We start from the raw sequence: 72,089 nt of genomic DNA, 5'->3' as shown, positions 1-72,089 counted from the left end.
GTGATTTTGCCTCTTAATATTGAGTGCCTGTGGCTTTGGTGTTAGAGATCACAGACGCAGGTCCGGGCAACAGAATTCAGCTTGCAGGCAGCCATGGTAAGCCATTGTCTTTCGGCTTCTGCGCCCTCCTTTCCCACATACCAAAGCAAAGCCTGTTGACTGCTGCGGTTTTCCTGTTAACCTTCAGCAGCAGAAAACAAACTAACCCCCGCACCATCCAATTCTCTGGGATGATCGCTGTATCCCTCCCCCCACCGCGTGGCAGGTATCAGGGAAGGTCCCTGCAGAAACCAAACTTGTTTAATCCTGATCTGACGGTGTCAAATTTGCAAATGAACTGGAGCTCAGCAGTTTCTCTTTGGAGTCTGGTCCTGAAGTTTTTTTGCTGTAAGATGGCTACCTTTACATCTGCTATAGTGTGGCCAGGGAGGTTGAAGTGTTCTCCTACAGGTTTTTGTATATTGCCATTCCTGATATCTGACTTGTGTCCATTTATCCTCTTGCGTAGTGACTGTCCAGTTTGGCCAATGTACATAGCAGAGGGGCATTGCTGGCACATGATTCATAGATTCATAGATTCATAGATTCTAGGACTGGAAGGGACCTCGAGAGGTCATCGAGTCCAGTCCCCTGCCCGCATGGCAGGACCAAATACTGTCTAGACCATCCCTGATAGACATTTATCTAACCTACTCTTAAATATCTCCAGAGATGGAGATTTCACAACCTCCCTAGGCAATTTATTCCAGTGTTTAACCACCCTGACAGTTAGGAACTTTTTCCTAATGTCCAACCTAGACCTCCCTTGCTGCAGTTTAAGCCCATTGCTTCTTGTTCTATCCTCAGAGGCTAAGGTGAACAAGTTTTCTCCCTCCTCCTTATGACACCCTTTTAGATACCTGAAAACTGCTATCATGTCCCCTCTCAGTCTTCTCTTTTCCAAACTAAACAAACCCAATTCTTTCAGCCTTCCTTCATAGGTCATGTTCTCAAGACCTTTAACCATTCTTGTTGCTCTTCTCTGGACCCTTTCCAATTTCTCCACATCTTTCTTGAAATGCGGTGCCCAGAACTGGACACAATACTCCAGCTGAGGCCTAACCAGAGCAGAGTAGAGCGGAAGAATGACTTCTCGTGTCTTGCTCACAACACACCTGTTAATACATCCCAGAATCACGTTTGCTTTTTTTGCAACAGCATCACACTGTTGACTCATATTTAGCTTGTGGTCCACTATAACCCCTAGATCCCTTTCTGCCGTACTCCTTCCTAGACAGTCTCTTCCCATTCTGTATGTGTGAAACTGATTTTTTCTTCCTAAGTGGAGCACTTTGCATTTGTCTTTGTTAAACTTCATCCTGTTTAACTCAGACCATTTCTCCAATTTGTCCAGATCATTTTGAATTATGACCCTGTCCTCCAAAGCAGTTGCAATCCCTCCCAGTTTGGTATCATCCGCAAACTTAATAATTGTACTTTCTATACCAATATCTAAGTCGTTAATGAAGATATTGAACAGAGCCGGTCCCAAAACAGACCCTTGCGGAACCCCACTCGTTATGCCTTTCCAGCAGGATTGGGAACCATTAATAACAACTCTCTGAGTACGGTTATCCAGCCAGTTATGCACCCACCTTATAGTAGCCCCATCTAAATTGTATTTGCCTAGTTTGTCGATAAGAATATCATGCGAGACCGTATCAAATGCCTTACTAAAGTCTAGGTATACCACATCCACAGCTTCTCCCTTATCCACAAGACTCGTTATCCTATCGAAGAAAGCTATCAGATTGGTTTGACATGATTTGTTCTTTACAAATCCATGCTGGCTGTTCCCTATCACCTTACCACCTTCCAAGTGTTTGCAGATGATTTCCTTAATTACTTGCTCCATTATCTTCCCTGGCACAGAAGTTAAACTTCTGTGCCAGGGAAGTTTAACTTCTGTGCCAGGGAAGATAATGGAGCAAGTAATTAAGGAAATCATCCTTAATATATGATGGCATATATAACATTGGTGGACGTGCAGGTGAATGAGCCGGTGATGTTGTAGCTGATCTGGTTAGGTTCTGTGATGGTGTTGCTGGTGTAGATATGTGGGCAGAGTTGGCATCGAGGTTTGTTGCATGGGTTGGTTCCTGAGTTAGAGTTGTTATGGTGCGGTGTGTGGTTGCTGGTGAGAATATGCTTAAGGTTGGCGGATTGTCTGTGGGCGAGGACTGGCCTGCCTCCCAAGGTCCACCATGATTTCAACAGCTTCCACCCCACCATCAACCTCAGCCTGGACCAATCTACACGTGAGGTCCACTCTTAGACACCACAGTACAAATAAGCGATGGCCACGTTAACACCACCCTATACCGAAAACCCACCGACCGCTATGCCTACCTTCATGCCTCTAGCTTCCACCCCAGACACACCACACAATCCATCGTCTACAGCCAAGCGCTGAAGTACAACCGCATCTGCTCCAACCCCTCAGACAGAGACCAACACCTACAAGATCTTCACCAAGCATTCTCAAAACTACGATACCCACACAAGGAAATAAAGAAACAAATTAACAGAGCCAGACATGTACCCAGAAGCCTCCTGCTACAAGACAGGCCCCAAAAAGAAACCAACAGAACTCCACTGGCCATCACCTATAGTCCTCAGCTTAAACCTCTCCAACGCATCATCAGTGATCTACAACCCATCCCGGACAATGATCCCTCACTTTCACAGACCTTGGGAGGCAGGAATGGGGGAGGGAAATCTCAAATATGTTCCATGGAGAACTTGCAGCCATAAACAAATTTTCAGTGAACCTTGGCTGATTCAAGAATATTGTCAGTTGCTACTCCAGGTCTAAATTTTAGATGGGGCCCTCTAATTTACTTTAGGTTTGCAGATGCTCTTTAAGTATAGATGCTGGCATGGTTGTTCAATGAAATCCAGCAGCTGCTGCTGCTTTGGAGCCCCCCAGTGCAAGTCTGGGGGCTTGACTCTGCTCTGACTTACCTGAGCTTTACACTGGTATAACTTCTTTGGTTTGACTGGAGTTACTCTATTTACCCTCGTGTGAGAACAGAATCAGGCCCTGGGTCTCCAGAGCAGCTGCATCTTTCATCTCTAAGAGCTATTCCAGTGAGTTAACAGCTGTAACTATGACTATGACTCATAGGATTTCAATAAAAGTACACTTATCTTACTCTACTTTGTTTTTCTTATTTTCAGAGGGAGGGAGTGCTCAGGTACCCAAAGGTAGAGCCTCCATGGAACATAGTTGGAACTAGGGTTGAGTTAACAAGCCTTTTGGTGGCTCACAGCAGAAATGGACATAAGCCACAAAGTTGGTTCCAAATCCTCTTTTTTAATACTTTAAAATTTGAGAATGTTTAGAACAGGATTTTCATTTGGGCCTCTTGACTTTGCAAAGCACTCAAAAGCAGAGGAAGTAGACACTTGAGATGCATTCTGTAAACCCTCTGGCCAGAAGCTTCAAAGGGGAAAGAGCTCTCTACTCCCTCAGTTGGGGAAAAGGGAAATGTGCTCGCATGCACAGCTTCATTGGCTTAGGCTACCTATCCACAATTCCTCTAGCAGCACATGGGAAGTCATCATATACATGAACCTGTATTTTAGGGAATAGTGGGCTCCCAGAGATGCTCTAGAGGTGAAAGAGCTGTTACCTTGTGTCAAAGAGCTCATTCCAAACAGCCAGGACTCTGCTCAAGAGTCGTAAGTGTTTTGCTTCCCCTCCCGTGAAGACTTTGCTGCAAGAGATAGCGTAGAAGGCTCCATAGCAAGAGACGACTTAGGACTTTGTTGCAAGAGGTACCACGGAGAATTCCATGGCAGGAGATGACATAGAGGAGAGCAGCAGCGCTGAGTGGACTCCAGTGAGACCCTGTCTACCCAACATCTTGATAAAGCTGAATCACTGAACTGGGTTAGGTGGTGGCACCTCCTGGTGGGATTAGGCAAGCAGCTTGTTTGGGACCTGTAAAGAGGCACACAGACTGCTGCTAGCTGCAGGAGTGGGGTTTGGTGGAGGTATGAAGTTGTGCAGCCAAAGGACTACCACCACTCACTGTTGGGTGAGAAGGGAGTTTGGTAGACTCCTGCCAAAGTTACTGGAAGAAGGGTATTTTATTATTTCTTTGCATATATATTCTGTTGCTGTGTTTTCCCAAGTTATGACTGTGTTCCCTTCCCGCAAATAAAGATTTCTTTGTACACAGTCTCAGAGTGAGAGTGGGGAATTTCTGCCTCTTAAAGGAACTCAGGGAGGATACATTAGATTTTCTAGGTTTCTGGGCAGTGGCTCGAGCTGGTTTAGTTATTTGTCAAAAAGTACCCTAGGTATATTGAACCCGGCACTTTTTTGCTACCCTTAATCATGTGGCAGAAGGATTAGAACACTCCTAGCATATCTAACTCAAGTAAGTTTGTATCTGGCACCCCAGTGAGTTTTGATAATTGAGCATTCAAAAATCATCAAAGCCACTAATTGATGCCATTCTGCTGTCAAAGTGCTCCAACCCTTCTCCTCCCTTATTAAACCAACTGCCGTAAAACTAAGACTTGTTGCAGAGATAATTAAGAACTAAAGACCTGACAATTTTATTTAGCCTTCTAAGGAAAGACACAGTGCCTGGACATGATAAAATGGCCCAATTAACCTCTGTCCAGCAGCACTTATGTTGATATCTTAAATATAAAATACAAACATTGGAAGTGCTTTAATAAAGAGCACAGTTCAGTCCCCTTGCACAAATATCCACATTATAAAGATGACAAAAATAGTGATGCATGGACCTGTTCTTAACATCTCTTCTGTCTGGATCCCACTATCATGGAGCACTTTCAGGCAAGCTATCAAAGCAGCAGAAAAGGCATAATTTGAAACTAACCCTTAGTCTAGGATAAGTTTGACTTTGGGATATAAATAGCAGCTAACCCCTGCCTAACCTAAATGTTCCTTTTACTTTAAACTAGTTTAATTTAAGCAATAGGAGTGACCGTTATTTTTAATGGGCAGAAGCTGTTCATTAAAGTTATAATGACATTTAGATACCCTGGTGATAGGCACCTCAGAAATGCCATAGATGGATAGATATTCATTAATAGCCCAATTGGCCTGGACGTAAAATTAGCTTGAAAATAGACAGGTTACAAGCTTCTGGGTGTAATGTGGAGGCCTGGAGATAGGGTAGTATTGCAGGAGATGTACATGTGCCAGTGAACCTGCGACTCTGAATGTGCTAGAATCCAGTTTAGAGTAGACACATTGCAGAAGGGATGTTTTTGGTCTTTGTGGGAAAGGTGTCCACTATACTGGATGAGTAATTAATAGACTTGGGTGAGGCTGCACATTCCATTTTGATAAATGGGGGGGAAACTGCTTCAGAAAGCCTGAAGCAAGTAATAGGATTATCTACACTGGAGCAGGAGATGTAATGTCTATCTTGGGTAGATATAACCTGCCTGGCTTTGATCCAGTTAGTGCTCTAAAAATAGAAACATAGCCATGATTGTACAGGTGCCATGATGGGTTAGCCACCTGAGTACATACCTAGAGTTTCCAATGGGATTGTACTCAGGACAGCTAGCCCATCCCACCACCCATGCACTTCCAGCTATACTGATATTTTTAGCATGCCAGATCGATCAAAGCTAGCATGTATATGTCTGCCCGAGCTGAAAATTATACCTTACAGCTCCAGTGTAGACATACCCTGAGAATCTTCCTGAGCAACAAGAGGATGAGCCCTATATAGTCATGGAATACGTCTGGAAAATGACTACCACTGGTTTCCATATTGGTGAAAATATATATATTCACATTCCCATAAAGTTACAAGTGCATTGAAGAGTGTACATACAAATATTAACACAGTTTATGTATGTCTAAACAATTCTTTATTTTCTTAGAGCTTATCTACACTACAGGTTATGTCGGTATAACTTATGTTGCTCAGGGATGTGAATAAGCCACCCCCCTGAGTGACGTAAGTTATACCAACCTAAGCGCTGATATGGACAGCGCTATATTGGCAGGAGTGCTTCTCCCATCAACATAGCTACGGCTGCTCGCAGAGGTGGTTTTATTATGCCGACGGGAGAGCTCTCTCCCATTGGCTTAGAATATCTTCATTAGACACGATACAGCAGCGCAGCTGCATCAGTGCAGCTGTGCCTCTGTAGTGCTTCTAGTGTAGACTAGCCCTTAGGGTCCAGGCCTTGTCCCACTGAAGCCACTGGGAGTTTTGTTGTTTTTTTCCCAATGATTCAGTAGGGTGAGGGTTCAGCCCATAAATCAGGGATGAATCCAGGAAATAATTACCAAAATAAAAATAAAGTTTTAGTCTCTTATTATTCTGAATCCTGCATTCAGTCCCTTTGACCATTAATTGCACACTAATTTCTTCCTACAGTCTTTTATCTTGGGCCTCTTCCTCACCTAAAGTGCAGTTCTGCTCCGTAAAATTAGCACGGTCAGGCTCCATATTTATTATCTCTCAAAGACTTCCATCCTAACTGCGATCAATTTACAAGTAAAGAGGGTTTTTTTCCCCTCCACTGGCCAGTCTTGAAAACTCAACATGGGCTCTGAGTCAAACTGGGCTCTTCCTTCCTGGCACATAATCTACAGTAATCAAGGTACTCCAGGCCAAATTAGGACCTCAGTTACACCTGTGGAACCTCACTGTGTTCTAATTATGACTTCAGTGACACCTTTGCAACCCCATTGACAACAGCGGGGTTGCACAGTTATCACTGACTGGAATTTAGAAAGCAATTCTGTTGCTGATACACTAAAAGGAATAGAATACAGCTCATTCCCTCTTTCGCGAGGTTGGCTATCTAGGGCTAGCAGGAGTAAAAACCAGCAAATATGTATCGGCATTAAAGTCAGCAGCTAGGACTCTGAATATAGATAGGTAGAAGATCTATAAAGTATGAAAATGTCATTTCTACACAATAGCTTTTCAGAACAGAACTGTACTTTAATTAACAGCTCTGATTAATTAGAAGGAGCACACATAAGTACTGTTTTCTTTGTGCATCTTTCTTATTTTTGAGCTCTCTTAAATAAGTACTAACATAGCAGGAAATTTATTAGCAAACACTTTGCTGTAAGTAATGCTTAACTTTGAAACAAATGTACTTGCATGAGAGTGTTTTGATTAATCTGCTCTTCATTAATTGAACACCTTGGCAACTGTGTAGTAAATTATGTGTTGATGGAAACCAGCACAATTATACACAGCTGCATTTTTTAGAATCCAGTATTCTGACAACATTTAATTATCATCAAACAAACATTCATTATTTGTTTACATCAGGTCTAGACCTAAACTTGATAATTGCCAGACATATGTGCAGTTGTGGGAGGACTGGCAATCTGGATGTCCATAGGGCTCAATTCCAAGGAAATAATCATTGGCGGCCATAAAAAGCTCTGGCACATTTACAAACTGGACAGGGCTGTACACTGTGTGACCTAAGAATTAGAGATGGAGAACATATGGGAATTGTTCCAGCCACCAGAGCTGTTGGGGAACAGCTGTAGAGATGCCCAGTACAGATTAAATTCTCCTAGTTTTCCATTTCATTACAAACCCAAAACTCTGACCACTTTTTCTCAGTTACACATATATTTTATTGAACTTTGGCTATGTTTCTAGCTGAGTTGAACACTAAACTGGGCCCAATTTTTGTGCTAACCTAGGCCAATTTGTGGGTTTAGCATAAGGGGAAAAACACCAAGTGAAATTCAGTAGTTTTGCATTATTTGCCTTGAAAAGAAGCAACATTTGGTGATTTCTGTATGTACTGTACCAATGCTCTACCATGGTCTAAAGAACACTGTGCTGCTGGAGACGACATCAATGTTTTGACTTGTGCTACTTACATATCCTATGTCACTTTGTCTTAGCCACAATACCTAGGGTAAAACTGGATAATTACATTCTTCTGACCTAACCTCCCTGTGCAGTTTCTACTAGATAGCGTATTCTTCACTGTAGTGCTGCTGTGTATTGTTAATAAGCTGGCTTGTTTTACAAGGTACAGCTGGTGGCTGCAATTTAGGCCATGTCTACACTACAGAGTTAAGTTGACTTAAATCACATAGATCAGTGGTTCTCAAAGCCGGTCCGCCACTTGTTCAGGAAAAGCCCCTGGCGGGCCGGGCCGGTTTGTTTACCTGCTGCGTCCGCAGGTTCGCCGATCGCAGCTCCCACTGGCTGTGGTTCACCGCTCCAGGCCAATGGGGGCTGCGGGAAGCGGTGTGGGCCGAGGGATGTGCTGGCCGCCCTTCCTGCAGCCCCCATTGGCCTGGAGCGGTGAACCACAGCCAGTGGGAGCCGCCATTGGCTGAACCTGCGGACACGGCAGGTAAACAAACCGGCCCGGCCTGCCAGGGACTTTCCCTGAGCAAGCGGCAGACCAGCTTTGAGAACCACTGACATAGATGATCATAAACTGCTGTAACTACATTGCTTGTGCATGTTCACATAACACTCCTTGTGTCGATGAAGTGCATCCACAGTTGGTGCTCTAGCACCGACAGAGAGAGCAGTGCACCATGGGTAGCTATCCCACTGTGCAAATCACCACCTTCTCCTGCTAGGAGTTCTGGGAATGGATCACAGTGCAGCATAGGGGTGGAATCACCACCTCATGATGCAGTTTTCTCCAGCCCGTAATTCCAAGGGTTTACATCTGCATGTTGTGCCATTTTTCAACTGCCCCTGTAAACTTTGCACCCACCATCTTTGCCTGAAAGCATGGATCCTGCACTGCTCACCAGTCTTGTGATAAGCACTATGAACACAACGTGGTTGATCCTGCAGTATTTCATGAGCTGTGAATCTGAACAGGAATCCGTAGTGTCTGCCCTGCTGTGTGCCATGGAAAGAAACAATTCAAGATTGATGTTGGCATTCACGGAGCAGCTGCATACAATGGACCATCGCTACTGAGTTCGGGAAACAAGCACCAAGCAGTGGAATTGGATTGTGATGCAGGTATGGGATGACGAGCAGTAGTCACCTTCCTTGAACTCTGTGTGGAACTCACCCCTTCCCTGCGGCACAAGGACACCAAAATGAGAGCTGCTCTAATGGTGGGAAAGCGAGTGGCAATTGCTGTGTGGAAGGTGGCAACTCCAGACTGCTACCGATCAGTCACAAATCACTTTGGAGTTGGGGAGTCCACTGTGGGGGTTGTGGCGATACAAGTGTTCAGGGCCATTAATTCCTCCTCCTACGAAGGACTGTGACTCTGGGCCATGTGCAGGAAATCGAGGATGGCTTTGCGGCCATGGAATTCCCTAACTGCAGCAGGGTGATAGATGGCACACATATCCCAATTTTGGCCCCAGACCATCTTGTGATGGAGTACATCAACAGAAATGGCTACTTCTCTGTGGTATTGCAGGCCCTGGTGGATCACTGGGGTCATTTCACTGACATACATGCAGGGTGGTCAGGGAAGGTGCACGACACACACATCTTCAGGAACACTAGCCTATATAGAAAGCTGCATGCAGGTACTTTCTTTCCAGAACAGAAGATTCCAATAGGAGATGTGGAAATGCCTATAGTGATCCTGGGCGATCCAGCCTACCCCATACTCCCCTGGCTCATGAAGTCATACACTGGAAACCTTGACAGCAGCAAGGAGTGCTTCAACAGCAGGCTCAGCAGGTGCAGAATGACCATAGAATGTGCGTTTGGCAGATTAAAGGGTCACTGGTGCTGCCTTTTTGGCAGGTTAGATATCAGTGAGGAAAATATTCCCATGGGCATAGCAGCCTCCTGTGCTCTGCATAACATTTGTGAAGCCAAGAGGGAAAAGTTTCCCCGGGGTGGAGCGTTGAGGTGGATAGCTTTGTGGCTGATTTTGAGCTGCCAAACACCAGGGCTATTAGAGGTGCCTAATGGTGGCTATTCAAATCAGGGTGGCTTTGAAGCAGCATTTTGATAGTGAGCCCCAGTACCAGGAATATGTCTTTCTGTAATGAATTGAGCCAGGCATTGTTTACTTGCCACCTTGAATGACCCCTGTATGAATGATTCCTGCCTGAGTGTTAACTGTAGTCTTCAAATGTGCCAATTGCCTCTGTGTATGAATTTCTGTTGCAAATACGGTGTAGGTCACAAGTAAAGAATCACTGTCTTTGTAAGCCTAATTTTTTATTAAACACAGATAAATACACAGATTAACATTTCTCTGAAGTGAGGATCTCACATCTGTGTGTAAGTCCAGCTGTCACTATGGAAAATGTCCTTATGAGTGGAGTGCAAGGGGTACTGTGATGGGCTGGGAACATGAGAGCAATGTGTGTGGGGAATTTGGGGATGGCAAGGAAGGCAGTTCTGCATGGGCTGCAGAAAAAATGAGTACTTACTGGAGTTCCCCCCTCCTGCTTCAGGTACAGGGCCAGCTCCAGGCACCAGCTTAGTAAGCAGGTGCTTGGCAGCCAATTCAAAGGGGCAGCACTCCATCTGGTATCAATGCAGCACGTCCGGGTCTTCGGCGGAAATTCGGCGGCAGGTCCCTCATTCCCTCTCTTCCTCTTTGAGCTGCCGCTGAATTGCCGCTGAAGAGGAAGAGAGGGAGTGAAGAAGCGGCGTGGTTGAGCGGCTGCCAAAGTGCCGCCGCTCGTCTCCACCACTCGGCTTCTTTTTTTTTTTTTTTTTGTCCTTCGTGGCGCAGAAAAACTGGAGCCAGCCCTGTTCAGGTATGCCAGAGCCAGACTGCTGGGATTGGCTACATCCCTCCTGAGTCAAAAAGAGTTCCTGGCTTACCACGTCACCAGATGAGCCTGTTACCTGTCCCACATTCTCCTCCAACTTGACCTCCTCATCCACTACTTCATCCTCAGGGTTGACTCCGCTGGCTGCTGCCTCCATTCCCCCTGAAGTATCTGCGGGGCTCTTGGCAATAGAGATGGGGTTGCCACCAAGGATGGCAAGCAGCTCCTTGTAGAATCGGCATGTTTTCAGTGCCGCACCAGAGCGACGGTTGGCCTCTCTAGCCTTCTGGTATGCCTGCCTCAGCTCCTTGATCTTAGCATGGCGCTGCTGTGTGTCCCTTTTGTGCCCCTTCTCATCCATGCCATGAGCAATCTGCTTGTAGGTGTCAAAGTTCCTACAGCTGAATCAGAGCTGTGACTGCACAGCCTTCTCTCCCCACAGACCCAACAGATCCAGTCACTCCAGTGTACTCCACATTGGAGCCCATTTGCTGAGGAAAGCCGGCATGGTCAGCTGGGAAGATGCGATGTGAGCTCTCTGAGATGAGCAAACAGGAAGTGGAATTTCAAAAATTCCTGGGCCTTTAAAGAGGAAGGGGCGAATGTCTGTGTATCTGGCTTTAGGGCAACAGAGTAGAAACTACTTACCAGAGCAGTCATGATGGGCATTGTAGGACACCTCCTGGAGGTCACTTAAGGTGACATAAGAAAGTGTAGTGTCTACACCGACATTGCGTGGCTCGAACTTTGTCAAAAAAAGCTCTATGCTGCTTGTTGAGGTGGTTTTATTATGTTGGCATAGCAGGAGAGTTAAATCGGTGGAAGGAGCATTGTAGTGTGTACACCTCTGCTGTTTTGTTGATGAAACGTGACTTGTCAACAAAACTGTGTAGTGTAGACTAGGCCTTAGTGAAAAATGAAAAAATCCCTGTGTATAGTTTGTACATTTTAGTTTCTAAAGTACTTTAAGATCCTTGAGATAAGAATCCTTATATAAATATAAGATCAAAGAATTATCACTTTCCTTCTAGTTTGCCATTCATTTCATTTTCCATTAGCATAGCACAAGCATAAGATTCACCTGTCACATCCTTTCATGCTAAAATGTACCCAGCTAGAACCGCTCTGCTCTGACCTCCTCTTCAGAAGTTCATTTCAATATGAACTTCCAAAGACTACAGAGAAACAGCTCACAGGTCACACCCAGCCACTGAGCAAAAATTGATCACAATGATTTATCAGTTAATAGCTGATAAAAGAAAATGGATCTCCCACCCTAAGCGAGACTCTTATTCTGCAGTTCTTAAACATCAAACAAGGCAGAGCTAGAGGGTCTGCTGTTGCTTCTTCATTTTCTGTTTCTGCTGTAGCTACTATGAGAGTGGGGTACTGTCCAGCAAAAAAAACCCAGCAAAAAACAAAAAGCAAATAAAAAAAAAAAAAACCCCACCCCACCTAAAACACAGCACAAAAAGCCAAATGTTCAGAGGTAACAACATGAACATGTGCAGAAATTTACACAGAGCTGTTAAAAACATAAAAATCAGCATTTGTGTATTTGCAAATGTGAATCAAATAATCATATAACAAACAGGTAGCTGTGTGAGCAACTAATTTTTACAGATAGGCGGGGCACTGGAACAATTTGTATAGGGGGGTGCTGAGAGCCATTGAACCAAACAGTAAACCCTGTATATGATGGAAACCACTTCAAGCCAGGGAGTGCGGCACCCCCAGCACCCTTAGTTCCAGCACCTCTACATATAGGTATAGTGGCATGCACAAACCAGGTGCTCCCATAGCATTACCCTATGGAAATTTGTCCCAAGAGGCCAATGATCCCTTTTCTTTCTCCACTGCCACTAACACAACTGCTGTAAAACCAAAACTTGTTACAGAGACAACAAGAACTAAAGAACCAGGCCCTTTATATAATCACTCAGTTAAGGAGAAAGGATTTCTGAGAGTGGTGACTCAAGATGAAAGTCTTTAGAAAACTCTGAGGGATTTCCCCTTTGCCCACAAGAATCACTGCAGTTGCTGGCTTACTATCAAATTCAAAATCAAATATTGACATATAGAGAGAGGCTTGAATCAAATGCCTGGATCTGAACACCCCAGATTTTGGAACTAGATCTAGATCCAATCTTTGCCGCTTGGGCCATCTCTATCCATGTGCTATATACTGCATGTGTGCAATTCTACTGATTCATCTCTTAACTACTATCAGATAATGTATGTATGTATAGATCACACAATTGATCAATCTGCACTTACTTACAATGAGTGAGGATTCAGAAGGGATTTATTAAAGAGAAAGTCCACAGCAACTGCAAGAAAAAAAAGAAAATGTATTCACATTGTCCTTTCATCTCCTTTCCTTCTTAAGTTTCTGTTCAAGGACAGTGGTGTTACATGCTAAGAAAGAAAACATTCAATACAACCCTAGCCAGTTTGGGATAATTGGTTCAGGTTATAAATAGCCAATCTAGTTGTTTAGGGGCTGTGTAGGAGTCAAAATAAGTTGCCAAAAATGGTTTCATGTTTGGTACCCACAGCAAACAGAAGTCGTTTTGTCTCATTACGTCTTCATTAATAGGACCTGCTGCTGCAAACCATTACTCACATGATTAATTCTTACTCAGATGAGTAGCCCCACTGAAGTTGATGGGACTACTTGTGGGCCTGATCCTGCATGCATGCAATTAAAGGGAGCTCTGCCATTGACTTCAATAGGACCGGACCTCATGTTCACAAGCATTATTCACATAAGTGACAGTTGCAGGATCAGGCCCATATTCTGTTAGCACTTGATTCTGGAACACTTAGTCACATGACTAATTTCACTGCCTTTATGAAATTACTTACATATATAAGGTATACAGGATAAAGTCTTTCAGATTTGATCTTGCACTATTCGAGCCAATGGGAGCTTTTCCAATGGCTAAAATGGGAGCAGGATCGAACTCTGAATGATTAAGGATTTCAGACAATTTTTAAAGCAATGCAACTCACCTTCAAATAAGCCTTATTGCAACCTTGTCTACTAAGTATGAAGCACTTTCACTTTCTTTAGCACACAGTGCAGTGGGAACAAATCAAGAGATTGACAGTAAAATAAATAAAGCTCTGGGTTTTCCTTACAGTATACTGGTATTGAAGTTTCCCCACTACATTCCTTTTGTATGCATTTAAGAGTTTGATTAATTTTTTTCCAGTATATAAACTCATCACATCTCTGGGGATGACATCCAAGTTATGAATCGTACAGACATAAAATAAATGTATTGATTGAATTTATATTACCTAAATATAAAAATAATAACATAGTATATTTTTTTATGAAATGTTGCACATTATATATATATGTATGTGTAAATACAAGAATTATGTAGTATTTTAATAATAATTATTCATATGCATATATAAGAACAAGGACCATATATATTCTTTTAACCCCTTTAACTCATTAGCCAGGGAGATTGCTTTTTTTAGATAAAGTCTGAGGGAAAAGTTATACCCAAGGTGAATTTTGAAACAACTGTGTCACTCTGAAACTGATCCCTCAATGATCCTTATCTGCAAACGATGGGATATTTGTTCCATTGAACGTCACAAGGATAAAATCGGTCTAAAGTCTCATGTTAGCTATTGGCAACCACATAAGAGCATTACATCTGAAAACAGGCTTTACTTTATTGACTATAAAAGTAAACAACGTATCTTATCATTCTACTATTTAGGTAGCAAAATACTTTTAGATGCAAGCTTTCAAAGACTTTCCAGCCTATTAAGTATACAATTGTCTCAATATGGGCTAGTACTTTACTTAATATAGTTCTCAGAACAGACCTTATAAAACCCTGCCATGAGGTCAATAGATGTTCTGTCCAAGTAACTACTCAGTCAGAGAGCAAGAAATGAGATAACATTTCAAAAGTACCTAAATGCCCATTTTCAAAAATGACTTAGGCACCTAAATACAGTTAAGGATCTGGGACAAAGTCACTTTTGAAAATGGGGTCTACATGGTGCCATTAAAGAGCTCTGAAGAGGTATGATTTGTAAAGCACTTTAATGTGTTGCACTCTAACTGCCCCATGTAGATCCTGCTGGCCCGCTCCAAAAAATAACTAGTTCGTGCTAATGTAGTTCTGTTTGAAACTTGTTTGAAACATGACCATGTTAACACGAACTATGTACCTTTTAGAGCATGCCAGAGAACAGTTAGTGTGCTTTACAAATCACACCCCTCTGATACCTTTTGCCGTGCCATGTAAACAAGCCCTTAGACGCTTTTGAAAATTTTATCCACAGTCTTAACTTTATTTTCATACTGGAATCATAGGACCAAATTATCTTTTTTGATCCAGCCCCTTTGATTTCTCTGTGTTGTAAAGAGAGTGAAAAAATGATGGCTCTCTCCAGCTGAGGATTCTCTCAGGGTTGGACATTTCCCAGATGTCATACCCAGCTCCTGCACCATGCCCCTGCAGCCCCTGGCAATGGGAGCATGAGCTGGGAGAAAGGCATTGCTGGAGCTCTATTGCTTCATACCTGTTCTTCAGTGGATACTGGGTGCAGCCAAGAATATGGCCGATAGAGTCAGAGAGTTAAAGTCAACACTGGAGTAAGCTGGTGCAACTTTACAGGAGTGAATTTGATTTATGTAAATTAGACCTGTTAGGTCATTCAGTTCCATCCACGCTGACACTGAAGGATTATTCTCTACTATATTTCCTACTGCTTTGTGCAGTCTGGTTTTAAATACATCCAGAAGAGTTAATTCTGTATCTTATGTCAATAATGAACTTTATATAACTTATCGTAAAAGATGATTCATTCTTTCCTCTATTTTAAAGTATCCAAGGTTATTAAGTAAAAAATATGGATCTGGATAGCTTTAAGAGCCACATTTGGAAACACTAAGACCAATTTGTACCCACCAAATTTGTGTATGAGCTTGAGGCTGGACCCAAAGTTCATTGAAGTCAAAGGGATTCTTTCCATTGACCTAAATTGGCTTTCATTCAGACTCTCGCTGCGCATGCGGCATACATATTGATGCATTTAAAATGAGTAAGCACTTATATACTTGTTTGCATGTGAATGAGGAAATGTGGAATTTGTGGGAAATTGGGTGCCTGCCCTAATTTTGAAGGCACATTTATTTTGGGTACCAATGTCTCAAATTTTGATTCTATGGATCTTGAATCAGCAAATGCCAGGAGACTGAAATTTATAGTTAATAATACATCCCTGATTCTTGCTCTTTTTATTTTTCACAACATGAGTGAAAGATGGAGAGTCAGCCCTAATTACGAATTTCAGTGCTTTTGTTAGGTTAAAATCAGACTTTCTGTAGAAGCAGGGCTTTTATTTTATGTACCGGTATATATTTTTTGCTACTTGATTAATAGGAAAGGAAAAAAGTATGTAGCCACCCCAAATATAAATTGTACATTCACAAATTCATATTTAAAGGTGAACTAAAATGCAATAAATAAACAATTGAGCTGTTTAAGATTTCAAATCATTAGCCAACATGCATAGACTTAAACAACATAATAATAGTTTAAATTACCAATCAATTTAGTTTGAAACCCTGGCTCTGATCACTTGCTGTGGCTGAGGGGCATATGGTGTAACTCAGGAGGAGAGGTACCAAAGTAGCCTTAGTGTCCTACCACAGTTCTGGGACTGCAATGCACTAAGCTCCGCCCCTGCCTGCCCCCATCCAATGCAAGTGAGAGCTCTGAAGACTGCTCTAATGTATGCCATCTGACAATGGCCTCAACACAACCTCCTTCCCCCCCAGCCACACCCCAATGCCAGCTGCAGGAAGAGGGGTGGCACGGGAGTCATCACACTGGCTTTACACCCCCACAGGATCTCCTTACCCTGGGGTGATCCCCCAGGGTCAGTTAAGCTGGTGTTAGGGCTGCTTTGTGCCAATGAGGCAGTGGGCACAGCACAGATGAGCATCAGGGTAAAAATATTTGGAGTTTGTTTCTAAGGGAGTGATAACCCTTGAGTTTGGTGAACCGTCAGTGACAAAGTAGTGTGATCTGGCTTCCATCAGATAATGGATCTAATTCTGGAGCACCTGAGGAACAGGAGATGCACAGACCTGGTTGGAAAACAGTATTTTCCATTAAAATTATTGTAAGAAACAAAAAAAACTTTTGAAAACTTTGTATGAAAAAATGTCAGGCTTTGTTTGTTGGTTTGGTTGTTTTGAAAAACCATCAAACCAACAACTTCTTAGTTATGTGAGGGTTTTTTTGTTTTCAAACTCTGAAAACAGGGGCATCCATAGCCGTACGCCAATTACTCAGCATTGGGCCCACCCAATGGCAGTGGCACGGGGCGGCAGGGCCAAAATTGAGCGTGTGATGTTGTCACCTTGTGCACGGGAGCCACAGCAGTGCTAAGGTTTGCCACCCCCCTATCATGCCTGGGGGGCCAAGGGGCCAAACTTGAGTGGGGAGTGGGATGGCTAGTCCTGTTCCTCCTCGCTGCTGCTGTGAGACCCTCTCCTGCATCAGGGCTTCTCCAGCCTTGCCCCACTTCCAGCAATTTGTGTCCCCTCTGCTCTGCCTGCAGGACTTGCTCAATGACAGCCTTGAGACCTGCTACAAATACAGGGAGTTGTAGGGAGTGCCCATATAGGAGAGGAGGCTGGGAGAGACATGGCAGGGAGCCCTGGGGTATACCATGTGATAGTGTTCTGGGGGTGCTCCCTGACTGATAATGTTCCAGTTCTGTTTTTCATCCCTGAAAATAGAAGATTCTGAAAGAAACAAAAATGGTCATCAAGAAAAAGATCATTTTTAGTCAATAAGCTCCAGAGAGGGTAGGTGAAAGGTGAGGATGCGGAAGTTAGTAATGAAGCCTACAGCATGGATAACTCTACGCTCCTTGAAATCTGGTTGAAAACAGTGGGCATTGCAGGAAGTGCAAACCGGGGCAGGATTTAATACACAATATACATTATAAGAGCCAGATTTTCAGATCTTACAGAAACACTTCAGCATTGTCAATAAAATGCACTGAAGTAATTGTGCCTGCCTCCATGTCACATCTCAAAGTATTTTTACTCAACAATATATAATACTTGCAAGTGAGAATACAAGTGATCACTTCTTAGCCATTTTGTCTTACAGTTTAAGATGAAAACACTGAACTTTGCACACAAGGCTCTAAAAGACAAGTGCACTGCATCTACAGGGTATGGTATACTTGGGAAATTTTAGGTACTGAGACTAACACCTGCTAACTAACATAGAATTCTATATTTAGGCTCTGTTACTTCATGCTTGGTTAATCTGGAGAGCATGTCTGGGAGAGCAACTGGTGTTAACCAGTCTGATAGGGTGCTGCCTGCAGCACTACAAACTTGTTAACCTAGCGTTTAAAATAGATCTTGCACACTATCTCAGATTAACCATGACTAGTTTTATCCTGTATTGTCCATTCTCCTTCCCCTCCACTATTACTGATGTTGGGAAGAATGAGATGCTGCTACAAATGGCTCTGTTTTGATAAATTCCCTCATTAAGAATTGTATCTAGACAATAGGAAGAACAATGTATGACTCATATCATCACAGATGGGGTATTTTATACACTGCAAGACTGAGGGATGGGGCTCAATTAAGTTAAATGGACCACAGCCCCAGTTTGCTTAGGCACCCAGTTTTGGTACTTTCTTTAGTGTAGTTACATATATGCTTTGGAGCCCAGAAGAGGTAGGTACACCAGCTTGTTGTAGTTAAGATCACAGTTGAGGTATGGCATGGATTGAGAGACCGGCTTGTGCTGCTTTCAATGTACAGGGAAATGTCTGCACTCTGCCAGCCTGCAATTATAGCTCATGCTATAAATGGCCACTAAACATTCTGCATTCCCAGCTAGATGACTGCCTGTTCTGCCTGCAGGACAAAACCAGCCCTTCATGAATTGATACCAAATATCTGTAACTTCCATTGACTTTAATGAGATTTGTGGATAACTCAGTGCTTCTGAAAAAGTCAGATTGCTTTTATATAGGTTCCTAAGTATAGATTTAGGAGTCTGACTTTAAGCACATAGGTTTGAAAATTTCAGGCAATGTGCAAACCCAATAAATGGGTATATTATAACCTCTTACATTAAATCCTACTAGGGTTGCTAACTCTTGAGAAGTAGAGAAAGATTTGAAGAATTCAAGTACAAATATTGCATTTAATTTGCTTTTAAAGTTTGTTAATTACAACTCTGGTTCAAAGCACTGAAATTGGTACTGGGCATTCATTTAGTTTAAGTTCTTGAATAACTTAATCAACATCATAAATCCTCATAGACTTTAGTATCACTGCATCAATGATCAATAACTGATAACAGACATTTCAAAGATTGAAAGGAATTAGTATTTTAGCTTTCTTGGAATTCAGGCTATAGCTAATTTGATTAGGTAAAAGAATTAGCTCATCAAGGAGAAGGCTGAAGATGTTTTCTGGATTTTTGGGCCCATCTCTCTCCTTTGAGCAGTCTTTTTTTAATTTATTTATTTCAATTGTACATCAAACCAGGCCATTTTGTAGTTCAAGTGAACATACAGCCCTAATTTCATAAGCCCCACAATCCTCCTGTTCCTGTCCTCAGGCCACAATTTCCTTGTGATGGAAAATAATTTCTTCACATAAACCTTGCTTACTGATATGGGTGGAACTAAGATCAGAATGGCCTTTGGCACTGTCACTGCTCTTCCAGTCAGGAGCTGGAGGGTAAGGAGCTGGGGGCCAGACTACTGCCCTCAGCCCAGGGAGCAGACAGCTGCACTCACAGGCTCCCTGGATGCACTGATTTGAGCTGTAGAGCGCTATGTGTTCTATGTAAAAGAGGCAGACAGAACTGGGCAAGTGTGCTCCACTCAACCAAGACTGCCACATCACTGCCATTCTAAAAAGTATATTTTTCAGTATCTGCAAAGACATCGCATAAATGATTAATGCTGTTACCATTTAATGGGAGAAAGAAAAACAATTTCCCATGAATTAGGGACATTTGAATATCCCAACAAGATCTGTTAAGGAAAAAGGCCATTGATTAAAGACAATCACAAAACATTCAGGAAAGTTGCAGCCTTAACTCTTATCCACTATGAAAAAGTCCTTGTCTACACTCTGTATTAAGTGTGAATGGAATCACTCCAATTGCACCCAGGTCACCTGGTGCACTGGGGTCTCATGGTGTCCTATACTATAGGGCATCTTCAAGATGCAAATCCCAGGTCCATTTTAGTTCACAGAAGTGAGTATGATATTACTATTTATTTCTACTTCCCAAATTCCCTTGTAGCTATGCTGAGGGAGAATCTTCAGTGCTTGGGATTTTCCCTTTAAGAAATTACTACCATTAAGAGAGCATCTGCTAAATTTGTCATATCAAAAATCCTGTCAGCCCCTCCCACCACGTGTGTCCCTTTGAAAGGTTCCTCTCCTTTACTGGATTTTATCTGCTTTGTTTATCAGTTTTAAGATAGGTTGACCTTGAAGCTGTATGGGTGGGCATAGATCCCAGCTGTGGATTAGGGCTGGGATCAGGGTCTTTGTTCTGGGATCAGGTGGAATACAAGGAGAGCGCAAGTGGGCTCATACATAATGACATCATGTGACAGTGGCAATTTTTAGTATTCATTAGCCTAACCAAAAGAAGGCTGAGGGGGGATATGATTGCTCTCTTTAAATATATCAAAGGGATAAATACCAGGGAGGGAGAGGAATTATTTCAGCTCAGTACTAATGTGGACACGAGAACGAATGGATATAAACTGGCCGTGGGGAAATTTAGGCTTGAAATTAGACGAAGGTTTCTAACCGTCAGAGGGGTGAAATTTTGGAACAGCCTTCCGAGGGAAACGGTGGGGGCGAAAGACCTCTCTGGCTTCAAGATTAGGCTAGATAAGTTTATGGAGGGAATGGTTTGATGGGATTACGGGATTCTAATCAATTAGGCAATAACGGCCATCGCTGGTAAAATGAGGGTCTGGCTAGAGAATCTTGCCTGTATGCTCGGGGTTCTGCTGATCGCCATATTTGGGGTCGGGAAGGAATTTTCCTCCAGGGTAGATTGGCAGTGGCCCTGGAGGTTTTTCGCCTTCCTCCGCAGCATAGGGCAGGGGTCGCAAGCTGGAAAATTCTCTGCAACTTGAAGTCTTTAGATCACGATCTGGAGACTTCAACAGCAGAGTTAAGGGAAAGTGGGGGGGTCAGCTTTTGTGGCCTGCATCATGCGGGGGGTCAGACTAGATGACCATATTGGTCCCTTCTGACCTTAAAGTCTATGAGTCTATAAAGTTCACGTCCATGGTGCCACAGCAAGCACAAAATCCACACTGTGACTCTGGCTACACCAAGTCCACTAGATGAAAGACAAGCCTGTTGAGGACAACCTGTGCAAGGATCTTCCCCACTAAAGACAGCAGTGAGATTATGCGATAGTTGTCACAGCTAGATATGTTTCCCTTTCTTTTGTATAGATGGACTATGAAAGCATCCTTATATTGCTGGGACATGGTACCCTGTTCCCATATACAGTAACTCCCCACTTAATGGCCTCTCGCTCAACGTTGTTTCGATGTTACATCCCTGCTCCATTACAGAACATGCTTGTTTAAAGTTGTGCAATGCTCTGCTATAATGTTGTTTGGCTGTCTGCTTTGTCCACGGCTGGCAGCCTCCCTATCAGGGATCCTACACACACACACCCCAGCGCCTCCCACCTGTGGAGGACCCCGCGGATCAGTGCCTTCCCCCTGTTCCCCTCACCTCCTGCCCGCGGCAATCAGCTGTCTTGCAGGATTCAGGAGGCAGGGGAGGGAGGGGGGAGGCTGCACGCCGAGTCCTCGCTCCTCCCCTCAGCCTCCGGAATGCCACAAGACAACTGATTGCCTCGGGCAGGAGGCGGGGGAAGCAAGGGGAAGGCGCTGATCCGCGGGGTCCGCCGGCAGGTGGGAAGCATTGGGGGGGGCATAGGGGAGCTGATGGGGGGCTGTCAGCATGTTTAATACCTGTATTAAATTCCTTGTTTAAAATTGTTTAAAATGTATATAATGCCTTTTGTCTGGCAAAATAAATTTCCCTGGAACCTAACCCTCCCCACCTCCCCACCCCTCCATTTACATTAATTCTTACGGGGAAATTGGATTCGCGTAACATCATTTCGCTTAAAGTCGCATTTTTCAGGAATATAACTACAACGTTATGTGAGGAGTTACTGAAGTCTTGAAAAGTCTGGTGAGTTTCCTAACTAAGTGGGCACTTCCAAATGTATACACTTCAGGTGGAATGCCATTGGGGCCTGGAGACTTCCTGTAGATAGCTGTATGATGGCCTTAGTAACTTTGTCTAAAGAAGGATCCATTGACAGCTCCTCCAGGACAGGATGCTGGGAGTGAGTTGATGGCTTAGTTGGACATAGTGGATTGACAGTTCAGGAGACTATCAAAGTGCTCTGCCTTTGAGAATATCATTTTTGTTTGTGAGTAGCCGGCTATCATCTGTTGTAAGGAAAGGGACTGTACCACTGGATTTTGGGCCAGACATAATACAGAGACCTTTGTAGAAGGGTTTCATGTCATGCTTGTCAGCTACTTCCTGCAGTTCTGCAGCCTTCTGCTCCCACCAGTCATTCTTCATTACCCTTAATTGGGTTTGTAGTGTATGTTTGGCCTGAAGGTACCTGGGCATTCTTTGCTGCTCATTACTTGTCCAAGATGTAGGATTTGTATGTGTTGAGCATGGTCTCCAGGAGTTGGTCTATCTCAGGGACATTCTAATCAAACCAGTCTTGGTATTTCTGCCTGTCACTGGCTCCTGGTGTTGTCTTTTGAGGGGTCTTTGCTGCTCCTGACTGGACCTCCTTAGCTTGCCCTTGGTCAAGGCAGTTCTTGGACCCTCACCTCTAATTAAGTCTAGTAGTCTACTTCAGTCTCCTGGCTATGTTCATGGAGGCAAACTGGTGCAGGAGTGCCCCAGGCCTTTCTGCCTCCCTTTCCTTCTCTGTACTCTCCCTTTATAGCAAGCCTTGTTTCCTCTATTGGCTGCAGCTCTGGATGCCTGTTTCCATGATTGGCAGCTCTGGCCACTGCCTGGTGGTGTAGTCCAGCATATGCCACTTTTTTGACCTAGGATGCATCCATGTTCTCTTATTTTGTTGGCCTGTTGGAAGACTGTGTTGGTGTTAGTGAGATTGAACTGAGCACACTTGGAGAGTAGTTAGCCATTGGAATTTGACCTTCCAGTGCTATGAAGGCCTAGCACCCTGCTTAACATGTCAGAGTCAGCTGCCACATAAGCATTAAAGTCTCCAAGGACAATGAGTTTGTCCTGGTGTGGCAAGACCTCTGATGACTCTGCTGAGATTCTCATAAAATGCCTTCTTGATCTCATCAGTACAAGTCATTGTTGGTGCGTAGCCACTGATAATGGTGGCATATTGGTCTCTGGACAAGTTTATGCAGAGCACCATAAGTCGGTCATTGAATACCTTGGTGAGTCAGTCAAGCTTGCAGGCAATCTCACACCATACGGCAAACCCTAACACTGACTGTTTGGCTCGTCCTTGACCTTGCCAATCCAGTAGTAGGTGTAACTTGCTCCCACATCTTCAAGGTGGGACTCATCAGTGAGTCTGGTTTCACTGAGGGCAGCAATGTCTATTTTATTCCTATTCAGTGTTTTGGCATTAAGGGCTGTTCTACATTCTGGTCTTTGGTGATTGTCAAAAAGAGTTCTGACATTCCATGACCCAAATGTCAGTCTGTGAATCTGTGTTTTATTTCAACTGCTGAGTTGATGACCAGCCAGAAGCGGTAGCCTGACAGTTACAGAAAGGGCAGGCTGTGTTTAGGGTTCCTTTACAGTCCCCTTTCCCTGGACTGGGGAGAATAGCGCTACGCCTAAAAAGGCCTGCTCTATCACCTCAGGAGGATAAGACCTCCATATTTGCCCAGGTCTATGGCGAATGACCATCACCCTAAGGTCTGTCTGTTTCAAACGTTGTGACTAAGGACTGCTGGAAGCATCCTCTGCCTGTCCCTGTCACCTCTTCCCCATTGCCCCAGGTCTCTCATAAATTCATTGAATAAGATGAGCTAAATGAGGTGAATGAGTTGGTTGAACAATCTGCACTCTGAATGGATTTAAGTGAGAGAGGTTTGTGCAGAGCCTTTCTCACTCTCTTGCCCAACCAGCTGTTGCTGCGCTGGTGAAGTAGATGCCACAATCACAGCAGATGGCATGGGTGTATTGTATTTGGAGCTGTCCTCCTAGATGAGTTGCCAGTTTGAGCTAAAGAGCCTCATCTACCCCTGGGTATAATGATTGGCCAGTGACTGTGTATATAACGCAGGGTACCCTGATATGCCATCACAAGAAATGCTTCATCTCCATCCTCGCTGTTATCATCCTATTTGTTATAACCAATGTGTTCTTTCACATCATCTGCCAATGAAAATTTCATGGTGATCCTGGCAAGGAGGATGAGGTTTGGGGGTTACTCACACTTTCTAAGGTGTGACTCCAAGACTAGTGGAGGGCAGGAGCATCTCACTCTTCCCATATAGACCTCTGGAGTTCTGCCCACTGCCCACTTAATAAATAGGGAATAAAGATAAAGATCTTTATGAGTTTGAAAATCAGGTTTTAGAGGTTAAAGCTGTAAGCTGATAACGAGTTGGCCCGCTTGCACTGTAGCATTGTGAAAGCCTAATGCTTAGCTTCTATTTGTTTTAACTTACTACCCACATTTTTCCATTCTCTAAGCATTGTAAATGTCACTTCTTTCCATAAGCACACAAGGCTGTGTCCTGATCTTTGCTCACAAAGATTCTAGTTTTGCCATCAGTTCTGCACTGTAGCTCTCCATATTTTTATTGGAAACCTTGTACAGTTTTACAAAGTGTTTATATTATCAGCTGTTGCAGGGAAGATATACAATCATGAACTCCACATTAGGCAGGTAAAATGGATCAGATTTTCAAATAGTTTGTTTTATAAATGCTTATAAATGTAAAATTTGCAACTCCCAGGCAGCCACTGCTGCTAGCTGATGATGAAGTCATCCCCAGTAGCTACTTAGGAGTAGCTGTCAGTTCTGTACAAAAGCTATTCAAACTTGGGTGATTAGCCAAAAGGATCCCTCATGAATAGAACCAGGTTTCTCTGTTCTGAACTGGAACTTAAGTGATATGGAGTCAATCATTTACATTTTACAGAAAATTAAACACTTTCAATGGATCATAGACATTAGTGATGGGGGAAATGCCTATTTATTCATCCAGTCTAGCCTCCAAGTTTGGCTTTTTATTTAATTGATGAAAAAATACCCTCTTCATTTTTCAGGGGTGGAGGGAGGGGCAGTGGGGAAGAATATGGTGGAGAAAATGCACAAAAAGCTACAGGAGAATGCTATAGGCAGTGTAAATAAATCTCTGAACTCTTAAACAGCTCATATAATAGCTACTCTCCTCTTCACATGCACACTTACCAGCCACTAATCTTAAATGAGAGCCACACACATGGAGACTAGACCTTAAAAATAGATGCAGTCTCATCCTGCATCCAGGGAATAATAAATTGGCGCCAGGTAGCCCCACCACATAACATTAAATATAATAAAACCAATACTGGACTTGCTCCTTTTATATAAGAAAAAGGGGCATTGATCCTGCAATGGGCTCCACATAGACAGAAACTTATGCCCACAGAGAGCCCCACTAAAGTTAGTGAGGGTGTTAAAGTTAAAGGTCCACATATGCAGATCAGATTGCATGTTTGGGGTCTTAGTTTGTAAAGTAACCACCCATCCCCAAATACTAAGGTGAAATCTTTGTCCCCACTACTGTCTGTTATGCTGGGTAAAAGGGCCAGAGCAGTATAAAAGGGCTCTAATAGCTCCAGATTTGGCTGTGGGAGATTTCCCCTCAGCTGCTGCCTTAATGCAGGTTTAAGTCCCATTTTCACTGCTGAGAATTACCAAGGCCAGGAATCTGGCTTAATTAAGATAGAACTTTGATTTCACTGGTTACTTCTTTGGGAGCAACTGGCCTTACTGGAGCACCCAGCCAAAGTCTACTGAAGTCAATGGCAGTCTCTCACTTGAGTTCAGTGGCTTTGGATCAGGCCTTGAATGATTTTAAGAAAGCCTTGTGATATTGGTGTGTGAGACATTCTGGTATCTTTCCTTATCTGGAAAATGTGTACCTACCTATAATGCCAAGCAAATGTAACAATCAAACACGTAGTAAAAATTGAACATTAGTGTTAGTAATAATTTTATAATCGAATATTAAGGACATACAGGGCCAAATTCCCATTGATTTCAACGAGAGCAGGAACTGGTCTTTAATAATGGATGTTTATAATTAATTTTAAAGCACAATTAATCCTATTTAAGAACACACATCAAGAGTCACATGAAACTGTCACTCCTAGGATGACTTTGCACAATAAAAAACATAATGTTAATTTGTATCAGAGCTTTTTGTGAACATTGATATAAAAAATTATAAACTTTAGATATTCTTGTTTGCACTCTCACAGCACAATGCCATCCTGCACAATACTTGTGCTATAAGGATCATGGGGAACATAATTATTGCTCAAGAACGTATTCATTATAGCAAAGTTATAGAGTACAAACGTCTTTTAATAGGTAGTCTCAACCCTTAGTGAATAATGGAAAAACTTGGGTTATCTAATTCCAAATTCTTTTATTACAGTTATAGGTCAAACTCATGTGACTTCAAAGCAATGAAACTACATGACAGGAGACTCAATAAAGTGTAATATGGAAAAAACAATAACTAAAAGCAAACAACATTAAAAGGTTCACAGGTTCATCTTCCAACACCGCTGAACTTAAAACTAGCTCAGCAGAATGACATAAATCCAGCTATAATAAAAGTCTCAGTCACAATGTACTATTACTCAGCAAACTGGATTCCCTGTATTGACAGAAATCTGTGTGATCAGCTGGAGTACCCAATCCATCAGCCTTTATACAGCAGAAACTCTCATTGATTTTAATGGAATTCAATAGTGGTTTTGATTGAAAGTCTGCAGGATTGGGCTCCCAAGTCTATTTATTTTTTCAGTATAAAATCCCAACAATTGCAATTCAATTCTAAGGTCTATTCTCCATGTGTGTGGCTCTCATTTAATTAGTGGCTGGTAAGCGTGCATGTCAAGAGGAGAGTAGCTCCTCTACATAATAAATTCTCCCACAAATTATATGAGCTGTTTAAGAATTAAGAGATTTATTTACATTGCCTGTAGCATTTTCCAGTAGCTTTTTGTGCACTTCCTCCCCCGCCATCTGCTGCCCCTCCTCCAAAAATTTAAGAGAGTATTTACACAGCATAAGGGACTGTAGTGGGAACAAAGGTCCCAACTTAGTATTTGGGAATGGGTAATTACTTTACAAATTAAGATCCCAAACATGCAATCTGATCTGCATAGGTGGACCCTTAACCTTAACAGCCTCACTAACTTTAGTGGGGCTCTCTGTGGGCATAAGTTTATGTCCATGCAGAGCCAATTGCAGGATCAATGCCCTTTTTCTTATATGAAAGGAGCAAGTGTAGTATTGGCTTTATGGTATTTAAGGTTATGTGGTGGGCCTACCTGGCTCCAATTTATTATTCCCAGGATGCAGGGTGAGTCTGCATCTATTTTTTTTCCTACTGGCTCAATAGATATTGAAACCTTATAATTTGGTTAATGTGTTATCCACCCTTTCATTAAATAAGTTAAAAGGGTTACCCATGATCCAGTCATTAATACTTATTTTGAGATTTGGCATAAAGTTAATTGTCTTCTAAAAATAGTCCAGCAATTTCTCCATTATGACCCTTTATGATAGTTCATGTTTCCAAGATAACTTTAAAGTGTTGTTGTTTGTAAGTGTTGTAAGATGTTAAGAGAGATATTTTATGGAGGAGTTCTAATGCCTTTTTCCAGACTGAAAGGTAAGTAGAAAATGCCAGGGATTAACTTTTTCAATTGTTTATTATTTATTTAATGGTTGTCTTCAGGAAGACAAGATGCCAGCAACCCTGAAACAGGCTGTGCTTAGACTCTAGCTCAAGTAACTGATCATCATTAAGTTTCAAATCTTCCTTTTTTAGGGAAGGTAGTAGAAAATATGGCGATGAAGAAATACCAGTCACACACAGAGACCACAGATTTCTTCTCCCTTCAGAACTGGGTATAGCACAAAGGCATTGGCTGACCTCGTCCTAGAAATCAAAAAGAATAATTGATTTATGGTGACTTGTTTCTGCTGTCACAGCTTGGGGTTTGCCTTTCTGAGGTTCCTGCTAGGACATTCCCATTTGTCAGATCTCCACTTTGGGACTGTTTTTGCTCACGGTCCATCAAAACCTAAGTTTGACAAGCTTCTGATCATGCTGCAATGCTTTTCTTTCTTTCTTTCTTTCTTTCAGTCAGGCTTAACATTATGTTGTTGTTTATTTCTTGTTTTCGTCTATGGGATATTATAGGTTGGATCAGTATTATATAACAGTCAGGACATTTTTGAGCCATTTTGATTTCCTCCTGTCTTAATAACCCCTCTAATGAACCTTGGGAAATTAGTTATAGATGCTGCAAAGACATGTAAGACAAAAGTCAAAGTGAACAGTTATCAGAAAACCCATACTCTGAAAATTATTCATCCAAATTCTTCTGTGAACATTTATGACTAACAAATATAGTCAGAGAAAATCAGGATCATTTCACAAGCAATTCACTAATCATGGACCACGGCCAAAATAATAAATTTTGAGCCAGATTCTCAGTTGACTTCATTGCCGCTATTCTGACTTACACCAGCTATGGATCTGGCTCATTATCTATAATGAGAAGTCCAACTAGCTCTAGCTAAAATGAATTACAAAGGCTACAGTTTCTAGTTTGTTAATCAATTGATATTTGTACAGTACTTAAAAAGTATAAATGCTAGGGCTCTGATCTAGAGTCCACTGAATTTAGTGGAAAGCTTCCTATTAACTAGATCAGACCCTGTATATACATGTATTCTAAGCAAGGCTACGATTTAGTCACGGAGGTCGTGGAAGTGACAGAATCCATGACTTCCAGTGACCTCCGTGACTTCAGCCTGTGGTGGTCAGGAGATGCAGGGTCCTCCCGCTGCCCGTGGGGGCAGAGAGCTGCGGCGTACCCCACCGCCTGTGGTGGCTTGGAGCTCCAGGAGCTGCCAGAGGCAGCGGCGGAACCCCCAAGCTCCTGGCCCTTGGGGGCAACAGAGGAACCCCTAAGCTCCTGGCCGCCGGGGGCAGTGGGGGAATCCCCAAGCTCCCAGCCGCTGCAGGCCCCCAGAGCTGCAGGCAGCAGGGGCATCTCACAGATCCTGGTGGGCGGCAGGGACACTCCATAGCTCCCAACCACCACAGGCAGTGCAGGAACCCACCAGATCCCGTCCAACACGGCCCCTGGAGCTGTGGATGGAGCGGGTACCCTGCAGCTCCTGGAGCCACAGGAGGTTGGGGCACCCCACAGCTTCTGGCCCCCACAGGCAGCAGGGTACTCCGCAGCCCACAGCTGCTGCAGGCAGCTCCTAGCCCCTGCACAGCTGCCCCAATTCAGGCGGTGTGGGGACCCACAGATTCCCATTTTGTCACGGACATTTTTAGTAAAAGTGCCCGTGGCCTGTCCGTGACTTTTTATAAAAATATCTGTGACAAAATCTTAAGCTTTATTTTTTGGGTCTTTTTAAATTCTTTCTCTTTGTGAATGGAAGTTAATACCTTCTTAGAACTGAGAAGACCAGCTTTACATAAGTAGAGTCCAGTTGCACTAATTTGAAAGATGGCTTGGTAATTCATTAAGCATGAAAATGTGGAGCACAGTTAATTACACAAGTGATTATTTTTGCATGTAAATGTCTTCTACTTTTACTTTAATGTGCAGAGGTGCTTTAGGTACAACAATGATGGACCATAAACTTGTTCACCTCTTCATAATATTTTACAGGGACACATAAATGCTTTGTACACAGTACTAATTTTGGAAGTGTTAACATTATGAGAAGACAACATGATTTTTAAAATCCAGAGTATGGTGCTTACACATATTTGTGTACGTTACTAGAAGGAAGTACATATTTTAAAAGTTCCAGTGAATTTTTTTTTCAAAGCCCCTGGCCACCCATGATCTATGTGTAACATTTTGTTCTAGGCACTTTCAAAATGTAAATAATATTAAAGCACCATCACATTTAAAATCCTTCCCACCCTCATGATTAAGAATTAATTAAGACTACGAGTCAGTCATGGAGGTCACGGATTCTGTGATTTTACGTGTCCTCTGTGACTTCAGCCCCAGGCAGTGGGGCTCTGGCTGTCAGCCCTAAGCGACGGGATTTGAGCTTTCATGATTTATTGTTTACTGCCCGCATGCTGTCCATGACTTTTACTAAAAATACCTGTGCCAAAATCTCAGCCTTAAGGATGATATAGCCAAGACTATTCTGAGCTGGCCTGCCTCTTCCAGAGTCAGACTTCCAGGTCAGAGATTAATAAGAGACACAGAAGTTGATGTGCCAATTCAAACCAGAGCACAGCAAGTAGCAGACCAATGTAAGATGCAAGTAAAAAGACTGCATAAACTGGTTCAGTACTCAATTTCCACTAGTGCATGCAGCTGGAAGATGAAATTCTGCGCTGTACTGGGAAATTCAATATATTTGGCAAGTATAAAAGGTTGCTTCATTGGTGGAGACCTGTTTATGTAAAAAATTATGAAAATGCCAATTACATTTTGGTAGCCTTCTAGTGCCCTGTCCTCACTCTAGCACCTCAATGTTTTTTCAGGTACTGTGTTTGGTCACAGGAACTCTGACAAACAAACCTGACCCACTGCTCTTACCCCTGGCACTACCATTACTGCTCAGTGTGCTTGGTCCTGATACTGACACACTCATCAATTTTACATTCTCTTGCTGTCACTGTTTCTCTGTGGAAACCCTAGTAAGTTTAGATCTGTATTTGAAGACAAGAAAAGAGCAGACTACAAAAGGTTCAGGATGATGCCACAGCACAGGTCATTTCTCGATTAATCTGAGCCATCCACAGCTAAAAATTTTCATTGGTGGGAGCTTGATATAACCATGATTTTTTTCATGTGTCAAAATATAAGAGCACAACTGCAATGAAATATTGTCAGTGATTTTGTTTGATTAGTATATTGCAAATCTATAATGATCACTATGATTGTAAATTTATTTCAGACATTTTGTACTTATAACAAAAAGATGCTGAATTAAAGAAATTAATTACCATATTCCCAGATCCTTCACCTTAACAATAAGTATTATTTAATGTACACTGCCCACAACATGCTGGGCACTTTAAAGAATACAGACATGTTCCCTGCTCTGAAGGGCTTACATTCTAACAAGGGAGACCGAACAAGAGAAAACTGCACACAGTAAGTGGGGAAAGAGGAGAATGGAAACATTGGGACACATATAGATGGACACATGATAATTTATGTGTTATGCACACATCTTGTTTCATAATACGTACAAAATCCCAGCTACCCAATCCATTAAAATCCTGTCCAAGAAAAATTGCCCCTTTAACTCTCAACCTCTGAGACTATCCAGGTCCCTTGACCATCACCCCTGCTCTTATTCTCCACCAACCAACCACCTTCATCCTCACACCACATGACAGCCCCAAATATATAATCCTGAAAGCATCACCCACACTAATACATTACTCCTGATATCTGAGGCTCCCAGATCTGCAGGCAGTTTGGATCCCCACCCGCATCAAGCTGCCTGCTGACCAGAGAGTTAGTAATATCCTGTCTGCTGATCAGACAGTTGGCAATGTATCTATGGCAGAGTCAGCTCCAGGAGATAGTCAGGAGGATCCTGCCTCACCTGAGCTTAGGGGTGATGGAAGAGGGGTGCTGGGGCCTGGTGCTGCTTGCAGTGGGCATTCCAGGTGCGCAGGACCACAGAGTGAAATAAATTGTCCTAATGGGGACAGAACCACACTATGGTTACAGTACCATGTTCCCAGGTGAGGGAAAGAGAGGACCTCAGCTGGGCTGCTCTACTCCCTGCCTGCCAACCTGCTGATGCAGCAATTCCAGGAGAAATTCTTGCTCCTCAGCTTATAATAGCTACGGGAGTCCTTTCCCTCATTGGTGTCTGGATCTTAAGTGGGAAGGGGCTCAGCTGGGAGATCTCCTCCAAGCCTGATGGAATAGTAGCACCAGCTTAGGGTGGAGTATTTTCATATTGTGCCTATCCCAAGTACACACCAGGGCATCTGAGCACATCCGTGTCTGAGTGTAAAGACAAGCCCTGGTTTGTAGCTCTCTACCTGTGTTACCTCCCTTGAAACTTTCCCAAAGGGCATTATTGACTGTTTGTCTTTACAGAGACATTCATTCACATGTACACCGCACCTCAAGATGTGTAGGGGGAGCATGTTCATACATAAACAGGCCCCGCAATTGTCCACAGCTGCCCCAGCTCCAGCAGCAGCACACATTTAATGAACCTCATTGGCAAAACTATCACCAGCAACCCCTCCCCAGCCATATGTGTGTGGTAGCTTCAACTCTCTGCTGCTGACATAGCTCTGGTCGACAGGGACCATCAGAGAGGCAGAGGTGGGTGTGTGAGGAGAGACCAGGGCTGTCTCAGGGCCCCGGGGGCTCCCTCTGCTAGAGGAGCTGCAGCTTTCCAGCTGGCCCGGGTGGCTTTTAGCCGACGTTGGCCCCAGACGACGGGTGAGGCAGGGAGAAGGGAGCCAGCTGGGGCACCCGCCCACCTGGCAGCGAGCAAGCCCCGGCGGGGCAGCCTCGCCCCCCGAAAGGGGGAGAGAGGCGGGGAGAGGGGAGGCGGGAGGCGGGAAGGAGGGAGGGGGCGGCTAGCGGGGGGCGTGGCCCAGGCGAGCCAGACGCGATAAATAGAGAGCGCGGTGCCGGCAGGAGGGTCAGCACCGCGGACAGCAGCGCCCTGCCCCAGCCCCAGCTTCGCTCTCCAGCCCGCTCGCCCTCAGCCACACGCGCCATGGCCGCGGAGACTCACCTGCAAGGAGTCGAGATCTCAGCCGCGCAGTTTTTCGAGATCTGGAATCACTACGACTCTGATGGTGACTATATTTCATTGCACCCCCCGTCCCCCGCAAACCCCGAGCCGGGGGGGCTCGGGCTCCCCCCTCCCGCACACACCCCGGCAGGCTCCGCTGCAAACTTTCCCCCAGGACAAGTCATAACTTTTCCCAGCGAGCCCGGAGCTCGAGCCCCTTGCGAAGCAGGCGGCCGGGGTGGAGCTGGGGCTATGCACTAGCGCCCAACCTTCTTAGCCTAGGGCTTGTGCGCCTTTAGCAGGGCAACTTTCAGGTTCCCGTAAGTGGATTCAAATTTCAATGCCTCCAGCCGCAGCTAGGATGCCGCTGTTTTCTCTTCAGTAACTTTGCATGTAGATGCCTTTGGAGGGGCGAGGGGTGGCAGGAGACTGAGCCTAATTTAGCAGATCAAATAACCAAAAAGCCACCGATTTTTTTAACACAAGGTTTGTAAATGTCATTTCCAGCAGCTGGAAGGGAGCAAATCAAAGGGTTCTAGGACACTAACCATAACTCTTTTATTGTAGGCAATGGGTACCTGGATGGGAAAGAGCTGCTGAACTTCATCCAGGAGCTTCAGCAGGCACGGAAGAAGGCAGGATTGGTAGGTTAATGTTTCTTCCTGCTTTATTTCATCTTAATGAAGAATTTCAAATGTTCAATCACTTAGCTGGTCAGGCAGAGGCAATGTTTAGAAATTGACACAAGTCAAGTAGGATGCTCAGTCACTTTGGGAAATGTAGGGACAAGGGGTACCTGACAAGATACAAGGTAATATTTAGATTCCACCTTGGTACTAATGCAAATGATTTTTCTGGCAATGTTAAAAAATATGGAACTGGCATTATTATGTAATATAGATTTAAAGCAAGACTTCTCTCTTTGCCTCACTCAATTATCTACCAATATTTTTAAAGAACTCATTTTTCATGAGCTGGACTCATTTTTAACTCCTTCTTTCATGGGAAGTGTGTAGGCTTATCTGCATTTCTGCCCCTTGGTGGTCAATAAACAGATCTGCAGATCATTCTTAACTATTTATTTGCACTTCATTGGTTTTATGAAAGAGGAAAATCAATACTAAACCTTGATAATCAAAATTGGACAAGAGAACAGAGAAATTACCTGGAGAATATTAAAATGTGGACAAATAGAGATGCATATTGGAGTTTAATTTGTAACAATTATACATTCAGCACTTTCTTAAGCAAGAGAAAAAAGTTTTAAAGTAAGATGATACTATTATTTTTTTAACATTCTGAAAAAATAAAACCAAATGCCTTTAGATAAAGATATTAGTTTAAATACATAGTGACACTTCCTTACTGAATAAATAACCCCTAAAAGAATCAGAAAATAAAATAGACCACTTAGCATCACGCTAAAATATACAGCACAGTATAATGAAGCCTACTTAAATCCACTCTAAAAGATACTTCTAAAAGCATATAAGATAAAAGCACACTAACTAGCTGATCTGTGTGTGTGTGGGAGGGAAAGGGTTATAAATTCATATAGGGCTACATCAAAATTAAGAAATAAATGTTAGCTTTTGGATAATGAATTATTGTCTTTGTTTGGGTCTTCCTGTTAAAGGCTGGAGAACAAATGTGTACCAGTATTTCAATTTGTTTTGTGGAAAGTAACATCTTCCTACTAGCTTCATGAGTTAATACACAGCTGGAAATCTGTTATCTATAATATTACATATAAAATTACATGCACACTCTAGATTCCTAATCTTTTTTATAGCTGTTACTGTAGAATTAATATCCAAAAGCATAGGTAAATTTGATTTAAAAGGATACTCAGAGTACTGAAAATTATGTGAGATTGCAGTTTCTAGAGGAAAAGGATATGTATAATCTTAGTTTCTTTCCACAAGGAGAGTGAGGCAAGTAAATTACATTTAAAAGGGGAGGGGGAGGAGAAAAGCCTATTTCAATTCTTTCATTAGAACTAAATATTTTTAACATATTGAGATGGCAGTAACCATAAGTAAACCCAGTTAAAAGATGATGTTCAAGACTGTATTTAGAACATATTTATTATTATGAATTGTACTTTTAAAAATAGTCCAAATGTAATGCTCAATGGATGAAAGATTCAGAGGTTTTACAACAGGAAAATGTCATTTTAAACTCATCTTCACATTTCTCAAGAGGCAATTTGCGTCATAATAAGTCATCTTCTACTTAAAAAATTAGAGTGTTCACAAAGTAATGTATAAGATGCTTGTAGGATTATTGTTGACTCCCACCCACTTTACCATTTATGCCTTTTTAATAGACTCTGCCTGCACACTAGGTTATATTTTGAAAGTGCTTAGGTATTTAATTAACTTTTCCTTTGTCATTGCTCTGGTACAAGCTTATTTCTGGAATATTCTGCTGAAAAGACCAATCTACAGTAACAACACTGAACTTCAGTACTCTCATTGGATCATCTAGAGATTCTTGATATCTTGATCACTGAAGTCTTTTCTGGATTATGGATACGTGCCATCAGAGGTTTCAAATCTAAGCTGATTCTTGGATTTGGAGGGTCATTTGCCAAACAATCATCTCACTAGTTCATCTATCTTGCCTCACTGGATAACTAATTCAGTGGCTTTGAATTTTTTGCTCTTTGCCGGAAGGGACACAATGAGAAGATAATGGATAATGGATGTTATATGTGATTTCTGTGGCTGTGCTGTCCCTTCCCCTCCTCCCCCATAAGCTTCTCTCATCATTTGCATCTGCATTTCAGATAGTTTCTCTTGCTCTGTATTTTTGGAATATTCAATTATGCATTCTTCGTAGCTGGATTATACATCAGTCATGCTACATGCCTTATAGAATTTCACTGATTTCAGTCTTTGAACAAGATGGCTTAGCATTTCTCAGTGCTCTTCCCAGCTTCTGAACTGTCCTAATTGTTTTCTCATTACCTAACAACCATGTGATTTTTTTTTTTATTAATCAAATGACTATTGTGAAGTCCATCCTTTTGCTTTTTATTACTTCCAAAGAACAGTAGCATGCAATTTGATGCATGTTATTTCTGTGTCATGTAATACTCTCAGAAGGAGGTTACATTTGCAATTTTGTGTTTGAGCTATTTTTGGTGACATTTCATATTTTCCAACACCACTCCTCCACATTACAGTATGTGAAATACAAAGTTGATCTTTTACAAATGCTAAAATAAATAATTCTTTTGCAAAAAATAAAATCACAATTTTTAATCCCAAAAATATATGCTCAACCTCTTTTGGCCTACATTATACTTGGTATGTTCTCTCTCTTACTTCACTTTTGCCAATTGCCAAGAGAGAAAATGTGTGGGGAAGTGGTTACCAACGGGGTTCCCAGCTCTCCTACTGTCTCACTGGGTGACCTTGGGGAAGTTTTTCAACATCTGTTCCTTGACTTATCCATATGTAAAATGAAAACAATATTTACCTACTTGACAGAGATAGTTTGACTTGATGTTCATAAGTGCAATGGTACTGGTGTTACTACTGCACCATTCATCCTATGATTTCAAATCACTTTACAAAAATTAATGTGTACATAACACCTCTGAGTCAGGTAAATATCTCCATTTTAAAAAGGGGGAAATGAGGTACAGAGAGGTCAAGTTACTTGTCTATGGTAACAGAGCAGCAAAGTCTGTGGTGGAACCAAGATTAGAACTGGTTGAGTACTGGATACAATTATTTGCCACATAATATATCCAACAAATAAGTTATTCAAAGGATATTATTCAATCAGTTATAGAACTGATAAAATTAAAAAATGTATTAAGTGAATATTTTTTTAGATGAATGACATTCTATTTTTTATATTGTAAGTGGTGACCGTGCCTCTTTGTATGATTGTACAGTACCTTACATATTGTGGGTACTATTGGAAACAAAAAATAATATCAAAATATTTAATCAGGGCTAATTAGAATGCAGATATCTAGACTTTCAGGCCTGGACCTCAATCACTAAGCAAATACTTCTTCACTTTGAGATCCTTGTGTGAAAGGTAACATTGAAGGGCAAAGTATTAATAATCATGTCTTAATCACAACAATTGAAAATTAACCACAACAGATGACTTTGAAACAAAGAGGACATTGGGCTGTGATTTGCTTTGTCATAAACACTTACATGTAATGCATTTAGCAATTTCTAGTAATAGAAATTTTGGGCACTATCTAGCGGATTTGACTCAGGCAAAATTCCCAACAGTTCCAGTGGGAGTTTCACCTAAGAAAGGACTGCAAAACTAGACTCTTCATAACATATTAGTCTCTTTCATTTTGATAACTATGAGATATTATTTATACTACAGTTCTAAGCCCTGATCCTGCACGAAGGATCCATTAACATAGATCCTTGGACTCATGAAGAGCCCAAAAGAAATCAAATGGACTCCTCAAAGGTGAAGCAGTCTATACTAGTGGAGCTGAGTCAGACTGATCCTTGGTGCGACTCCACTACCATATCTTAAAGAGAAGCTGTCATTTTGAGACAAGTCTGTCGTGGGAGCAAACATTTATACCAAAAGCACTTTGACATTGGCTTTGTGGATTTACCTTGTTATTCAGGATTGCTTTATATGTTTCAATAAGGGATTACTCTCACAACCTAGCCTCTCCTTACATTTGTTCTGGCAATGAAGTTACAGTCCTACTTTTATGACATCATAAACAGTGAACAATACAAATGACTGATGTACAAATTCCACTTGTATCACTTCATTGTGAGATCTCTTTGGAGACTGGTCAAAAGAGGATAAAATCCCATTCAAATGAAAGTAACATAGAAAAATGTGAAAGGTAAATATTTTGGTGTCCCAATGTGTTCTATAAAAATTTCCCGTACTGTGAAAGACAAGCTTTGTTCATTTAAAAATGAAAACTGTGGAAAAACTGAGTAGTAATCAACTGTGAAATTTCATTGCCATTTGATTAAACAAAGGAACAGTAAGACCCACCTTCCAGCAGATTTGTCTTTACATGTGAATGTTCTCATTTTGAAAGGTAAAATAGAAGATCTGAATATCTAAAGGTCAGATTCTGCCACTCATTCCTATCAAGTAATATCTTACTGCTCAAGTAGTCACTGTCATTGCAACAGGATAATTCAAAGTAAAGCACTACTCAGCATAAGACTGTCAGAATCTAGGCTCTAACTAGGTTTTTATATATTATCTGGTAGTTACTCATTGGTGTTGAAATACTTAGCACATATTTCTACATATTTTACAAATAATAATTCCATTATTGTGAATTTATAGGACTTAACACCTGAAATGAAAGCTTTTGTGGACCAGTACGGGAAAAGTACTGATGGAAAAATAGGAATAGTAGAGGTAAGCTAGTTTCTTTATTTCAGGCTCAGTCATGTTTATGTGCACAGAACGCTCTTAGTATAGTAATACGAAGATAACTTGAACATAATCTATAAATATATGCATTGTCTTGTATTTGCTGTAACACAGACTTCTTTCCCTATCTCAGGATCTTTAGTATTTTTTTTTCACTGAGGCATTAGTGGAAAACAAAATATTTCTTTCTCCTCCTCAGACATTTCATTAGACTCCATTGAACATTACAGGCTTGAGTCAATAGAAATAAAGGAGACCATCATTATAGTTTTCCTGTAATGCAACTAAAGTCTGCATCTTTTCAGGAAATTCAAGTTATTAAAAACACTGATGTGCTGGAATATTGTGAACTTTTTTTATCCTGAGTTATTCTGGAATTTGATTTTGAACTGGCCCTCCTTCCCACAACTCCTGTAGTGGGTGTGAAGTACAATTCAATGTAAATTGGCTAAGAATCTGATTTCCCTCCCTCTCCTCCTTTGTCATAATTGTACATAATGGTTATTATTTCTAATTAATGCATATGGTAAGGACAGAGGGGAAGGCTAAAATCTTGTTGACATTTTCAGCAATGTTTTGACAATCCAGTTAGTGAGAGATCTTGATTACTTATGAATTCCTTTATTGAACACAGACAGAGAAACTGTAAGCAGAAAACTTTTGTTTGCAAAAGTTAGAAGCCCCTGCCACCTGCAGTGCCCTGGGTTATATGGTACTCATGCTTTTCCATTGTGTAGACAACTTTCTAAGAAAGAGGGACACTCATGGAACCATTTCCCTTCCCAATCCCCACTACTTGGTTCTCAATGTTTAATTCTTCAGATCAATAGGAAGGTATCCAGGGGCTGGTGTACAGTTTGTGAACCACTGTTTTAGGACCAGATTCATGACTCATTGAAGTCAATGGGAGTTTTGCCTTTGAATTCAAAGAGATCAGGATTTAACCCTTAGAAAATACAATCATGTTCCCAGTTTGACTATCAGAAAAATATATCTGAACAATTTATAAAGAGCTCCTTGGAAGCATGCTATTACTGCAACATTTCTATTGTGACTGACTTAGCTACAGCTATTTAGAATTGATATACTGAATGGAATATATAACAACCAATGAGATTTACAATATAAAATATCCTATTACCAGTATATTATATAAATTATTATCTTGGAGTACATTCTCTTCTTTAGGTGTAATTCCCATATGTAACTTCCACATACTGCTAAAATATTCATGTCACTTAGTCTAAATGTACATGGATAAGTGAATTGTGACTCAATTTGTTAATTTCTTACTATATTTAAGATTAAACTGACTAAATTTTGACTAAACTTTTGATTCATAATCAGATTGAAAATTCTGCAAGTAAGAAAAGTTAGTGTAGGCATCTCTTTCTTTTTCAGATAAATAGATTAATAGTGTATGAAATTAAACAGGCCAGTTTAAATACTTTTTTTTTTTTAATAGAAGCATGCCTTTTTTATTCAGAGTACACATGACAGCAGACTGTCACATGAAGCGTGTACAGGCACTTCCTGAAGTGGTCTACTGGTTAGACAAGGCAACTGGAGGTTGCATCTCCTGAGTTCTATTTTTGAGTGACTCATTATGTGCCATTGGCCAAGTCCCATAGGGCCTGATCTGTTAAGGTGCTGAGCACCTACAACTAGAGTGCTGAGCACCATCAACACTGACTAATGTCAATGGGTGCTGAGTGCATTTAGCAATTAACTGGAGGGCCTCAGCACCCTGGAAGGTTATAAGTAACTTTAATACTACTTAACATACATCATTGTATCAGTGTGAAGCTGAATTGTTTATAAAGTGCTGCGAGATCTCAGATGAAAGGTGCTGTATGTGCAAAGTGTTATAATAATCTTACAGATGATCAGTTAGACTTTGTTTTCCTGACCCTTGAAATTTTCTAATTTAAAATGCCCAATGTTTCCAAAATGAATTCAGCTCATTTATATGCTGTATTATGAAGTCTCCCCACTCCGAAGTTCATGCAGAGTCCATGAACCATGCTTTTTTTTAGTATAAATAAATGCAGCACTCAGTCACTCAATCACCATAACACATGGCACCTGAAGATTTTTAAAAATATCCTGATTAATAATTATTCCTCAGGGAAGATCTATTAAAGAGGAGTCCTGAATGGCCTACAGTAATGCATTTTCAGCTCTGCTGACTAGATTAAGTGAAGCCTTAAAGTGCAGATACTGTCTTTGGCAGTACATTGCTGCAGTGAGTTCTCCGGCTTTTAACCAGTTTCCCCCGGCTAAATATAGAATCTGACATATCTCTTACTCTCCTTCATAAGATACTCCCTCCCACTACCCACCCCAATATTTGGTCTGGTCAGTGCTTTCACTGACATGTAGATCTTAAAGTCCAAGCTTTTTACATCTCAGGACTGCAGTTATTCCGTATCCAAATGATTTAAACGCTTATTCCTGTGAGGCAAAGTAACTACCTACCATTCTGAAAATGGTTTTCTCCCCCTTCCAGATTAGAATTTTAAGACAAATATATTGAAGCGTGTAAATCAGGTATTTTAAGGAAAGGGTTAATATCAGCAAATGAGATCCATTCAGAGAATGATTTCTAGAAAACTGTTCATGTTGGTCTGTTTTAAATATTGTAGCTCCTTTTCCAATTAGGTAACAATCCCCTTCTTTCTTTAACAAGTTCATAATGAGAGGTAGAGGGGTCAAGCTAGTCTCAGCAGAAGCATCTTTCCAACCATGCTCTATTACTCATAAAACAGAGACAGCTGCCATATTCACCATAAAAAAAGCAGGAGCGCACACTACATTCACAAACTGTTTTTGAGTCCTTTGAGTCTGCCGTTGTAAGTGCTTGTGAAATTTCATACTCCTATTTAAACATCCTCATGAGCTACTGCTACTTTTATATTCTAGAAATTGACACCAGGCTTCCATGTTTACTCTCTTAATGACTTAGTCAAATCTGCTCCATTTACAAGTAAAAAGATGGTATGCCTAACTACAGTACTAACCCTGCCAACTCAACTAGTAATAAAAATTCCGCAGCTGGAACTTTATTAATGCTGTTGATGCAAGAATCAAAAGAATCTAGCTCCCTTTCTCCTGCCGTATTGGTCCTACAATGCTAACAGGAGCAAAATAAATAAAATAGGGAAAATTTACTTTGTCAAAAATCTAGGCAAATATGATTTAATACTGAGTTATCAAATGAGACAGTTCACTTATCTATAAAACACTAATGCAGAGAAAGTGGTACCATATATGTTTCTCTCAGGCCTATGTGGAAGTTACACACCTACATAAAGGAGAGTAAAACTTAAAGTAATATTTTTATTGGCAGTGGTAAAATATTTTGTACCTTAAATGTAGCTTAGTACTGGTAGTTGGTTGTTCTTTGGAAAGTTAGAATTCTGAAAGGATTAGTCTATCAGTTAACTGTAGCTACCAGTAAGTCACAATGGGAATGTTGCAGTGGCAGCATGTTTCTCCTTTAAACTGTACACATTAAATATCTTCTGATTGTGAAACTGGGAACTTGTCTATATGATCGAAGGGTTAGATCCCAGTCCCACTGAAATGAGTGGAAGGAATTCCTTTTGCTCTCGATGAGCTTAAGATATAAACCTAGAAATAAGTTCTCAAACTGGTCCATGGACACCTTCCTGTTCTGCAGAATGAAACAAGTAATGTTAGTCACTGAACGTTACAAAAGGGACCAGCCCTGTGCCCCATTTACATAGTCACTTTTTACCATAACTACACTAATGGAGGACATTCTTCCTTATGGAAATGAATATTGGTTATGCCAGTTAAGTCCCGACACTAAGGCTTGGTCTACACTAAACCCCCAAATCGAACTAAGGTACGCAACTTCAGCTACGTGAATAACGTAGCTGAAGTTCGAAGTACCTTAGTTCGAACTTACCTCGGTCCACACGTGGCAGGCTCCGCGGTACTCCTCTCGTCTAGCTGGAGTACCGCAGTCGACGGCGAGCACTTCCTGGTTTGACTTATCGCGTCCAGACAAGACGCGATAAGTCGAACCCAGAACTTTGATTGCCAGCCGCCGAACTAGCGGCTGGGTGTAGACATACCCTAAGGGACAACTTGTAGCAATTAGCTACTGGGTCAAGTAAGGTGTGGTGTGGAAACTGATCACCCCAAGGGGAGCTTGGGAGATGTGCCTTAGGGAAGCCCAAATCCCTCTCTGAACAAGCCAGGGAGCAGGCTACACTATCCTTTTGGGCTCCTTGTGCTCTCTCATCAACCATGCTTGGCCTGTCATGATCTGGCCCTAAAATAGCTACAGCCTTAAATATACACTGGGGGCAAATTGGCCTGAACAGACAAACTAACAAAGGAAAATATATTTTAAAAATGCTACAGTTGGTGAGAGAAACAAAACAAGGAATATTAGGAGAGGTTAGCTGCACTACAGCTAGCCACCAACCAAATTCATCTACTATGATATAAATAATACATCTGACAGTGAACAGGGTAGCACTCATCACTTGGTAGGGACAAGTGTACACAACCTAACTGGTATTTTGTTCCACCAGTCATAACCTACAGTATGTGAAAAATCTCTAATTCATGACAAAGTGCCTACACACTCTCAAACATACGCACACATCTGTACCATAGCTGCTGAATAAATAAGGATGACTTTATCACTAACAAATGTGGTAACTTCAGATAGCTGATAGGTTTACCTATACTGAGTATAAATAGCAATATTGAAAATTTGGAATTTGTTACATACTCATGAAGATTTGCAAATCTAATGTCTAAATACACATATAGGAGCCTAATTTAGGCACCTAGGTGGCCTGATTTTTCAGAATTGCCAACCACCCATCAACTTCCATTGACATATGCAAGATGCAATATTTCAGTGGGAGCTGCTGGGTGTGCAGTGCTTCTGAGGCCATTTATTTGAATGCCTGATTGTGGATTTAGGAGCCTAACTTTAGGCCACTATTTCTATAACTCCCAACTTTACAATTAGACAATGACTTAACATTCATTAGTACTGCAAGGGCTGTGCTGTGCTAAACTAACTTTTCTTGACAGTAACTGGAAGTCCTTGTAGAGGCTGAATATTTTATGGTCTTATACCTAAAGATCTGAAATTACTATGCCTGTTAACCTCTTACAAATACCTATATAATAACCACATGTCCGTATCAATGTGCACCACTTCCCATTGTCCAAGTGCAATAATCCCATAGCCTATTGATATCAACCAAGTGAATGGAAGTGGTGTTTTACTTCTGATGTCACAATTCCTCCACTGGGAGAGGTAAAGGAGGAGACCTTTGGGGAAGGGAAGTAAATTCCACGTCTCTGAACTTTTCCCATGTGCTAATACTAAAGAAACAGATCACACACCCATATCTATTACACACACACACACATTTATGTATGCACTTTCGGTTTCTACCTATCAAGGAATGGAATTTTGAACATTTGAGTCAGAAACCTCATTTTACATTGATTAGATTTAGTATTCAGCAATTTAGCAAAATCTCTCAGGATGCACTTTGCTATACTTGATAGTCTATACCAATTGCTCTATTCTTGCAAGTCAAATGAGTGATGTGCAGTTATATTTGTTAAATGTTGATACAATTTAAAGTGATTTTTTGCAGTGGTAATTTTTGAAATACAGATGCTCTATTTCTATCTCATTGAAACATGTTAAAAGACACCTATGGAGTGAGGGACAGGAGTTGCAGGCAGCTATGGTCCCATTGGAATTCAGCAACAAAGCCCAGTTTTGCAATCCCAATTCAATTGCAGTGAATTGGGATTGAAATAGGGGTGGAGATAAGATCTGAAATGCACAGAAAAGAACAGAATTTGAATCCAGTCTTGGCAAGGCTACAAGGAGGTGGCACCTGTTACTGCTCTTTTTACAAATGGATGCATTTAAGAAGAATTTTAACACCAAAAGGAAGGTGTCTGCCTTCCCCTTCTCTGTACCTATATTTTCAAATTTCTTCTCTTTTCCATTTCTTCTCCCCGGTTTTCCTATTTTAATTAGAGCTGGTCAACATTTTTTTTCAAACAAAAAGGTTTTTTGTTCAAAAACAGATTTTTTAATAATATATATATATTTTTAATTAACAATTCTTTTCCTTTGGAAAAAAGTCATTTTTATGTTTTAAATGATAGAAAACATTATCCAAACCATCATCAAGTTTTCATTTTCCAAAACCTGGGTTTCCAGTAAATGAAATTTTTCAATAATTATTTTAATAAAGCTAAAAAAATTTGAAAAATGAAAATGGTCCTTTTCAACTACTTCAGAATGAAAACCACGTCACTATTATTTGTGAAAACAGATTTTCATCAGGTTTTGAGTTTTCAGGGCATATTCCTTGAAGTCAATGGAATGGGTTGAAGGGCTGAGTCCCCCTCACCTTGCAGTTCTGATTCTTGAATTGGCTTTTCCTCAGCAAGGTCTCATGCTTGGGGCTGACAAATGGCTGTGGTTCCAGGATGGATTTCCATTTATCTTCCATATTTTCTTTCCTTGTTCTCTCTTCTGTCCTCCTTCCCTCATTGGTTTCTCTGCTTGCCTTACTGCACCTTTGCCTTCTCCCTTTCACTATCCTTTTCAGCCTTTTCCCTTACTCAGTACCCACATTTCCATACAGTTCTCCTTCACCCTTGCTCTCTGTATCCGCCATGGTTCTCTGCATTCTCCCCCCTTTGCTCTCCCATTCGCTCTTACACACTTAAGCTTTTACCACACTTTTCATAACTCTGCATGTGTGAATGTGAGGCGCCTCTCTCACCCTTTCTCTAGGCCTGCTGGTTCACTCCTTTCCCTCTGATCTTCATTTGTGTCTGCTCTTGAGGAACGTATCAAAAGCAGGGAGCCAAAGGCCACTGAGAGGCATGCTCCCTATTCTAATGTACAGGAGATACTCCAGCAAATGGCACGTGGCTCCTTGGGTCATCATGGAGAATACTGATTACCAAGAGAAGAAAGGAGAGCTGATCAGGGTTGTACAGCGCTCACATCAAGAGCAAGATAGGGAAGGCATCTCTGATTTCTATTAATGAAGGGGACAGGTGGGACTGTTTGTGATCGGTTAGAGAGCCACTGAGAAAGCAACATCACTCTACATGTTGGAACAATATGGAACAACCTTTAAGGACCTGATTCTGTGGGAATCTGCACAATGAGCAGATGAAAAATTGGGGCCTGAGAACCTGATCCAAAGACAACTGAAGTCAGTAAGAGTTTCCTAATGGCTTCAATGGCATTAGAGCAGGCTCCAAATTAAATGTAACAACCTGTTCGACAGCTGGGAGTAAGAGCACACAATTTAAATCTTACCTGGAGAGTAAGACAATGTAATGACTGTATTTGTAAAGCTCCCCGACACCCAACTGAGGTTCTTGGTGTGTGCTGCGAGACACATTATAATACAACTAAACAGCCAAATAACGGGAATTGAAAACAATTTTTAACTTGTCACTAGAGCCCGACTAAGGAGGTTATCTGTTCTCAAAGAAACCGTTGCAGTTTTAAAACAAACTTTAAACTTGCTTCAAATCTGTTACAGCTTGCTCAGGTATTACCAACAGAAGAGAACTTCCTATTGTTCTTTAGGTGTCAGCAGCTAAAGTCAAGTGAAGATTTCATGCAGGTACCGTATCCCATTTTTCCTTTTGTAAAGTCATCCAGGTCTAGATTTCAAATAAATAGATACATAAATAAACCTCTTTCAATTACTAATTGCAGACCTGGCGAAAATATGACACTGACCATAGTGGCTACATTGAGACTGAAGAACTTAAGGTAAATTGATGATGATTTCACAATGATTATACAGATGTGTGTGTATTACACGATAGTACCGATAGTACTGATATATATGGCTGTTGAAATGTTGAAATGTAAAACACAACTGGCAAGTGATAGAAACTGATGTTTCTATTACAGACAAATTGAAGTGTAATTTCTATTCTGATAAATGACTCTAAAAATGGCACTTAGTGCAAATCCATGTTTGTCCCCCAGTGATTGCCAAATAACAAGTGCTCAGTTTAGAAGTAAAAAGATGTTTTTAAACTAACCGCCCTACAAACTTAGCTAGGACTGAGAGAGAAAGTGGGTTCTTTCTCTCAGCTGCATTACTACCATTACTAAACATTCTGTGGTCCAATTTAAGCCCTCAGTGTACCTGTGCAACCCTGTTGTTGCCATACTAACCCCTGTGCAACACAACTGCAATCCCATTGCCTGCACTCTGTTTGCATAGGTATGACTGATGGGATCTTAGCACATTTGATGCACAAGCAACAACAGCATCCAATTTGTTCTATTAGCTGTGTCGGCTCTGCAGTTAACAGGAGTAAAAAGCAGCCCATACTTATTCTTGTCACTAAAGCTAGCAGATACTGTTTGACTCTGAATATACATGGGGAGCAAGTCCAAGTGGGAAAGTGTCATTTGTACATAACCATTTTTCTATGTAGAACTCCACTTCAAGTAACGCTCTGGTGCAGATCCTCAGTTGGTGCAAACTGTCATAGCTCCACAGGACCTCAGCTGAGGACCTGGCCCTGTGTACACACAGGTTGAGACCAATTGTCTTGTCCATATGCAGAATTCTAGACAAGAACTATACATACATTAACCAAAGCATTCAAAAGTCCAATTGTCTGAAATCCTTAGTAGAGCTTTATAAAAGCAAAACTCACCTCATAAATCCATGTAGCCAAATTGTCTTTTTTCTCCATCCTCTTTGAGCTGCTCTGGTAGTGCAAAAGAGATGAAGAATGTCTGTATCTCCTCTGCTGAGGATTCCCACCTCACAGAAGAGATGTCAGTTGGCATAGCCAGCTCCTATGACCCTGGTATACAAGGGGCTACCCCCTCCCACCCACGCTCCCACATACAGGTGTGTCAAAAGGGAGGTGAGGTCAGGAAAGAGGCACAACTGGTACACATTGTATCTAGCAATCCCCGGTTGTTGGACAGTCCTCAAGGGACTGTTTCCAGAGAGTATAGTTTAGACCAGCCACTAAAGGCTGGGCTAATGAACAACCAGAAAATCTTAAATGGCTCCCCATCTCTGTTGTGCTGAGCAAATCTCATCTGCATCAGAAAATCTGCATCATTTTCATCCTTTCAGAACTATATACTGTAGCTTGTTTTTCTTAAGGTAGTGATCAATAAAATACTTCTCTTGGCAAGTATGAAAATATTATTATGCATTTGCTGTAACTGGTTTTACTCCCCGCATGAAGCACATATGATCTAAATTTTAAAGCACATATGATCTAAAATGTTTACATGAAATCTGTTCACAACATTTCTGCGATAGTTTTAATATATAGCACAGGTACAGAGAGACCTGATGAGAAAATATACAGTATGGTGGTGACAATAGGACCCAATAGCTCTCATACTTGTATTTCAAGTTCAGAGGCATTATGCATACATGACTGGGAGGGGAGATGGCTCATGAGGAAAATCCTATCTTAAAATGTGGTCCAAACTGTGGAAAAAAAGCAGTGGCTCTCCAAAACATGAGATAAAGAGGTTAAACCAGCTTGGTGTGTTCTTCACTGAAAATTGACAGGCATGCACAGTTCTCAAGACTTGCAGACGCCTTGCTTAATAAATTAAGATTTTTTTAATGTCACTTATCTAGGACAGTTGTTCAAACTAATCAGTGGGGAAAACAAAACTTCATTCTTTAGAGTAAAAGTAGCTGTTGTTGAAGGTCAGGAAGAAACCTTGCCAGTTCCTCTCAAACTAGCAAAATGGGCAAAGTGCATTTGCAGTATGTGTGTGTGAAGGAGCAAGAAGGTTTCACCTTCACCTGAAGCATCAGGTCACTGCTGTAGGCAGGAAAGTAGACTGGATTAATCATTAATCTTTTCTGTAAAACTATTCCTATATTTCAAGCAGTGACTAGGAATCCAAGTTTTCCTATGGGGTCTCAAGGTTAATTAATGTAGTTTACTGTTAAAATTAATTAGTACACAGTATAGCTGGATGCCAAACTACTTTTCCAGACTTCTGTATAGTACAACAAAAGGCATATTATGCACAAAGCTCTGTGGGAATCTTTTTAAAAATAAGATGATGCAGTATACTTGGTCTGGTTAAAAGAATTTTTGTTGTCAGATATACTTAGGTATGAAAATAAGTAGTAGTTTCCATGTTATTTTACATTTCAGTAGTAAATATGTAAAACTAGAATTTCCCAGACTGCCTCTAGACTGAAATTAGAGTACAATAACGAAAGTAACTATTCTGTAATCATTTTGGCTTTGGGGCAAATATTCACCTGTGCTTACTTTACTTTCACAGAGTTTTTTGAAAGATTTACTACAGAAAGCAAATAAGCAGATTGATGATTCCAAGCTAACAGAATACACCGAAATAATGGTAAGATTATTCAGACATTTCGTCCATAAAAGCACAGTATTGTGCACATCTATGGCCACTAACTTCTCATTTAAAGGCTCCCATTGACTTGAATGAGAATCAGTTTGGATCCCTATTGTGCAAAATAAGACATCACACCTTAGAGATCATAGTCCAAGCCAAGGAGGCATATCAGGTAATTCAGTAGCTATGTCACCTTTGGCTGTGATCTGTAAATTAAACCATGTTGGGCCTAATATAAGTATAGGAAACCTTCAAGGAACTTTAAATGTTGTTGACAAACCAACACCACAGCATGTACTAAGAACTTTGCCACCAAAGGTTCTTTCCTTTCAGGTAAGATTAAAAACTGAAGCTCTGAACACTTGTTATTAAAGATCCAATGGCACTTGTCATAAGAATAAGCAGATTAACCTGTGCCTGAGCCAAATTCCAATTTAACTAATTATAGTCTACCTACCCATTCCTTTGTAGTTTACTTCATTTCTTGTCCTGCACTGTTGTGCTGTATTGCTTGCACTGTTAAACAGGTGCTACATTTCAGCCTAGATTTGGCTGCATCTTGGTGATTGAATGAAGCAATTCTTTGTGTAATCTGCAAAGGCCAAGGGCAATGGGATAGTTCTGGATGAAAGGCTCTACACCTCAGCTTTAAGTTACTGCATGATGTAGCGTAGGGCACAAGGAAAGAAAAGCTGAGTAAGATTGCCCAAAATATAAATTATGGTATGCGTTCATTAAATACTTAAAAATACTAGAGTGATCTTTGTTTTTAATTCCATGGCATAGAACCTGATGATTATCTAAAATGATCTATAGGGTCTATGATACAGGCACATTTGTTTGGCACATATTTATTACTTTTCTCTAAGTGTCCCTTGCATATCACTGATGGAATAGTAGTGCACACAAGTAGCAGTGGGGTTTAATCCATCCTCTCAGAGGAAGGGCCCAGAATCTCTGGTAACCATTTACCATACTTCTTTGACCTTTAGAACCCTAAGGACACATATGCCTGTTCTTAAACTTCTCAGGTAGGGAATGGAAGCAGAATATATTCTTCCCTCTGCTATGCCTCCCTCTGTTCCTCTTCTTTCCCTTTCCTCACAGCTACTAAAGGAATCTTACCCTACATTTGTGATCACTCTCCTAATAGATACCAAAATATGCCTCAATCCTCCTTTTCTATGAATGGGCAAGGAACATACCTGCTAGTCTTCAAGTACAGAATGCTAAATGGATTTGGGGTGGGTTTTTTTTTTTTTTTGGGCCAGTTCTACACTTTTTACTGCCTTCCTTGTGCCCTACGCTAGTGTGAGAAGGGGAACCTGATTGCAGGGCAAGCCTCATAGGCAGGTGGGATAGAACAGGCTCTGCTTCAATCCTAGCCAGGCCCATCCTTAAACATAGCCAGACTCTCCCTCCCCTATAACTCCTGAACACAGGACTCTCTAGTGGCCTCCATGCAACTGTCAGTGATATTTGTGTGTTCCAGAGAAAGGGAAGAAGAAAATTCCCTGTTTTAAGGATGGCCAAAGTCGTGATATTTTGCTTTTGCTTTGCCAGCAATTTGGTTTCACCCTAAAATATTTTAGGGGTTTAACATTTCAGGCTGAAATGCCTCAAACTGACCCCAACTATGAGAGAGGTTAATTAAGACAAATATCTAGTGATTCAGTTTTCTTATGATAAGCTATGTCTAGAAATCTCATGACCGATTAGTTGCAGAAAGTGTTGCACACTGGAGAAATAAATCTCACATCCTTAACCTTCATGCTCTGCAATTTTTATGACTCTTTAGCCCAGATTGTGCCCTACATTTGGACCTCAGCAGGTTGAAACAGTTATAAAGAATTAACACTATAAATAAGTGATAAATGTGATGATATGCCATCTCCTCAAAAATTAGAAGGGAAAAACAAACAGAAAACATAACAGGAGTTAAGGACACTTACCAGTTAGAAAAAGGGAGAGGCATCTAACAACTAGACATAAAATAGCCACATTTGGGCTGTAACTGCTTGCCTCTGCCAAATTTAAAGCCCCCTTCCCCTTAAAGGTATGCTGGGAAGAAGTTCCTATGAAGGGTAGGGAGGGTTAGAAGGAGCCAGGTGGTCACACTGGAATGTATGCCTGCAGAAACAGTCACTTCTCTATACTATCTCTGTATCACTAATTTGTTTTATTAGGAAAAACTTTGCTTTTTCCTGCAGCATGAATTTTGTATTTAAAGGGGTACGAACAAATTGATACAGGTGTGTGATTCTGCCCCCAACCACTGTACAGCTAAAGTTACTGAAAGTAACTGAAAGTAATTGAAAGTAAAGGGGTGGGGGAGAGAAGGGAGAAACCCTCTGTTTTCAGCTACACCCCCAACAACTCTTTGTACAGTAAGTTTTCCCTGATGCTTTTTCTCAAACTTTCACACAGCAAGAGGGAGATAACATTTGAAAATAGGAACATACAATTGTACAGTGACTGGGAGAGGAAGTCACAGGCAGTCTAATATCTCAAAGTCCTGCTAACTAAATTTTAAAAGGTCTTAATTTCAAGTTAGCCATGTCTCTTAAGAGATTAGAGGCAATGCAATTTGCTGACTTTTCACTGTATCTATGATACATTAAATATTACGTTTTAGGCAGGAAACCAATTTCTGATACACAACAGGATCCTGGAAAATAGTTTAAAATAGTATATAATATTTTGTAAAATCACATTAACATATATATTTCTATTACATGAAAACTCAATTTGATGGAAGTTACTTAGATATAGTTCTTATATAAAATTAACTATGTGTCAATAGTGGAGACCTTTTGTTATTAATACTTAAGTGTTTATAGGGGTTTAAAGCTGGGAATAAGCTAAGCATGAGACATTAAGTCAGTCCTGTTTTCATTCTATAAGTAAGATTATATTTATTAGCTACTTAATTCACTTGTAATACATTACAAGCTCAAAATTTTCTTGAAGTGCATGGCATGAGGCAGATTCTGATCTCATTTACGTACGCACGTGCGTGTGTGTGTGTGTGTGTAGACTTGGCAACCAATTGAATAAGGATTATAAATGTTGTCTTTTACATGAAGATAGCACATCTAGATGGAATTGAAGTGAACACTCCAACCTACGTTTTAAAATTTAATTTTAGCTACTATACTTTATTAGATTTTAAACTGAATTATTTTTCCTTTTATACGCAGATTTATGCATACTATGTATTAAATCATGACTCAAGACCAAATATACTATTCAGTAGCTTTAAAAAAAAAAAAAAAAAAAGCTGTACTTTTTGGTCTCTTTATTCAATAGACAATAACCATATGGCATTGAATCTTGATCTGAGGTTAAAATAATGTTTAAACAGGTTCAGTAGAGGATGTTGGATACCATGGCTATAGCTTATGTGCCATTTGTGAGGGGCCAAATTCTGACCTCAGTGATATAGGTGTAAATTAGGCATAGAGATTAGCTAACTCACGAACAAGGTCAGCTCCCAGACTGCTGCACTGGGCAGCACAGTATGGGGAGAAGGTGACCAGCCCTCTTTGGAGAAAGAAGTGGTTCAGGACTATTTAGAAAAACTGGACGAGCACAAGTCCATGGGGCCGGATGCGCTGCATGCGAGGGTGCTAAAGGAGTTGGCGGATGTGATTGCAGAGCCTTTGGCCATTATCTTTGAAAACTCATGGCGATCGGGGGAGGTCCCGGATGACTGGAAAAAGGCTAATGTAGTGCCCATCTTTAAAAAAGGGAAGAAGGAGGATCCGGGGAACTACAGGTCAGTCAGCCTCACCTCAGTCCCTGGAAAAATCATGGAGCAGTTCCTCAAGGAAACAATTCTGAACCTCTTAGAGGAGAGGAAAGTGATCAGGAACAGTCAGCATGGATTCACCAAGGGCAAGTCATGCCTGACTAACCTAATTGCCTTCTATGAGGAGATAACTGGGTCTGTGGATGAGGGGAAAGCAGTGGATGTGTTATTTCTTGACTTTAGCAAAGCTTTTGATACGGTCTCCCACAGTATCCTTGCCAGAAAGTTAAAGAAGTATGGGCTGGATGAATGGACTATAAGGTGGATAGAAAGCTGGCTAGATCGTCGGGCTCAACGGGTAGTGATCAACAGCTCCATGTCTAGTTGGCAGCTGGTTTCAAGCGGAGTGCCCCAAGGGTCGGTCCTGGGGCCGGTTTTGTTCAATATCTTCATTAATCATCTGGAGGATGGCGTGGACTGCACTCTCAGCAAGTTTGCAGATGACACTAAACTGGGAGGAGTGGTAGATACACTGGATGGTAGGGATAGGATACAGAGGGGCCTAGACAAATTAGAGGATTGGGCCAAAAGAAACCTGATAAGGTTCAACAAGGACAAGTGCAGAGTCCTGCACTTAGGACGGAAGAATCCCATTCACTGTTACAGACTAGGGACCGAGTGGCTAGGCAGCAGTTCTGCAGAAAAGGACCTAGGTGTTACGGTGGATGAGAAGCTGGATATGAGTCAACAGTGTGCCCTTGTTGCCAAGAAGGCTAACGGCATTTTGGGCTGTATAAGTAGGGGCATTGCCAGCAGATCGAGGGACGTGATCGTTCCCCTCTATTCGACATTGGTGAGGCCTCACCTGGAGTACTGTGTCCAGTTTTAGGCCCCACACTACAAGAAGGATGTGGAAAAATTGGAAAGAGTCCAGCAGAGGGCAACAAAAATGATTAGGGGGCTGGAGCACATGAGTTATGAGGAGAGGCTGAGGAAACTGGGATTATTTAGTCTGCAGAAGAGAAGAATGAGGGGGGGATTTGATAGCTGCTTTCAACTACCTGAAAGGGGGTTCCAAAGAGGATGGATCTAGACTGTTCTCAGTGGTACCAGATGACAGAACAAGGAGTAATGGTCTCAAGTTGCAGTGGGGGAGGTTTAGATTGGATATTAGGAAAAACTTTTTCACTAGGAGGGTGGAGAAGCACTGGAATGGGTTACCTAGGGAGGTGGTGGAATCTCCTTCCTTAGAGGTTTTTAAGGTCAGGCTTGACAAAGCCCTGGCTGGGATGATTTAGTTGGGATTACGTCCTGCTTTGAGCAGGGGGTTGGACTAGATGACCTCCTGAGGTCCCTTCCAACCCTGAAATTCTATGATTCTATGAAATCTGGAATACCCCTATTCAAATCAGTTGAGTTACAAACAAGAGCCTTTGTGGGTCTTTAAAATCTTTTGACACTATAGTCCACACATAAAACAATCAGAATTCAGCAGTACAAAATGGAACCACAATTGAATTCAGCTGTAGTGATTACTGTGAATACTGGTCATTAGGCATAGAGATTAGATAACTATGCATATTGCTACTGGTGCAGCTGTTTGTGTCCCTCCTTTATATTGACCAAGTGAGGTATTTGGTTGTAGGGACTGAAGTGGAAGCAATTTCTTTTATTTGATGTTTTCAAAGATAGAAAGGTGAGAAACCTTTTCCTTAAGGCCCTTCGGCTCTGGACAATGGGTGTTGCATCTTGTGGGAATGACAATTATAACCTAAGTGACCTGTCATGATTTAAAAATACTTAAGTGGACCTTGCTCAGTTTTTATAAGATGTAAATTGCGCTTCCATGCACATCTCTGATTTGGGAAGTTCACTGTTGAATGGAGCTGGATTTAGTGAACATTTCAACACAACTATCAGTTGCGCAAACAGTTCCTTACCAGGATTTTATAGTAAAATAACTAGTTATGAATTTATATTTTCAATAATTTGTAAATTTGCTTATGGTAAATGTACCATACAACAAATGTGAGTTTATTGAATTAGGTTCCTATATTATATTTAATTAGTAACTTTCCATTGCTTTTAGATTTCCCAAAGAAATACTTTATTACTTTGCTGTGCTGATCAATACTTTAATAATAAATATCTACATTTATTTCAGCTGAAGATGTTTGATTCAAACAATGATGGAAAGCTGGAACTTACTGAAATGGCCAGGTATGTTTTTATACCTATATCATCTAAGTATTGCATGTCAGTTGCCATTATGGAAAAAAAATAATTGTTTGAACTCTCATTTTTATCTCCAAAGTTTACTACCAGTGCAGGAAAACTTTCTTCTTCAATTTAAGGTATGTAGCTTTACATTCTGAAGTTTGAACGTGTAACACTATATATTATTCTTCTAACTCTTGGCTTTCTTTTTGATTTTAGAGTGTCAAAATGTGTGGGAAAGAGTTCAATAAAGCTTTTAAGCTGTATGATCAAGTAAGTGATCTGAAAAATATTATAAAACTCACCTTTTATGCACTGATTGAATACTCTTTGATATCACTTAAATTTTCTGAATTAGGGAAAAATAGATTAGGTGTAATGCTACAGTAGCCAAAATGGAAAAACAAATGCTCAAAATAAACATTGATATTAATATTTTTCAGGATGGCAATGGATACATAGATGAAAATGAATTAGATGCATTACTGAAAGATCTGTGTGAAAAGAACAAAAAGGTAATTCTAGAGCTTTTCTTAATGATTAGTTTAAATTGGGATTTTAAGGAGAGTTTAAATCCACCCAATTACGATAGAGCTGCTAAATCATAATTCCTGAAGTGCAGGACAATTAGAAATCTTGGCAGAAGTAATAATGTAATTCCTTAACTAAGTGAGCAACAGTGTTATAAATTGGCTTCAGAAACAATTAATATCAACAATCTAGTGTGCATGGATGTGAATTGTATGCAAGCACTTAAACAAATGGTACTGTTGGGCGGGCAGGCACCAGACAGATCTCCTCCTTCCCCCTCCCCTCCCCATTGGCAACTGTAGTTGGTAACTAAACTGGATTATAAAGCATTATCTGTTCTTTAAATAGGACTTAGACATTAACAACCTGGCAACATACAAGAAAAACATCATGGCCTTGTCTGATGGAGGAAAGCTTTACCGAACAGACCTTGCTCTTATTCTTTCTGCCGAGCAGGATTAGAGACGACCTGTCACTTCAATTTAACTAGTGATATACTGTATCAACACAATAACTGTGCACTATAAGGGAGTAGCCTGTACTTTCTTTTATATCTGTAAATTTAAACCGCATATAATTAGCCATGATGTGTGGCACATTCTTTTCAGTCTGTTTCTATACTGTTTGTAATGTACAGTTTTTGTAATTATAAGATTGATAAAGAGAATGTCTGTTTGGGCCAGTCTGTATATTCAAGAAGAAACTAAAAGACATTTTTTTTGCTTTCATAAAAATGGCTGGAGAAAAATTTAAAATTCTGCTGAGACTGTTTTGTTCATCATATCCTTTGACATTTGCAACATTTCTGTTCAATGACACATATTAAGTAAAAACCCAGAGAGCTCTTTTAGTGTATGACTAAATACAGGTTTTTAAATGCAGAATGTAAAAATGCTGTTTTCAAGTAGGAAAGATGACCAGGGATGTTTGAACTGAAAGAGATTTACCAAGCTGGTGAGAAATATTTTCAGTAGTCCGACTAGCTACTTGCAAATCTATGCTCCTTGCAGTTTTGCAGTAAATAAGGAGAGCTTACGAACTTATGGCATACAGACATAACATCTATAAACAGCAGATATCTGGAACAGCTACCAGTGCTGCTGTTCATAAACAATGTTATTTTCCATTTAGTTGTTTAATTTCACTAAATTTAAATAAGGTGATAAGCACCTAAGAAATACAAGAGACAGAACTTCTTGACAAACCTTTAATCTATTTTGGAAACCTGGCTAAACTACAGATAGGATAATTAATACACACATTCGCATAATACAATAAGTGTAACTCAAGAAAATTGCTGTGTCAGAGAATATGACAATCCATTTTCTAAACTATCTGCACATATTGCAGGTTAAAATTATTGTAGTAAACTGCTGTTTTTAAATCATATTCTGTGTAACCTATAATTAAATTTAATATACTAAGACTACCCGTGTCTAGTTTGTCTACTTCCTGGATTTTCTTAGCAAGTAGAAAACAAAGAAATAAATAATTTGTTTTAAAAGTGTGCTTCCTGCATCTGACACTAAATTTCTAATGGAGAAAATTATTGGAATTTAATTTAAGACTAAAAAACAATCAATTTCTCAAAGTACGAATTCAACACCAAGTCTAGTTGTTTATATATCAGACTCTAAATTAGATTACTCTGCAAGGGAATTTTTTTTTAAAACAGAAAGCACACTATGTAATTGCTCCTGTCTTTTTTCTGATTGTGCTCTGTAGGCCTGGGTCTCCTTTTACTTACACCAGTTTTATGCCAGCATAACTCCACAGACTTCAGTGGCGTTGCTCCCAATTTATAGCAGTGTGAGAAGAGAATTAGGTCTCTGTCTTAATGTCAATCAACCTAAACTGCCTCTACTTAAAGTGTGTTGTTTCAGAAGCAAACCCAGCTCAATAGATTATTTTATTAGCTGGACACAATATCTAAAATGCATCCACCGTAACTTATCTGACAAACAGGGGCAAATCAGTTTAATTAGATACAAGTGGTCTCAAGCAGCAAGTGTATTGGGTACTCTCCGATCTTGAGATAGATGTAATTAGAAGATAGGAGGAGGAGGCAACAGAGTGATTCTTGGTGGAAAAAGATAACACACTAAGAAGTTTAAAGTCAGATCAAGACAGGTCAATGACAACCTCACTCCAAGCACAGTGATCTAATTACTCAGCTTCTGGTTCACCTCTTTTCTCTATGCAATGTAAAGTATAATTGTGTATTTTAAGTGAAGGAACAGTGAATAAATTATCTGCCTACAAGCTTATAATATATGATTAAAGTGAATTGTGGATAGATTTTGTTCATACTGTGCACATGAAGCAATGGATTTTGCCTTATTTTAACACTTAAAAGTAAAGGTGAAAAAATCTTGTACTGTAATAATATCTGTGATTTAAAGTGACTGTTTGGTACAATAATTAGACTGAAAAATGAGGTAGTTAAATTGTTTTGACAGAAAGTCATCATCTAAACTTGAATCTGGCTTCTAGAACACAAGAAAAGTTGCCTATCAAAGATTTGTTCCAAAGTCTTGCTTCTACCATTCCTATTACAACCAGCTGCCTTGTGGTACTGTACAGAATATATCAAGATTTGAGTCATCTACATGTGCAGTGTTTCTTAAATCATGCATAACAAGCCCATATTTCCACTGAAGTATAGCAATTAAAAAAGACAGGCTAACAACGATGTGTCTTATGTTAATACAATGTCAAGTCTAGCAAATATAGTAAGTTGGGATCACTGTAAAAATGCCTGTTTTTTAAAACATCTGCATCTCCCTGGAATTGTTCCTCAAAGTCTGGCACATGATTTCAAGAGGTGCTGAAGACAACAGGAGTTGGTGATGGTCAAACCCTAAGTTTGCTTACTCTGGGAGATCATACCGGAAGAATAATAGCTAAAATATTAATTATACCTGGGGCTCCTGCATACTTTATTCAGACTCTATAAAGAAACCTATATAGAGGTAGTTAGGAAATAAAATATTGTAGTTACTAAAATGTTTAAATTATTTATTACTCAGTAACTAACAAAATAATCTACTAAAATATAACACTATACAATATGCAAGCAAATGTGCTATGTAAGATGAGTAGCTATAATATTTTGGAGTTTAAATATATACAATACATTTTACAAAATATGCTGTTACAATGGAGACCTCACCACAATATCTGCTACTAAATTGACTGAGAAGACCATTGTCTATGTGCATTTTAAAGTGTATAGTTTAGTGAAGTATAAAACAGCAAAGTTCTATTGTACTTTGGAAAAAAAATGTTGTCTTCATTACCTTTAAGTCCGACACTTCAATTATATGCATTATAAATAAATTCCTTACTTATGAAATTGATCTAACTAATTAAAGCTAGGAGGTGCCAAAACACTCCCCAATCTTGGCCTACAACACAACGTGATAGTCTATCCCCTGGGGGGAGGGATAGCTCAGCAGTTTGAGCATTGGCCTGTTAAACCCAGGGTTGTGAGTTCAATCCTTGAGAGGGCCACTTAGGGATCTGGGGCAAAATCAGTACTTGGTCCTGCTAGTGAAGGCAGGGGGCTGGACTTGATGACCTTTCAGGGTCCCCTCCAGCTCTATGAGATAGGTATATCTCCATATATTATTATAATCTCCTAAACAGAAATAGTTAATAATGCACAATTGACATCTGTGATAAAGGACCACTACACAGAGTAAAGAGAAACCAAGCTTTTCACTGGTCACTTAATAAGGATTTGAACATAGATCTTGAAGTGAGAGATTTGTGCATTCATTCACTGTTGCACATAGGCCTGACATGTTCTGTTTTGAAAGACAAGCTGGCTGAGGTAAATATCTTTTATTGGATCAACTTGGTTGGTTAGAAAGACAACTTTTGAGTTTACACAGAGCGCTTCCTCAGGTGGAACAGATTGTTTAGCAGAAGTAGTTAACACATATTTCAAGGGCCCATTCAAGGTGAAGAGATCCATTAACACCTCTCCAGTCAGAGAGGGGGAAAGGGCATCTGGGCTGGGAGGGGTTGATAGTGGGTTATAGATTGTTGTAATAAGTAATAAAGTCAATGTCTCCATTCATTGCATGATTTTTAGTGTCTAGCAAAGTTATGAATTTATGCTTCCAGGCATGGGTGCTGGGGATGGGGCCACACCACCGGCATGGGTGGCAGGTATCATAAGCCTCTCCTCACCCAGGCCGTGGCCCTGTCCATATTGCACCCCAAGGCCCAGCCCTCACTTTCCACCCAAACGCCAATGAAAATTTAAAAAAATTTATGATAGCAACTCTCACACTGTGCAAAGGTCAAATATAGATCAGTTCACTATTTGCCAATGCTGCTTTCTTAGTAAGATGTGCTTAATATAACAAGACAAGCATGTATTTTCAAGAGCTAATTTAACTGACAAAAACTGCACTTAAGGAAGGACGAATGGTTGATTTCATTAGGCAAAACTAACTCTGTGTGATGAGAACTTCTGCACTGCATTGTTACTAGAAATCAGTACATCTTCCATCCTAAGAATTTTTTAGTGATATACACTGAAATAACATTCTTCTTAGGTGCCTAATAAGAGACTCAGAAATCCATAGTTAAGCACCTAAATATAAGTGGCCTGATTTTCAAAAGTGCTGAGCTCCTTCAAATCCCACTGAAATCAACAGGAATTGCTCTACACCTTGAAAATCAGGCCAATGTATTAAAACATCAAGAATCGTTTTATTTTACTGGATTATTGCTGCACATTAATATTTTACCTAAGACAGTGTAACACCGTAAAAACAACAGAGGGTCCTGTGGCACCTTTAAGACTAACAGAAGTATTGGGAGCATAAGCTTTCGTGGGTAAGAACCTCACTTCTTTAGATGCACCGTAAAAACAGGGATACAAGTTACAGCAAAACAGCTACATGAACTAATTCTACAGGAAAGAGAAGACTGATTTCAGAATTAGAAACCAGCTATATGCAAAAATGCTATTTAATACCAGCATGAGATGCAACCTGGGGTTAAAAAGTCAGTTTACAAATTACCTTCCACTTCAACTTTTGTATTTATTAAAGTGCTGTCAGTGCATACCAGGATGTAAAGAACAAAGAGGAAGACACAATCTCTGTCCAAAGAATTTAGAATCTAAAATGGACAGACAGACCCTAAAATAGAAATATCATACAAATGCAAGGAAGATTCTCAGACTGGTACACCACCACCAATGGTCTTAGCAGAACTTGTGTTATTCTAAAGGAGAGAATTCCTATATGCAACAAAAGGTAAACAGCAACTGTAATATCACAGTGAGGAACACTACAGGTCATCTCTATTCAGTCTTCATCTCTATTCAGTCTTCAATAGTAACTGCAATATTATTCTGCACTCCTTATTTCTCCACATAAGATATCTGAAATGGGTTTAATATATTATATAGTCTTATTTATGTGCACGCTGAACAATGCAATACAATACAATTCACTTTTACAGGGCATCATTAATGCACAAAATTATAAAAGGTTCATCAAGAAAGCAAATCACCTACTAAAGCAAACAGGAAAAACTTCAAGATACAGTTGAAGAGACCAGATTTAATTCTGGCTTGAAGAGGAATGATGAGTAATCATTGGCACGGTCTCTCCAGGTTGAGGATGAGTTCATCCCGAGGTCACAGGGCTGATCATACATTTCACTGACGTGATAGCTACTGTCCCCTAGAAATGTGATTTTACTTCAAAAAGTAGCTGTAACTTCACATCCAAGGCAGTTTGTCCGTCTCTGCAGCTCCCACTAGCTCCTTTCCTCTTCTCCAGTACTCCCAACGCTCATTACTTTCCTTTCTTGCTTCCTCCCCTCCCCTGCTTGCCTCTTTAGCTGTTGCTCCAGCTTCATCCCCATGCTGTTCATCCATTGCATAGTGTTTTTTTTCCTATTAGCCACCTGACTCATCCAGCTACCTCCTTTGTCTGCAGGGCTGGTTCAAGCAAATCTGGGGCCCCTAACAAAGTCATTCAATTAGGTCCCCAGCTAAAAGGCCTAAGGTCCAGCATATGACCTGATCAAACTTCCTATGCCATACCAGACATGGAGGGGTTTCATCAGTCCCAGAGGAAGCAGGGAATAGGCACTGTATCCAGAACTGATGTGTACATTTGTGGAGAGAGTTAAAAACACAGTGAATAGAGAGTTCTTGTTAAACAGGAAAAAAGTGTGGGAGCCTGTGATGTGCCTGAGCTCTAATACAGGAGAAAGCATCCTGCTTTTATAGGCATATGCACTAGTTACAATCCCCACAGAACACTTGGCAATAAGCGATTTGTGTTTCACACCATGCGGCACTGGAACATTGGCCGTAGATATCACACAAGCAGTAGTACCCTCTCACTATACCCTCATCCCTTCATGCCCTCTGCGGTTGTAGATTTGGCAGCACTGCCTGTATTACCCCTTCTCACCTACTTCACTCCCAGCTACCACTGATCTTTCCTACCCCAGAACCTTTGGGAAAAGATCCAGATGTGAAAGGATTAACTGTTTGATTCTATGAGACCAGACTTTCAGATATGACCCTTAGCATTAGGAAACAACTCTCTATGACAAAGAGTTGAGAAACAAGTGTGTGCTTAAGCATCAATAACATAATTCAGGGGTTGCTATTTATAACAACTGATAGCTAAAGAGAAGCAGAGTAGAAGAGAAATAAAATATAAACTTCAGATGGTCAAAGTTCAACTGTTAGTCAAACATTCTTACCCTTCTCCTCTCTAGTCCTCGACAAGTCAGACACCTCCTTTACCAGAACGAGCAGGAATACAAGCAAAGACAGAATATACTCTTGTGGGAACAGTCCTGAAATAGTAGGAGGATGGATCAGAGCTAACCTTCCTTTCACTTCTAATGTCTAAGATTCTATTATACTTATTGGAGAGAACTTTATAAAGAGCCCTATGAAATGTACTGCATTCTTTATAACAATACATATTGTTCTACTCATCTTATGCAGGCTTAATGCATAAATTGTATACATCTCATTAACAGACAAAGACATTTTAAATGAAGTAGCAAATATTCCCCTTTGTTTATTGAAACCTCTCTGCAACTTGAAGCAAATTTCATGGGTGAAGCCTAAGATAATATGTATAACATGCTCTATTTTCATTGTATAGGCTTCTCATTAAAGTTTAAAATGTGCCTTTTGTTTCTGCCACAAAACATGGCAAGACTGGAAAAAAAATTAAAAAAACATTTTGCTTTGTAGTCATTTTGTGATTAATTACTTGCTTAGTTATGGATCATAAACAGGTGCAGGAAGTTACTTGGGAAATAATGCCCATTTTTGTAGGTGACAAATGTTCAGTTACTAAATAAATACCTAATATATATTTATAAGCCAAATTATAATGGATCCCTCTTAACTCTTCTCATAGACTCATAGACTTTAAGGTCAGAAGGGACCATTATGGTCATCTAGTCTGACCTCCCGCATGATGCAGGCCACAAAAGCTGACCCACCCACTTTCCCTTATCTCAGCTGTTGAAGTCTCCAGATTGTGATTTAAAGACTTCAAGTCGCAGAGAATCCTCCAGCTTGCGACCCCTGCCCTATGCTGCGGAGGAAGGCGAAAAACCTCCAGGGCCTCTGCCAATCTACCCTGGAGGAAAATTCCTTCCCGACCCCAAATATGGCGATCAGTAGAACCCCGAGCATACAGGCAAGATTCTCCAGCCGGACCCACATTTTACCAGCGATGGCACGTTATTGCCTAATTGACTAAAATCACGTTATCCCATCAAACCATTCCCTCCATAAACTTATCTAGCCTAATCTTGAAGCCAGAGAGGTCTTTCGCCCCCACCGTTTCCCTCGGAAGGCTGTTCCAAAATTTCACCCCTCAGATGGTTAGAAACCTTCGTCTAATTTCAAGCCTAAACTTCCCCACGGCCAGTTTATATCCATTCGTTCTCGTGTCCACATTAGTACTGAGCTGAAATAATTCCTCTCCCTCCCTGGTATTTATTCCTTTGATATATTTAAAGAGAGCAATCATATCCCCCCTCAGCCTTCTTTTGGTTAGGCTAAACAAACCGAGCTCCTCGAGTCTCCTTTCATAGGAAAGGTTTTCCATTCCTCGGATCATCCTAGTGGCCCTTCTCTGTACCCGTTCCAGTTTGAGTTCATCCTTTTTAAACATAGGAGACCAGAACTGCACACAGTACTCCAAATGAGGTCTCACCAGCGCCTTGTATAACGGAAGCAGCACCTCCCTGTCCCTACTAGAAATACCTCGCCTAATGCATCCCAAGATCGCATTAGCTTTTTTCACAGCCACGTCACATTGCCGGCTCATAGTCATCCTGCGATCAACCAGGACTCCGAGGTCCTTCTCCTCCTCCGTCACTTCCAACTGATGCATCCCCAGCTTATAACTAAAATTCTTGTTAGTCATCCCTAAATGCATCACCTTACACTTCTCACTATTAAATCTCATCCTATTATTATTACTCCAATTTACAAGGTCATCCAAGTCTCCCTGCAGAATATCCCGATCCTTCTCCGAATTGGCAATACCTTCCAACTTTGTGTCATCCGCAAACTTTATAAGCCCACTCCTACATTCGGTTCCGAGGTCAGTAATAAATAGATTAAATAAAATCGGACCCAAAACAGAACCTTGAGGAACCCCACTGGTGACCTCCCTCCAACCTGACAGTTCACCTTTCAGTACTACCCGCTGCAGTCTCCCCTTTAACCAGTTCTTTATCCACCTCTGGATTTTCATATCGATCCCCATCTTTTCCAATTTAACCAATAATTCCTCATGCAGTACAGTATCAAACGCTTTACTAAAATCGAGGTATATTAGATCCACCGCATTTCCTTTATCTAGAAGGTCTGTTACTTTCTCAAAGAAGGAGATCAGGTTGGTTTGGCACGATCTGCCTTTCGTAAACCCATGTTGTAATTTGTCCCAATTGCTTCTGATTTTATCAGGTTAAAAAAAAAACCCAAACAAAAAAAAACCTTCAAGGACATGTACACGTAGCTTTTTCAGTGCTAAAATTGTGTCAGGGCTGAGACTAGGTGGGTCAAAATGGGCCCTCTGTCTGAAGGAACTTCCTCTAGTTCCAGCAGCTGAATGCCAGTATTGGTCTGCAATTTAGAGATGAATAGGGAGATGGAGAAAAGACAAAGGTTTTCTTTCTTTTTGGGGGGGAGAGGGAAGGGGCAACCAGTAGAATTCATTCTAAACTGTAAAAGGATTCAGAATTCCTAAAATAAGTCTGTGTGTATTCACCACACTTTGCTATGAAAGTGATACACTTCAGATTTGACTTGCGAAGAGTTCACTTTAAAAAAAGCAAACGTAAATAGGCAGGGTAATTTTATATTAGTGTGATAAGCTGAAAAGAAATGTTCATGCTGTGTAAAATTCAGATCATGGATTTCTAGCGTTCATGAGCTCTGGTTCTGAGGACATACCTGTCATTGGAACCATTTTAAGACTGGAATTGGACTAACAAGGTTAAATCTAAATTTTTTAAAAAATGTGTTATTAATTTGTATTATGATAGCATTTATAGGCCCCAACTAAGATTAGTGATCCATTATACAAACACATAGTAACAGGCAGTCCCGAAGATTTTAATATTTAAATAAGACAGAAGGTAGGAGAAAGGAGGTATCACTATTCTCATTTTACAGATAGGGAACGGAGGGGAAAAAAAGTTTAAGTCACTTGCCCAAGGTCACACACAAATTTGTGGCAGATCCCTGAGTCCCAATCCAGTGTCTTAGTCACAAGATCACCCTTCTGATGATAAGATTTTTATATTCCATAGGATTTAAAAAAATCTTTGGAAAACCACAAAGTTTGATAAAAACAATCTCCAGTGGATTTCCATAGTGATTGTAACACAGATAAGCATCTGAATTTTTGGGAGTTCAGAGAAACATCACCTTTGGAAGTTCATCCATCAGTTGTAAATATTAAAAATGACAATTATAAATAAGAATTTGTCCTGCATTTGGAAGGAGAAAGGTTAAACCTTCTGTCATGAATGTCACCCGCAGAGACTGGTGTGAAGCAACAAGCCATGTTTTATCTAATTTGTCATCCAGAGAATAAATGTAGTTAGGTAAGGAAAACCTGTCTCGCTGATTCGGAGAAAGCAATCAGGTAACATATAACTGACTCTCCTCAAGAGCCAGAAAAAATCCAGAGACCTGAAAAGTTTGGACACAGATCCAAGAGATACCCCAAATTCTGGTAAAAGGGAACTGAACTGTTCCTTTTACTCCTGGCCTAGAGGGCACTGAATTGTTAGTGTTTTCCTTGCTAGAGGACTGAGCTGCTTCCATTTCCCTGGATCTGAGACACATTTTGAGGTCTGAGGCCATGTCTACACTAGCACTTATGTCAGCAAAACTTTTGTCACACAAATAGCATGACAGACAGGAATGGTGGAGCCTTGTTTCTGCCCTAAGTGATATCAGACAATAAGTAAAGGATTCCAAATCACAATTGCACCGAAGGAGCTACTAGTCTCTCTCTTTTCAGGAGCATTTACTCAAAACTTTTGAGGGAGCAAAAATATATATAAAGAAAATATGTATATATTCAGGAAGGCAAACTCAGTCTTCAATGCAATTTTTAATATCAATTACAACAGATGCAACACAGACTGAAAAATGCCAGCAAAATCCAGATTCCAACTAGTACTGTAGTCAGTCTTTAACTTCTGTGTGAGATGTACCTTAGTACTCCCTATCCATTTACACTCTTTCTCCCAGCAACAGTATTAGGCCCCAATTCTGCAAAGACTTATGCATGTTCCATTCCTCATGGTAGTAAAGCAAAGCACATGTGTAAGTGTTTGCAGGGTCGGGAACTAAAACTGGAGTGCAAAGCTTACATCTTAATTTCGTAGTTTCCATCAGTTTGTTTATCATCTATATTTTCAGTAAAACATTCCAGAAACATTACTGGAATTGAAATTATGATTAAAAATATGCAAATATCTGAACAACTGAGAAAAAAACACTGAAATATAGGTTTGTCTACATGATGTTTTGATGTACACCAGCTGGGATGTAAATTCTAGCGCTCATCAGTATGTCACGCACTAACTGACCTATATGGATCCTGCTAGCACGCACTAAAGGTTCCCTACTTCCTGTAAACGTAGTACTGTTTGAAATGGGACTATGTTAATGGAGACTAGGGAACTTTTAGTGTGCGCCAGCCGGGTCCCACATGGACCAATTAGTGCTGGTGCACACTAGAAATTACACCCCAGCTGGTGCACACTATCACACCATGTAGAACAGCCCACATTAAAACAAGCTGAGAAGGGGAACTAATTCCACAGCATGGCATAGACATTTTTACTCAAAGCTGTAGAAAATTTTATGTACCTAATCAAAAGACTTCATTTGTCTATGGGAACAAAACAGTCAAATTAAGGGGTAAGTATAAATGACTCATTCAAAACATATTACAATTTCAAAATGTTTTATTAGAATTGCCAGATAAAATATTTAACAAGATTATTTCTTAATGTGTGAGAGATTTATAGCTAATGGTACTTTTCCAGTGATACTTTCTGTAAGGAAGATGATAAGACAAGAGTATTTTAAGAGCCTTTTGTTTTCCTGATTAATGCTTCCATAATATCCCACTGCTCATTGGTAACCTACATAATATAAGAAGAAATAGCATTTCACTTGGGTCTGTAAACAATTTTATATAAATTTTTAAGTATGTTTGTATTAAAATAGTATGCATGTAACTTACTACCTTTTTCAGATCATTGAACTCTCCAGCCATAGAAACATATTCTCCACCATCCATTCTAATAACCTAGGGGAAAAGAAAGCAATGCACTTAAAATTGGTGCTTTTTTATTAAGCTCCTGTATCATTAGCATTCTCATATATCAGGGTTCACCAACCTCAACTTGCACAAATTCAGATTTAAAAAATACACTCAAAATAAATGAATGCAACACTTTTTATAAGAATAGGCTCTGTGCTTTAAAACCATGCAGGGGTCTCAAACACGCGGCCCACGGGCCGAGTTATTTCCTGTGGCCCGCCATAGCTCCCCTCACCTGCAGTCCTCCCCACCCCCGCGCCTCAGCCCGAGCACGCCGCATCCCTGCTCCTCCCCCCCCTACTCCTGGAAAGTCCTAAGCACCGCCAAACAGCTGTTTGGCAGCGCTTAGGACTTTCCAGGAGGGAAGGGGGGGAGGAGCAGGGATGCCGCACGCTCATGGGAGGAGGCGGAGAAGAGGTGGGTCTGGGGTGGGGATTTGGGGAAGGGATTGGAATAGGGGCAGGGAGGGGGCGGAGTTGGGGCAGCGACTTTGGGGAAGGGGTTGGAATTGGGGCAGGGCAGGGGTGGGAAGAGGCAGGGCAGGGGCAGGGCCTCATGGACGGGGTGGAATGGGGGTGGGGTCGGGGGCGGGCTTTTGTATCTTTGTATGAAAAGGTGTCAGTTATGCGGCCCTCGGGCCAATGTACTAGTCCTCATGTGGCCCTCATGGTGATTTGAGTTTGAGATCCCTGAGCTAGAGTGAAGTATAATTAAGGCTAAGAGTTTGTCATGAATATTTTTAGTAAAAGTCATGGAGAGGTCACGAGCAATAAAGAAAAATTCATGGAAGCTGTGACCTGTCACTGACTTTTCCTAAAAATATCCCTGACAAAATGGGCATCTGTGGGTCCCCACACCACTTGCAAGGGGGCAGCTGTGCAGCAGCTAGGAGCTCTGGGAGCCCCCACCGCGGGTTGGGTGTTGGAGCTCCAGGATCCCCTGCACCCTACGACTGGGAGCTGCAGGGGCCGAGCCGCCTGCAGCTTCGGGGGTCCCCCACCACCTGCGGGGGTTGGGAGCTGTGGGGTGCCCCCACTGCCCTGAGGGCCCGCTGCGGCTAGAAGCTCGGGGGTTCCCCTGCTGCTCCTGTGGGCTGGGAGCTGCAGGGTGTCCCACTGCCAGCAGCTCCAGGGGCCTCCACCGCCCACGGCAGCTGGCAACTCGGGGGCTCCCCTGCCACCCGCCATGGCCTGGAGCTCGGGGATTTCTCCACCGTCAGGGGCGGCTGGGAGCTGCAGGGTACCCCCGCCACACGGGGCGGCTTGGAGCTCCGGGGGCTGCCAGAGGCAGCAGTGTACACTGCTGCTCCTGGCCCCCACGGGCAGCAGCAGGCCCTGCAGCTCCCGAGTGCCACAGGCTGAAGTCACGCAGGTCACTGCAAGTCACGGATTCTGTGACTTCGCAACCTCCGTTACTAAATCGTAGCCTTAAATATAATCAACTGACTAGGTTAAAAATGAACCTAAGGTTTTCAAATTAGCAATTTCTTTTGCTTAAGTTCTCAAATACTCTACAGCACCTAAAGCTTCTTTAAAAATTCTCAACACCACTAAGAACATCATCTATAAGCTTAATACTGCTGACAGCATGAACTAGAATAACGAAAACTTACTGCTCCAGTAACCCAACTTGCATATTCACTACAGAGGTATGTGGCAAGATTTGCAATTTCTTCTACAGTTCCCAGACGGCCACAGGGAATCCTCCCAATCATTTCTTTCTCAAATGTACCTGTTGGGTCAAGACGGGTAAAAGCACCCTACAGAATTAAAAAAAAACAAAAACATTCAGCAAAATGTTATGAGTAACTAGTAAATAAATTCAAACTAAGATTTGATTCCTGGTTTCAGACTTAATACATAATCTGACAGTTAGTAGGAGTCTTGTGACAATCACATGCTTATTAGTGGGGTGGGTTAAGAGAGAACAGGAGACAAAGGTCAAATTCTGGTGTAAATTCAGTCAACCAGTTACACCAGAATTTAACACAGCAGTTCACGGTGTTCAGCAGTGACCCTTCTACACAATTATAGAGCAGTAAAGAGAGGCTCTAATAAGTCTTGTACACTTTTTGTGAAAACTTGCAGGATAAAGGTTTGAGAAAAATGGGACTGCCTCAGGGCTACTATAGAAATGTAGAGGAAACTTAAAAATAAACCAAAATCATACACAGCACAGAATACCCAAACTGAAAAGCAAGTATCCTTTAATCTGGTTGAATAGGAACAATGAACAGAATAAATCTAGAAAGCTTTGGGCTTTAAAGTGCATTTGAATATCTGGGGACAGTGCAAGACATGGGTGAGCCTGGGGAGAAAAACCTCACTCAAATGGACTCTTTTACTAACAGGAATAAACTTTACTGAGCAAAATCAGAAACCTAAGAAAACATATGTGAAGTCAAGCAAGCATAGGGCATCTAAGCCCACTTGAGGGGAAGCTAAGGCCAAGAACTGTGATTAACATAGTTAATGAGTGTGAAACTGTGTTTTAGAGAAAAAAATTAATGTCACCACTTAGCACATGCAACTAGAACTAAAAATCGCTGTGAAGTGATACTGTAAACTTGAAAATTAATGTTTTATTTCAGTTTTAAATAATAAAATAACTTGTATTCAATCATCAAGCATCCAGTATTGACTAGGGAGTTGCACGCTTTGTTGTATCTGTAGGCCAAGCACCCAGTATCCACCTGGGGCTCCTTGCATTGCTCCATTACCCCTACAAGCTCCCTGTTTGTCAGCCTCCCTGCAAATCCCCCGCTCCATCATTCATACCAGGGGCTCTGTGTGCTCCCCAGGTCTCCCTTCGTCCATACCACTGTCTCTCATGCCAGGGGCTCTATGCATCCCCTATTCTCTCCCTCTCCCATGCTTTCCCTTTCTCCCTTCTTTTCCATACCAGGGACCCCCTGTTCTCCTCCCTGCCACCCAACCACCAGGACTTCTGTGAACCTCCCCATTTTCCACACCACTCATTTCTTTTCTTTCTGTCTGGGACATAAGTCATTCATGATGTCAACATTTTTAAACTGTCCTAGGAGGATCAGCAGAGCTGAGATGATGGGTATTATTATACTGGAAGGCATTAAGGGTTGTCATCAACCAGTTCTTTGATATATACACAATCGCAGAGGAGGTTGAAGCTGCTGGGTCTGCTAACCAGATGCCAGAGGCCCGAGTGTCCTCCAGTTTCCTCCTTCCAGTTCTCCTATTTTCACCAAAATCAATAGGGTTCTACCCACTGATACCTACAACATTCCTTGAAATTTTGGAATTGATTGGATGTGGCATTCAAAAGCATTACAGACAAACAAATGCCACAGAATTTAATGTAAAGCATTGCTTTCCTCAAACAAATATGTCATTTCTTAAAATAAAAACTGAAAGACCTGTTTAAAAATACAATTTAATTTCATTTAACTTAAATTCTAAAATGAGGGTAAATCTTAAACAACCCTCAGAGGAGTTGAAGGGAGGCATGAAGTTCCATTTTCCTTTATTGGGAGAAGGGAGGCTCAACTTTTTAAAGTTTGGGAAAATACTATCCTAAAGCATTGTACAACACCGTTGGACCACTGGAGAAACCAAGTTTGGTCTTATCTATACTGAAAGGGTTATAGTAAGGGTTACGCTATCTTAAAGCAAGTTTGCATGGCATAGCATATGTAGACTTGGAATTATTAGATTTTTATTGGTAAATGTCGATATATGTCTGTGATGGGGTGAGACCCCCACACTAGCTCTGCAAGAGTGGAATTGAGCCAGGTAGGCCCAATCAGCTAATTACGCTTCAAACAGGGGAGCTTTTGGCTGCAGGCAGCTGATTAGGAATAGGCTCACCTGTGTAGGAACACATGGGCCCTATAAAGCCAGGAAGCTGACAAGAGATGGGGACAGCTGCTGAGAAAGGGTAGTCACTCCCCGGGAAAAGTTCCCCTACCAGCTACTGAGGGAGTGGGACTGGGGCAGTGAATGAGAAGACTGTCTAGGACTGTTGGTGGTCTGAACCCTGGAAGGGGGAACACTGAATGACCTAGCTGGAGGGGTAAGTCACAAAGAGGATGCTGCAGGTCCTAGAATGAGAGGAGCTGCAGACCAGAGTCAGAGTGATGGCATGCAAACTGTGGACAGGAGCACTAGCCTTGAGAGTTAATCCCCAGAGTGACCAGGATGAGGCGCTATACCAGCGATGAGTGGAGCACTCCATGACAACATCAATTTCACTGTACACACACAAACCGAATAAAATATATTTCCATCAATTATCAAAATTTACAGATAGCAAAGTAAAAGAAATGCTGCTTGAGAACTCTCTGGAGTTTGATTTAAGACTATTTATTTTGTATATTTTGATATGGTGACAACTTATGTTAACAGTTATAAAGCTTTAACTTTTTAAATCTCAATATCTAATGTAATTAAATAATTATTGTATGACTGCCATAAGTTCCCACAATTGTGAACATTTAAGAGAAAAAAATAAGAAAAGCTGAAAAAAAACAATGTTGTGCAACTGTGAAAATATTAATCAATAAAAATATATAAAATGCTTTAAAATAAACATTAATATTTTCCATCAAAATTATTACAAAAATAAAAATCAATTTCTACCAGGCCTAAACACATGTAAGGTCATGTCTCACATTTTAATGACAGAAATGTACCTTTGTTCTTATTGGACCTGGTTGGATCACATTGAATCTCATGCCATATCTACCCCATTCAGCTGCAAGAGACCTAAAAATTCATTAATAGAATGCATAAATATTTCAAACAGCATGTTGCATAATGTTATTCAGGACATAATTTAGAATCAAAACTGGGAAGTATATATGTCAAATTTATAAACACTTTAACATTTGAATCCTGACCTACGTACTCGTAGATTTTTTTGAAATATTTTCCTTTTTTTTTTTTTTATTGTTATTGAATTTTAATCTTCTCACACATGGATCTGATGTTATATGAATTAGCCAACTGACAAGTACAGTAACACCAATTTGAAGTATATA

General features: G+C 40.9%; 2 protein-coding genes across 2 annotated transcripts in view; one reads left to right on the top strand and one right to left on the bottom strand.

Annotated features, from left to right (window-relative positions):
• The first annotated feature begins 32,850 nt into the window (after positions 1-32,850).
• Positions 32,851-55,667, top strand: CALB1 (calbindin 1). The gene is made up of 11 exons (XM_024201554.1): positions 32,851-32,932; positions 33,436-33,512; positions 38,185-38,259; positions 45,864-45,947; positions 46,043-46,099; positions 48,626-48,703; positions 54,622-54,677; positions 54,772-54,811; positions 54,894-54,947; positions 55,118-55,189; positions 55,554-55,667. The coding sequence occupies exons 1-11, from the start codon at positions 32,851-32,853 to the stop codon at positions 55,665-55,667; spliced, it is 789 nt and encodes a 262-aa protein (XP_024057322.1).
• An 11,028-nt stretch (positions 55,668-66,695) lies between these two features.
• Positions 66,696-72,089, bottom strand: part of DECR1 (2,4-dienoyl-CoA reductase 1) — a 23,415-nt gene continuing 18,021 nt past the window's right edge. Inside the window, exons 7-10 of the mRNA XM_029913361.1 lie at positions 71,742-71,814; positions 68,688-68,834; positions 66,998-67,060; positions 66,696-66,893 (exon numbers count right to left, since the gene is read on the bottom strand). Coding sequence (XP_029769221.1) covers positions 66,834-66,893; positions 66,998-67,060; positions 68,688-68,834; positions 71,742-71,814 — 343 coding nt within the window. The 3' untranslated portion in view covers positions 66,696-66,833. The remainder of the gene's footprint in view (positions 66,894-66,997; positions 67,061-68,687; positions 68,835-71,741; positions 71,815-72,089) is intronic.

Source organism: Terrapene carolina, unplaced genomic scaffold (assembly GCF_002925995.2).
Source record: "Terrapene carolina triunguis isolate 2854851 unplaced genomic scaffold, T_m_triunguis-2.0 Scaffold58, whole genome shotgun sequence".
Classification (NCBI taxonomy): domain Eukaryota; kingdom Metazoa; phylum Chordata; order Testudines; family Emydidae; genus Terrapene; species Terrapene triunguis.
This window is presented reverse-complemented; position numbering and strand designations above follow the sequence as displayed.

What these genes read in the sequence shown, in the direction of transcription:
- CALB1 (XM_024201554.1), top strand. Translation starts at nt 32,851, where the DNA reads ATGGCCGCGGAGACTCACCTGCAAGGAGTCGAGATCTCAGCCGCGCAG. An exon ending in CACGGAAGAAGGCAGGATTG is followed by an intron (nt 33,513 to 38,184) that starts GTAGGTTAATGT and finishes GTGAATTTATAG; the next exon opens with GACTTAACACCTGAAATGAA. An exon ending in TTGAGACTGAAGAACTTAAG is followed by an intron (nt 46,100 to 48,625) that starts GTAAATTGATGA and finishes TTACTTTCACAG; the next exon opens with AGTTTTTTGAAAGATTTACT.